This window comes from Anolis carolinensis, chromosome 6, assembly GCF_035594765.1.
Source record: "Anolis carolinensis isolate JA03-04 chromosome 6, rAnoCar3.1.pri, whole genome shotgun sequence".
Classification (NCBI taxonomy): Eukaryota; Metazoa; Chordata; class Lepidosauria; order Squamata; family Dactyloidae; genus Anolis; species Anolis carolinensis.
In genome coordinates, this window is record NC_085846.1 from 71,721,894 (window position 1) to 71,785,487 (window position 63,594).

Genomic DNA, 63,594 nt, shown 5'->3' on the forward strand with positions numbered 1-63,594 from the left:
CGTATCTCTGCATTTCATTTTTTCTGCTTAAGTGGAATTCCTGTTGAAGTTCATTTTGTTAGTTTTGGCCCATCTCTCTAATCTGTTAAGATTCTTTTGAATTCTGGTCCTGTCTTCTGGAGTGTTAGTTATCCCACCCAATTTGGTGTCATTTGCAAACTTGATGATCTTGCCTTCTAACACTTCATCTAAGTCATTAATAAAGATGTTGAACAGAACTGAGCCCAGGACAGAACCCTGCGGCACTCCATTTGTCACTTTTTTCCAGGATGAAGAAGACGCATCAGTGAGCACCCTCTGGGTTTGTTCACTTAGCCAATTACAGATCCACCTAACCTTAGTTTTGCTTAGCCCATATTTGACTAGTCTGTTTGCCAGAAGGTCATGGGGGACTTGTTGAAGTCCTTACTGAAATCCAGATATGCTACATCCACTTCTGAGGCTTTATCCCCTCAATGGGGACTGCAGGGAATAATTTTTTTCTGTATCTTCAGGGATGTTTGTGAGTGAGCAACTGTGCTGGGCCAGTTTTTTGCTTCCATAATGTTCTGGTGAACTGCACAAGTAAGCCATGCAAAACCAGATATGACATGGCTGTACTTTGGGTTTCGGCTGAAAGTCTTCATTTTCTCTCATGCTTTTTGGCGGTTATGGGAGGGGATAAATGTATCCATCATGTTGCATTTTTGTGGTATTTGGGACATAACTGTTGATTCTTCAGCCAAAACAATGTCAAAGGTTGCAAGAAGGGGCTTTAGGAGTCCAGCAACAAGCTAAGAGGATACAAAAATATTATGGTCCGGATGGGATTTTTCCACCTCAATCTAAAATGAAATATATTTCACAATACAGCTAGATACAAAAACATGTGTTCCCATGAGGTAGTATGTGTTTGCAGTAGCTAGCATACATTCTTTACTGGAAAAAAATAAAGAAGAGAAAGCAATGAGCATATTATTTGTGTCTCAACAATACTATTGCTATAATTTCTATCTGGAAAAAACTTGTTGTGACACACACATCACTTAAAGTAGATATCAATAATTAGAGAAGATAGCTGCTATTATCTATTTGCAGAATTTTCCAACATTAATACGAGGGCTATCCACAAAGTTAATGACGTTTTGGAATTAAAAATTAACAACGTATAGGAATAAATATTTATTATATACATTTGAAAGCCACACTGCAATAGTACTTTTAAATATAGTCCCCATTCAAAATTAGGCACGTTTCATAACTATTAGTGATTTTTTAAAGTTATTACCCTCAGCGCTTTCCCACCGCCGCCCTGAAGATTGTGGAACCCGCGCTATTGCAATGCGGAAGCTCAGCCAGCTAAAGAATGAATGCAAAAAGAAGGGAGGAGCAAGCCAGAACCCCGCTCTCTCTCTTCTTTTGCAAGATCGCAAGAGAGAATCAAAAGTTTCTGGCGTCCCTTTCCCTTCCCTTCCTGCCAGCTCTCTTGCCTCCCAAGAAGAAGCAGCCAGGATCGGCCAAGCAGTTTGGAGGAGATCAGCATTGCCTCCGGAGGAGAAGCTGCCAAGAAGCCTTGGCCAATCCTGGCCGCTTCTTCTCGGGAGGCAAGAGAGCTGGCAGGAAGGGAAGGGAAAGGGACGCCAGAAACTTAGGCAAGGAATACTCGAAAATAGGTTTGCCAATTCTCTTCTCTAAAATATTGCCTATGGTCCCTGATATTTCTTATCATCCAAGTACTAAATAGGGTTGATCCTGCTTAGCTTTCAAGATCAGAAGGGATCTGGTGCCTTTTAAGTTTTTAGGCCTTGATAGTATCATAGGGCAATTTTTTTTACTGCAATAGCAAAATAGTCTCTGTGGTACTCAAGTTAAGGGCTCTTCTTTGTGCTAGCCACTCTATAAACATCTGGAGTGCATCACTTGGATGCTGTGATAACCGTAATAAGGTTGGGAGGATAGCAAAGTCTAACACTAACCCACACCTAAGCTTGGATCAAACCCAGTATATACTTGTCAGACTGCTCTTAGACACACATATACATTTGAAATAGATTAGACATCCATATCACTGCAGAATATTTGAAGAATGTGATAGTCCTTGACAGTGGGCAGACATGGAGAATGCAGGGAGAGTAATCGGTTTTTATGCCCGAAGCAAATACTAATCCACTTGTAATATTACTGCTGAGAAGAATAGCTTGAACTATGTAATGTAAGCTTTTCAAACCAAGCCAACATTGCATAAAAGCTCTTAGCAACTGTGCTAATATGAAGAGTTAAGTGCTGTACATCCACCAAGTAAATCACTACGTCAAGAGCACATGTGACCCCCTGGGGGCATGTTTGAGGTCTGAGCCATGGCAACTGGAGAGCTGTCAGACAGCTCATTACAGTTTACACCAATTTCCCCATCCTCCTGTCCTATCTGGAGGTCAATATGAGAAAGAAAGATCTGATGTGTAACTATGGGGGAAGATGTGTAACAAGGTGCTTTATTAATGGCATGAGGACCTCCGGAGGAACTGTCCCATGTAAAAACAGTTCTGCTTCTTTTCTAATTAATCACTGTCAAGACTGAATGTGAATTCAGGAATTAGATCTATTAAACTATGAAATATCATGTTGCATTATGTTCACAGACTTGGATGTTGCTAATTGTTAGAAAGACAACAGTATTAAAGTTGAATACTGGAGTCACTTTGGGAGTCACTAACAAAACTCTTGGTAAACGTAACAACAAACAAAAAGAAGCCTGATTCTGTTTTTGGAAAAAAAGCTATTTTCTACATTAAAGACTGCAGTGAGGGGAGGGCTTGTAACTACAGAAAAAGACAGAAAAAGAAGTTCAATACACAGTAATGCTATGTAGTATATTTACGAATTTAGCACCAAAATATCATGATGTATTGAAAACATTGACTACAAAATGTGTTGGATAATCCAGAATGTTGGATAAGTGAGTGTTGGATGAGACTCTATTGTATTTACAAGGTAAATTGCCTTCTAGAATTAATGTGCATTCTTCAGTTATAAGAAATATCATAGCTCCATCCTATGGACATTTGGGCTTCATTGTTTGGTGAAGTAGAAATATGTAGTGCTATCCCATGAATTACATGGGAAGCCTCACTATTGGTTTCTCTGTTCAGTAGGGCAAAGTTGTGCTTATAAAATAGGATCATAATCATATAATGGTGTAGTGTTTCTTAGATATTTCCAGAAAAGCAAATTACAGTAGAGTCTCATTTATCCAACACTCGCTTATCCAACGTTCTGGATTATCCAACGCATTTTTGTAGTCAATGTTTTCAATATATCGTGATATTTTGGTGCTAAATTCGTAAATACAGTAATTATAACATAACATTACTGCATATTGAACTACTTTTTCTGTCAAATTTGTTGTATAACGTGATGTTTTGGTGCTTAATTTGTAAAATCATAACCTAATTTGATGTTTAATAGGCTTTTCCTTAATCCCTCCTTATTATCCAACATATTCGCTTATCCAACATTCTGCCAGCCCGTTTATGTTGGATAAGTGAGACTCTACTGTAATCATTTTGTGGCTTGAAAAAAACAGATTGGTAGGACTCAGGGTTGTAAATAGAACCTTTGGGGCCCCATGCACCTCCAGAGGTACATTTTGTTAGCCATTTAGAAATTGAAAGAGAAACTAACCAGGACCACAGATTCTGAAGGACACTTAAACCCAAACAATTCTCAATACATTCTTGTTCAAATGACATGTCTTGCTTGTTTGCTTGTTTTTTAAAGAGTGATGCATTTGTGCAAAGTTATCAATGCCTTATTGGAACTCTGCCCTGGAGTGTGGTGAGGGTTCCTTCTTTGGGTGTTTTTAAGAAGAGACTCGATGCCCATCTGTTGGGAGTGCTTTGAATGTGATTTTCCTGCTTCTTGGCAGCGGGTTGGACTGGATGGCCCACGAGAGCTCTTCCAATTCTAGGGTTCTATGATTCTACTCTTTTTAAACTAAAACATTACTAAAATAATCGATTTCCCCAAAGTAGCATTTTGAAATAATAAACATATGTGACTAGTTGACCATTAAAAATATTAACATCATTGGCACTGAAATTGTTAAAGGAAATAAAAGTTACTTTTGTTATCAAAAAGTAAAGTTAAAGGCAATAATTCTGTAACAGGGTTGTATCTCTGTAAGTGGACTTACATATGCGGGAATTTGAATTAGACAAATTTGTAATGTCCATGTTGAGTTGAGGGCTGCTATTACTTTACTATGTAGCAGAGCCCACAAAGTGCCCAATGAGCATCATACACCAATCATGCACCATACAATGTGCCAGTATCCTATTGCACATGTGCACAGTTGACTGGCAGGATTTATTAGCCGCCAGCTTCTTAGGTAAATATATAGTTATGCTAAGTAAAAAGTAATATAGGATTCTGGAGAAAGATTAAAAAATAACATTGTTCTTTTTAATGCTATGGTCTTAATTTTTGATATGTGGGTATCTGAAGATAACAGTATCTGGAGGAGCAAATGCTTATGTTGGAAATAGCAGCCTTCTTCAAGCCTCCACTAGTAATTTGTTTTGTATATGATTCCATTTGCTTATTATATTGTATATGTATGTTTTGGTATGCTGCTTTCCTTTTTTCCTGTTTCTTGAAGTTGTGGGAGGAGCTGCAGACTACATGATCAGATCTGGGACTGCTGAGATGTCAGACTCCATTTTAGAACAAAGAGACATTATTAGACTATGAACTGTAAGGAACAAATTCATGTTGATGTTGATTGTAAGAAAGATGCCCTGTGTTATCTGCACAGAGGAATCCTTTCAAATCTATCTGTAACTGGATTGACAAGTTATGTACCTGTATGCCGAATACATGAAGGTTGTGAGTAAACCAGATGTGTTACCTTTAATGAAGTCTACTTTATTTTTGTCTCTTGACAGCATGATATAGAAACAAGATATTTTATGGGAGAATAGATGTCTTGGACACTGGAAAGAACACTTCTGAAACTGCTGTTTTTGTGCATTGGCATAATCTCTGTTCCTAACAGATTGGAGACAACCAGGTTATCAGTCTAACAACAGGAAACCAAATTGCCTTGCATAAGTACATGTGGTCATATACCACTAAAGAGATGATTTTATTCAAATGGGTTTTTGACTCTTCTCTGGAAGATCATTCTTTTACAAAAGGTTATGATTTTCAAACGGTTTATTCTCTAGAAGGTTATGGAGATTCTGTTTTTTCAAAAGATAATGATCTCTAAAATCTTAACCCTTTTATACAGGGTAGCCTTCCCCCCCCCCCCTCTCTCTCACCAAAAAGAATTCCTAACTTCCTTCTAGGTTACTGTAAACATTCTGGGTTTCAAGGAACTGCTTGAAAAAACAATCAAGGTTAAAGGCACAGAGTGAGGGACTGACTTTAAAATATCTTAAGACCTCTTTGCAACTGTGATATGCGATATCCACAGGATAGAACACCTTTTGAATAAAAACGCTGTGCTAACGAACCATAGCAAATGTAAATATACATTATAATTAACAAGGAACTAATGGCAACTGGAATTTAATCCTCCAAAAATGAGAACTGCTCAACTGCAAGCTTATTATTTTCCTATGCTTATTATTCTCCTTTGACCTGGGGCCCCTTCCACACAGCTGAATAAAATCCCACATTATCTGCTTTGAACTGGAAGATATGGCAGTATGGACTCAGGGCCCTTCCACACAGCCCTATATCCCAGAATATCATGGCAGAAAATCCCACAATATCTGCTTTGAGCTATGTTATCTCAGTCTACACTCAGATAATGTGGGATTTTCTGCCTTGATATTCTGGGTTATATGGCTGTATGGAAGGGCCCTGGGTTATCGGAGTCCACACTGCCATATATTTCAGTTCAAAGCAGATATTCTGGGATTTTATTCAACTGTGTGGAAGGAGTCTTAGGCTCATCACAAGTTAAGAACAATGGAAAGCACACAACTGTGGATTTTCTTCTTCTTACCAGTAACCACAGCACAGCCTGATGGAGTTTTGAAAAGTTATTTTTTTAGATCACAACTCCCAGAATTATCTAGTCAGTTGTTTTAATTAACAGTACTTTTTCCAAACTCTGGCTCCACTATATCTACGTGTTGCTTGCTAGAGGACAAACTTACCTCATTTTCCTATCTTTGCATTTTCCTATCCATACCCTTTTCATAAGTATGCTCTGTGTACAACTTCTTCCTGCAAATTAATCTCTTAAACTAAGTTCTCACTGCTAAATAAAAATTGAGGGCTTTTTTGGGGAACTGTTCACATATTTCACTTCTTTGACATGTGGAATGAGTGCAATATATTGATTTAGTTCTTGCGGGAGCCGTATGTTTGCATGTGGCATTTGAATTGTCCAGTAATTAGGATTTTATGGGCAATGTGCACACAGAAAAGCCTTATAACCAGTGATACACTGTTATAATGCCAACACAAACAAACAAATTCTATGCAAACAACCCTGAATTAAAAATAATGTGAAAACAATCCAAAAGATTCTTTAAAACAGCAGTGGGCTTTATATGGTCATCTCGATTAGTGTTTCTCAGACTGTATGGTGTAGAAGACCAGCAGTATTTTTTTCTTATTGTGCCAGGGACTGGCATCATATTTGTGCCCCTTCCACACATCTGAATAAAATCCCACATTATCTGCTTTGAGCAGGAATATATGGCAGTGTGGACTCAGATAACTCAGTCCAAGGCAGATATGGTGGGATTTTTTGCCTTGATATTCTGGGATATAGGTCTGTGTGGAAGGACCCTAAGTTTCCTAAGGTTTTCTTAAGTAGAGAATACTCTGAAGTGATTTTGCCAGTTCATTCCTCTGAAATATAATTATTTTATTTACTCATTTATTTAGTATATTTATATACAACCCTTCTCACCCCTGGGGGACTCAAGGCAGTTTACAACATATTAATGGCAAGAATTCAATGCCAACATACATATAATAAAGTAAAATCATAATAATTAAACACTGACATATACAGTAAAGTCTCACTTATCCAAGCTTCACTTATCCAATATTCTGTATTATCCAACGCAGTCTGCCTTTTATTAATCAATGTTTTTGTAGTAAATGTTGCAATGTTTTGGTGCTAAATTCATAAATACAGTAATTATTACATAACATTACTGTGTATTGAACTGCTTTTTCTGTCAATTTGTTGTAAAACATGATGTTTTAGTGCTCAATTTGTAAAATCATAATGTAATTTTATGTTCTGCCCTACAACACCTGGCATTGGCTGGTCTTCCATCAGAGTACTAACCAGAGCTGACTCCACTTAGTTTCCAAGATCAGATGCCTTTAGGTGAGAAGAATATGTAGTCCTTCCAGTGTTGTTGTACTTCCAAATCCTGTAAACCTAGCTAACATAACCAAAGGTAAAGAAAAATGGGAAATGTTGTTCAACCATATCTGGAAAGCTATACATTCTCCAGTGCTGGGATAAGGTGTTTCAGCAGTAGTAGAAGACCAGCTGTCATTTTAGCTTTAAAGTAGTAAATTTTAAGTTAGCAAAGACAAGTAAATATGAGATTGTCAAAAAAACTAAGGAAGTAAAAATACTATAATCACCACACCAGCGTGGAAAAATAATGGTCAGCACAGCAATGACCTCTAATGGAATACTCTGCCATTGCAACAAAATATGAGTACAGTAGAGTCTCACTTATCCAACATAAACAGGCCGGCAGAACGTTGGATAAGCGAATATGTTGGATAATAAGGAGAGATTAAGAAATAGCCTATTAAACATCAAAATAGGTTGATTTTACAAATTAAGCACCAAAACATCATGTTTTACAACAAATTTGACAGAAAAAGTAGTTCAATACGCAGTAATACTATGTAGTAATTACTGTATTTACGAATTTAGCACCAAAATATCATGATGTATTAAAAACATTGACTACAAAAATGCGTTGGATAATCCAGAAAGTTGAATGAGTGTTGGATAGGTGAGACTTTACTGTATGTATAATACAGTAATAATTAGGGGTGTGCACAACTTAAAAAAAAACCCCTTTTTCATTTGTCTTAATGAAATTTGTGCTACTGTTTTGATTCTAAAGCATTTTGAAAATATTTTAAGGGGTCCGTGTGAGATCTATTACGGAGTTCCGAAAATTTAGTTAGTTTTTTGTTATGTGATGCACCCATTTGCACCAATGGGGACACTAATAGGGTTCCTCTCTCCCTGTTTTAGGTTTATCGAGACGAAACTTGCTACAAATGTAACACACATTTACCACTCTAAGCCACCCAAGTTTCAGAATGTTTCACACATCCACTGATTTTTGGGAATTTAAAAAAGTGTTTATGAACAACATTAAAAAAAAACTACAAGAGCTATCCCCTTGAATTAAACAAGTATCAAGGTTAATGTAGTCATCTCCTCCTATGCTGCTAGTAAAGCATAACAGAAACAACAACCAATCAGTATAGAATCACTTATGACCATTCCACACAGCTGTATAAAATCCACATTGAATTGGATGATTTGGCAGTGTGGATTCAGATAACCCAGTTCAAAGCAGATATTGTGGTTTATCGGCCTTGATATTCTGGGTTATATGGAAGGGCCCTTAGTTAGCAAATACAAGTGGTGAAATAATAAATACCTATATAGGAATGAATATGTTTAAAACACACACAGAAAACCCCTAAACACTCTCACACACTGAATCTTGCATTTTATTGAAAAAATAAAAATGAGCAGTGGTTAGAGAAATCATTCAGTAATATTTCCATCTGTTTTCAAAAATCAAATGACCTTACAAGAGACAAATACAAGTTTTCATTTCATGAAGCGGAGTGAGTTTACAGTACGCGTAACCACATTCAGATTACTGAGCCCTTTATGTATTACATACACAAAAACAAATGGTTATACATATATTGCATGTTTAAAAAAGACCCATGAACCTAGATTATTAATACATTGAACAATAATCATTTCACATAAGATAAAGTATTATATACCACAAACATCAATTTTCTTTTCTCATTATACCCCACAAATGATTGATTGGCTGTTCCCTCACATGCACAGACCCTAATATTTTTCAGCAAATTTTACTTTAAGGAAATCTACCACGCTAAATTCAAAACCACTCTAAATCTTGGCCATCTTCAATTCTCAACAGGATAGTGAAACCGAAAGAATAAGGCAAAATATATCCCATGAACAGCTGATTTTTCATTAGTGTTGAGGACCAAACCTTTCCAAATCTGGTTGCTGTGTATGAAACAACTTTCCATTTATTAAATGTATAGGAAGGTTAGAAAACCGGTGCTCCTACATTTATTGCTGGCATGCAGTTCTTTTGAATGATAGAAATTGGAGACCAATGACATGGGGGAAGACTGTTTTCTCATCCTGGTTATACTATTAAGTATATTAATAAGTATATTATTAAGTATACTGTTAAGCTATTATCCTAAAGGCTGTGTTACAAGTTATCCTTTCCTCACTGATGGCAGCCCAATTTCTCCTGCCACCTGAGATAAGAAAGAACCTATGTATCTTATATACTGCAGCAACAGTTATCTTCCTGCCTTGTTTTTATTCTCACCAACAACCTTTTACCTGGTACTCTCGGTAAAGACATGCCAGATGTTTCGGTGGCAGGTGTTTCTTTATCTAGATGGCAGGTTGGCAGATTGGTAGTGGCAGGCAAATAGAGGAGCCGCAGAAGGTACTGTGAAGGACAAAGGCCTGTTGGCAAGACAAACGGAGTTGGGAAAGGATGGAAAGATGTAGAGACAGCTATGGTGCGAGCGGCACACTTTGCTGCTCCATGAGTTACCTTGCTATTGTTAGGATTGGCCTTTTTGCTCACACAGAACGTACATCAGTGATTGGGTGTGTGAAATGTCCATGCTTATAGCAAATACATGCAGTGCTGTAGTGGTAAATTTTGAAGTGACATTCCTCATAATAACCACTATGCAGCAGGTAGCTCTTATTTATGATTCCCCCCCCCCCCCCAGTAGCATTTTTCATTTCTCCCAAGGAGCAGCTTTCTGTAAAGCTAATGGATCTTCGTTGTCCACTCAACATCAAGCCATCTCATTGCAATACACTTTGAATTACAACAGGGATAGCTCACATACTTGGTAGGAATGGCTATTTTCTGCTCCAGCAATCATAGGTATTACAGCAAAAAAGAGGTATTCTCTCAGGAAAGAAATCTTTGGGATTTTTGGAGGGTTTTCCACTAACCCTCACAAAAGTGGAGGGTCTTCTGTAATCTCCCATTACTAATAATAAAAAAATCCCAGGACTTGGACTACACTACACCACTGAATATATTAAACTGTGATTGCTATGCCCAAAGAATTCCATGGTCTGCATCTAAAAGCAATTTCCATCATATTTATCATATGGTACTGTGTGCTATGAAGGATACAATCTGTAAAAACATCCCATTCAAGTTTTAAGCATGATCATGGTGTGTAACAAATGCACCTATGACAGCAGGAATGAATGAACATACTTCACCAAAATGGTAACACAAGAAGCATATTCAGGTTACAGTTGTTGGACCACAGTATAATGTAAACAGACTGCGAATTGTCCCAAATGACAGGGAAGCTGCATTCTGAACTTTCAGCAAGCAATAAGTAACATCTAAAGCCAATCTCTGCCAGAAATGTATAGAAAGTTTATTACAATTAAAGCAGCCTTCTCTATCCTGATATTTTTTAGACTTGATGTACTACAACCCTTGATTGAGAGGATGATAGGAATTGATGTTCAGCACATTTGAAAGGCAACAGGTTGGGGATGGCTAGGTTCAAGTGTCAACTATGACTGGGGAGATTTAAATTCCACAACTCTGCCATGAAGTTAACTGAGTAAACTTGGCAAATCATGAATTTTCAGCCTCATCTAATTCACAGTGTCGCTGTGGGACTGAATTACTGAAGAAGGAAGAAGAGGGCACACCTTTTTGAGCTCCCTGGAGCAGATGCAGGAAATGATTTTAATAAATAATACTCACTGAAGCATAACAGGATTCAGATTTGTTATTCTACACACTTGGCATTATTCTCAGCTATTCAACCATCACATAAATACGTTTTTATAAGACTTTTTCAAAAGGTATCAAGATGCCTTTCTTCCACCAGAGTTAAATAATAAAAATAAGGAAATTAAGGAAAGTATTAGGTATATTCATTAACATATTCTATCTCAAGAGCAGTAATTTCAGTTATTAACTCCTTTAAGACACAAGGAGAGTAAAGGCAGCTTAGACTTCCAGAAACGTCTCTCATTTGAAGGCAATGGAATATTGTTAAATGGATTTCTAAAAGGTACATCAGGTAGGCTGTAGGCACAGCAGCAGGCACTCAAAAAAGGAGTCATAAATGTGACATCATTCATTGAAAGATACAATCATGTGCAAAGGAAGAGATGGGAACATGTGACCATCCAGATCTTGCTGGACCACAGCTCCCATCATCCCTAACAACTTGCTGTGTTGGCTAGGACTGATGGGAGTTTCAATTCAACATTTGGAGGCCACATATGCTTTACATCTATGTTAGTGAGAATTCCCAACACATTCCTTGGTGTGCAATAATCTGAGCAGAAATTGATGTATTATTGACAGTAATATAACTACCCAAGTGCTGAAATGCTGGATCCCACACAGTCAGTGGACAGACAAACAAACAATGAAGTTTGTGGAGAAGACAAATAAGTAAATAATTAGAAAATCATTCTTCTGTGCCCTCAACATTATTTACTAGTAGTTTCCGACGCAAACATGTCAACAAGATCAGATCAGAGTATCCTCAAATATGGACCAAGACAGCAATGAGCTGTTGGATCAAAGCATTCACACAGCCCTTCCAGTCTTCTGTATTATAATGGAGAACCTTTGCCTCTCCAGAAGACTCTCAGAGGTCTTGGTAAGCATAGCCAATGGCAAAGAATTGTGGGAATTGCAGCTCAAGGTATCTGAAGGGCAAAAGATTTTCTACCTGTAACTTACATGTACTTGGCTCATCGCCGATTCTCTTGTTTCAAATGTGTGATGCTAAGCACCAAATCTGTTTATAAATATACTCCATTTACTAAAGAGAAAATGGAGGAAAATCACCACCAAGCTCAAGAAGTGCCAAACATAGGTGAGAATAGATATTACTGCCAACTGTATTCCCCTAAAAAAAGATATTGCACCCACTTAAATTTCCCCCCACAAAATATATTTAAAATTTATAATGTACAAAGCTCAAAGTGCCCCACTTTCACCAAATAAATGCTATCAAATTGATACTCATTATAATGTCCGTTAGCTCACTACAATCAAAGGTGAGGAGAGCTTATTAAAAGCTGGGAGTGCTCTATAGAAATTTAGCGCTTTTCGGCAAACAGCCTTGAGACATCTCAAAGCATTTCTTATCCCCATCAACCAGGGATGAGGGAGTCTGAGGCCCTCCAGATGTGGTTGGACTACAATTGCCATAACATCGAAGCCATACAAAGTGGGGCTCATGGGAACAGCAGTACAACTACATCTGGAAAAGTAAATGCTGCCTAACCCTGCCATAAAAGAAGAGGAAACCTTCCCAAAGGTCGTTTCATAATCACTGGTGACTTCCATAAATGAAGAGAATGAAGTTCACAAAAAACAGTAAGCATCTCTCCTAGCATGAAGAGATATACATGTATATGTCTAGGATATACATATAGAAGCCTCTTGAATTCTAGTCAGTGAAACTATACATGACATCTTAAGAGTTTCTCTATTACACTTAGTAAAAATGACCCACACAAGCCCAGAGACATTCATATTGCTAACAACCGTTTCATGAAATAGCTTAATGAAATTATACCCATTTGAATCCACATATGGACATGAGAAGTCAGGAGCTGTGACAATGGTAAATAAAGTATGTTTTATATATGCTCTGGATGACTCTGGAGACAGGAGATCATTTCTTGGACAGGTTTCCCTTCATAACAGATTTGATAGACAGCAGCAAACAGTGGAAACCTAAAAGGCAGAGACAAAACAGAAAGGCAAACATCTTACTAGATCAGTGATTCCCAACCTTCTTTTCACCTGGGACCACTTTAACTAAGACCCACTTTAACCAGGGACCACTTGACCGAGGTCCACTTTGACCACTCTCCAACATTAGTACCAAAAGGGTTACGAATCAGTTTTAGATTTATTTGGAATGCCGATTCAGAAAATTGGATAGACCACATCAGCTCTAGTTTCTGATACAGAATATATGCCATCCAGTAATCGCTATCTGCTTGCCATAGAAAACCATAGTTAATAATCTAGAGCTGATGTGGTCTATCCAATACAATGATCAGGTCTGCGGAAAGGAGCAGAAATAAATAAAATAAATAAAGAGGAAGGAGGTTTGCAGACTGGATTTTTGTTTTTGTGGCTCACAGTTTGGGAACCACTGTACTAGATGGAGGCGGGGAACAGCCACTTATGATGTATGCTTAACAAAGAAAAACTGGAGACAGATTTAAATATTTTGAAAATAATTGTTCTGCTGAGAAGTGTAATTTTTAATAGGACAAGAGCAACCCTATTTTTAGGTAGAGTGAATCATTCACTTCAGGCAGCAAGTGTTGGGAAAGGCCGTAGGAACAGTAGCATCCATCTTCTTGTTTCTTTGCATATAAGAAGCAAGTTTAAAGTTATTGGTGATACATAGCTTTTGTAATATTCATTTAAGAAAGAAACCCGAGACTCTGGATCAGATATGTCTAAAAATGAAATGCTCTTGATCTGAAAATTTCTTAGTGAAGAATTCCACAAGATTCTACACTGAAAGTCTACCAAGCACTTTCAAAGTTCTATGTGTCTTATTTTTTGCACTGAGTTAACTGGAGGAGGAGATCAATCTATTCCAGTGCCATGAAAAATAACAGACTTAGATGGACTGCTCTGATAGAAAACATCCATCTCCAAACATTCCAAGGATCTTTTGCTGATGTGTCATTCAATCTTGATGATCTACTGAGGTGCACTGGGGAACTAGGATATAATTTTGCTCTATTAGTGGGAGGGAAAGAAAAGATGATGATGATGGTGGCAAAGATTATTGAAGCTAGGTTCAGTACATTGAAGGAGAAATATTTAAGGCATCTTCCACATTGTCTCACTTACTTCTCCACTAGCCCTTTCTGTTGCAGGATACGATAAACCTCTGCAGATGTCTGTGGTCCTTGTAGCTTTTGCCCGTTCAGCATTTCCTGTTCCAATTCTTCAATAGACTGAATATGATAAAAGTTTATATTGTAAGAATTTATAGACACAGAGAATCATTTAAAAATACTATGTAACCAAATTTGAAAAAAAATATGTGCCTGGTTTGAACGTATTATTTCCTGTTTAGTTGTGCGGTACTTACTTTGAAAGTAGTTGTTATATTCTAGAAACTTTACTATTTTTAGCTACCACAAGCTATGGGTCCTTCCACACAGCCATATAACCCAGAATATCAAGGCAGAAAATCCCACCATATCTGCTTTGAACTGAGCTATCTGAGTCCACACTGCCATATATTCCAGTTCAAAGCAGATAATGTGGGATTTTATTCAGCTGTGTGGAAGGGGCCTATGTTGAATTGGTTGAGACTCAATGAGATACTCATTGAAAAATGACAGCAAAATGTGCTCTAGGATGTCCCGCAAAAACAACGTTTTTGCAATTTAATAAGCTTTTTCCATGCTTTTATGATAGAACCAATTTATAACAAAGTAACAAAAATTGTGTTACATAATGTAATTTTAACCCCCCCCCCCATCTGTTAAAAGGGTTTTATGAAGAAATCATAGAATTGTCAGATTCTACATATCAAAAATTGTATTTTTGGGGCACTAGGTTTACATATAAAAAGAGCAGATCTTGTAAAAAAACCAAAAAAAAACAAAACCAAATGCTTGGATTAGATCACCAAAGCTCCCCAGAAGGTCCCAATCAACAGTTCAAAATAAAACAAATATTCTCTGAACTCTTTTCATGAAGATAACAGCACTAAACAAACAAGCAGGTCATAAGAAATGTACCTTTCCAGTTTTAACAAATGCTTCAGCCACTCTCCGGTTGCGGCCACCATAACATGTTGTAATGAGATCTGCAACCCCGCAGCTTTCCAGAAAGGTGGCTGTAGACACCTGTCCCTTGCAGAAGATCTTTGCAAATGCAATCATTTCCATGAGTCCAAGTCTAATGACAGCCGCTTTGGTGTTATCACCACATTGAAGGCCATCGCAAAAGCCAGCTCCCACTGCCACTATATTCTAAGAGACAAGAAAGAGACAATAATATGGTTGGAAATGAAAGCTACAAGGAATACCTCTCAGGATAACCTATGACTGCATACATTTCTGGTCTTAAAGGGCTACACAGAAGAAACAGGCAACTTTGTGCCCTCCCCCCGAGTTGATGGATTCTAGCTCCTATCAGTCTATACAGTGTTCCCTCACTTATCGCAGGGGTTACGTTCCAGGACGACCCGCAATAAGTGAAAATCCACGTAAGGATACTATATTTATTTTAATATTTATACATTATTTTAGTAGTTATACATTATTTTAAGTCTTTATCAACCAATCATGTGTTGATAAATCTCCTCCTTCTCCTCCCATTGCCGCTTGGGCTCCTTTTCTCTTCCTTCGGTTTCTCTTCCTCGGGCTGTAAACTGTAATTTTTTATGATTTATAATATTCTTTTAGAGTTTATTGAAAAACCGTGAAACAGCGAATTCGCGAAAAGTGAACCGTGAAGTAGTGAGGGAACACTGTAACGAGTCCCCACAACTATGAGACATGTAGTCCAATAACACTGGGGAGACAGAGTTTGTCCACAACTTCTGATGGAAAAATGTTTAGGATCTTAAATTATAACGAAAATCCAGCATGGCTCATCTTCCTGCTTTAAATAATTTAATGATCCAACTCCAACTAGAGCTAGGGAATCTCTTAGTTTGAGATGGCTGCTAGTTATTATTGGAAATAACAGGCAGGTGGGAATTATGGAGGGTAAGCTTAACACTGTTTTATGGAGCTGGACTGGGGAAGGCCAGTGGAGATATTATCAGTTATCTATAACTGTACTAGGCGGGCATTTCCTTCTTGACTATATGTAGCATGGAGAGAGAAGCACTGTTTCAAAGCTACATTTAGATTCAGTGAACTGAAGAGAGCTTTGCCAGAATTGATAAAATTCAGAACAGACTGCCTATGCACTGCTTGCCAAGCTTAACTGAGAAAGAGCGAATGTGATTAATGGATCCTCTCTTGCACTCCCTCATCTCAGGGCATGGAAAAGTCAGAAGGAAGTTCCAAAACAGCAAAGAAGGCATGCACAGTCATTAAAGGTGCCTTACCTCCTAGAAGTTCGAAAACATCTAAAATGTGAGCAGATTAATAGGTACCACTCCGGGGGAGGGGGGAGGGGGGAAAGGTAACTCCACTCCATGCAGTCATGACGGCTACATGACCTTGCAGGTGTCTACTGAAAATGCTGGCTCTTCGGCTTAGAAATGGAGATGAGCACAAACCCCCAAAGTCAGACACGACTAGACTTAATGTCAGAGGAAAACCTTTACCTTACCTCGTAGAACTGTTGTGGTTACATAGTAGTTACTCAATCAGTTCAAAAGATGTTAATATTTCATAATACTATTCAGCCAAAATAATTCCAGTTGTAGAGCACTGCTAAAAGGAAGCTCATGTGTGGGCGCATTCTCACAAGCAATGCCAAACCAGGTTATGAGCAAGACCTGGTTTCAATTTTTATGACTCCAGGAATCATGGCTAAATAATATTAAAAGATTCATACAGCTCGCTTGTTTGATGACAGAATGGAAAAAGTCAGCCTGTGGGTCTCAGGCAGCCCTTATGCAATTTATGCTTGAAGTAAACAAGATGACCATTATCTTCTCACTTTCCTGAAGAGTTCTGTGTTATTATGGCTGGAATCCTATTGGCTAGTTCCAAGTAGAGTACAGTAAATATACAGAATAAATTGCTGAATTGGGGGGGGGGGGGTCGACAGAAGAGTAAATGCAATAGATTTGATGGGTTTAGTTAGGAGTAACAAGAGGGTTTTGGTCAAAGTGTTTTTCAGTCTTGGAAATCTGATCAGCAAACATGCATTGACTCAGTTCTAGAATGTCCTTAGTTTCCCTTCTTCCTCGTGAATGGATTGCAGTCGGGCCAACTAGAGAAAGAAGAATTTCTTTCACTGGGACCCAAGTATAACAGGAGGCCTATATCTTGCCGATTTGTTCAGATTTCACTATGAAAAATATAAACAGGCTCTATGAAAAAACACTTATGAGCTTTGGCATCTACAGGGACGTAAACTGCATATTCCCTCCAAGGAAACTAGAAGTAACCAGAAGTTATTCCTTAGTTTTGTTTGAGTTGATTTTTTTTCTTGGTTTTTCCAGTTTCAGGGGAAATTCGTAGGGCGATATGTTGCAAATGAGGTGGGATGATCTGGCTGTTTTTTTAAAAAAAAGAAATTGGAGCCTGAGGACTTTGTGGTTGTCCTCAGGGCCACATAAAAAGGAGTTGGGACCATATTTTGCCCATCCCAGTTTGGCTCTGCTCCGTTTTCTTCAAGAAACTGTATCACAATTAGAGTATTCAAGACTCTCTTGTGCTAAAAAGGAATCAAATGAGCGGTACAAGATAAGTTGGAAGCTCTTGTTGACAGGCAGCTGTTCCTGACTCTTTTCCCTCCTCGCTCCAACACCAAGGAAATTGCTGGTAACTTCATAACCCATCTGTCATTTAAGGAAAGATTTCACTTCTAGTTCCAACAGTGCTCTATAGTGCATACACAACTCTACAGCTGATTGGCAGAGACCATAAAAATACATGAAATGGAAGTGGATGCGCAGAATAAGTGAATCCGAGTAGCAGATGTTCTTCCCTCATCTTCCAGCTGTGGATCGTTACACTTGAGACTGTATTTAGATGTGCTTAGAAGCTAAAAATTATCACTGCTGGCAGAAGAATAACATATTTAGATTTCCTCTCTTAACTTTTGTGCTTGTTTCAGTTTTCAGGCAGCCATGCTCATTCAAACCTTCCTTATTTAGACAGACTGATGCAGAGAAAATTAGAAAAGGGAGGAGAGGAAGGGAAAGCAACTACTGATGTAAGCAACATTTTATTTGGCTTTGCTTGCTCGACACATCTTGAGGACTCCTGATGTTGCATAGCCCTTCCCTTTTTATCCTTCTAATGTTTATATCTCATCATCACGAAGCAATAGGAAGGAAAACATTAAATATCAATGCTCTTCATATTAGGACAAGACAGAGGAAGGGAGTTCTTTAAACAACATAAACCATAGTGGTATTTTAAAGTAATATTTTAAATGGATTCCCTTTTGTTGCTAATTTTAAACCCAGGTTTTGTATGTTTTTAATCTTATATGTTTTTTCATTGTTATTCTCTCTAATCTGTGAGATGCTTTGAATCCCAGTCTGTGAAAAAGATAAGATGTAGATAAAATGAAGAATGAGGGAAGGTAAGATTTGTAGAAAAACATCTTGGAGGCCATACATTCTCTGTACCTACATTGGAAATTGTAGGTACAGAATTGCCTGCCAATTCTTCTGTCTAGCAATTGTATCTGTTTTTTTATTTGTATTGCTATTTTCTGCATAAATGAAATTCAAGATACAGTTGCACTGACTGGTTCTTGCATTGTAACATCAGGATAAACAACTCTAACTTTTTCTGAGAAGACAATACTGTCTGATGGAAGGCAACCTGACGGTAGGTTTGGTAAGAATCAACTGACACTGGTCTACAGTCTGAACAGTTGGTCTTGGTACCATGGTCCCACAACTTTCCAGTTTTAGGGATCAAGGTAGGTGCCATTTTCATTTTTAAATATTGTCCTCCAAAGAGCTAATCTTACCTTAAGAGCACCGCAAAGCTCAACTGTATCAGCATCGTCTACCACAGTTATTCGGAAATTTGGAGTCTGAAGAAGTTCTTTGAAGAGGACTCCATTCTCCAAAATTTTACAACCTGTTTTTCAAAAGGGGATGATCATTTCCAAACAAAGTAGAACTCTTCCAAATAAGTTTCAGGCAGCCCTTCATGTTTAGCATAATTATACTTAAAGGTATTATTATTATTATTATTATTATTATTATTATTATTATTATTATTATTATTATTATTATTTCTTACCCGCCTCTCCCTGCGGCTCAAGGTGGGTAACACACAATTTAAAAACATGAACATTGCAAAAATTCAACAAGCATACATATTTCTATAGAAGATCCACAATGTACACTATTAACCTAGCATATCTGTATTCTTTCAAGGAGATCCTTATCCTGTTTTATCACCACAACAAACCTCTGCAGGAGGAAAGGCTGACAGATAGCGATTACATTAATGAATATCTGATAATCATCATGCTATAAATTGGTATTTGAATCCATTTTTTCCTCATCTCACTGTGTCTACTAATACTGAGCATATCAGACAAAGCTCAGCAACACAACATTCCAGGCAAATACTGATTATAGTTTTTGGTTGAGATGAGCTAATTCAAACTAAGCCCTTGTTCACATAATGACAAATGAACCCCTAAGGCCTCTGAAAAGCACCAAAGAAGGACACGACAGAGTAGTATTGCTCTCAATCCTACTATTGCCTATTGATAACTTATGGATCATTACAAGTTGCCTGATGAAGTAATCTTGTTGTTGTGTGCCTTCAAAAATCAGAGGATGAGAGAGTGTAACTTGTCCAAGATCATTCAGGAGGTTTCCATAACTGAACAGGGATTTGCATTTTGGTTTACAGAGTCACAATCAAACATTAAAACCACTGGCTCTCATGGAGTAGTTTACTGGGCCATAATTATACTATTTCTTATTTAATTGGTTGATTTATAACTTGCCTTTCTCCTGGGAGGCTCAAGGTGGCTTACAACAAATTTGGTACAATTTAAGAAAAAAGTGAATAAACGAGTCTCATAAATTTGCTAATATACCCCTTTAAAAGACCCTTCTGGCACAGTTAAGAGCCAAGGGCCCTCCACTGTCAGGAAGAAGTACTACAGAATTGTTTCTGTTGTTGGGTTCCTTCAGTCATTTCCAAACAAGAGTGATACCCCCCCCCCCCCCCAAAAAGTGAATCTATCATGAGGTTTCTGGAACTGAGAAAGTGTGAGTCACCCAAGTTCACTCAGTGGTCAAACAAGGAATCAAACTCTGGTCTCCAGAGTTATAACCCAATGCTCAAACCACTATACCACACTGACTCTTAAGCCTACAGAGTGGGAATTGCCAACATGTAGTCCTACAGAATATATGTTGCCCATTCCTACTCTGTATTAAGATACAAAGGGAAAGACCAAGCCATTCCTTTAATGCATTGGTTCTCAACCTGTAGGTGCCCAAGTGTTTTGGCCTACAACTCACAGAAATCCGAGTCAGTTTACCAGCTGTTAGGATTTCTGGGAGTTGAAGGCCAAAATATATGAGGACCCACAGGTTGAGAACACTACCTTAATGCCTATGCTCAAAAGACTGGCAGTTGCTTCTTGGGCCAGAGAGAATTTGCCACACTAAGCCAACTCAAGAGCCAGAACTCTGGATTATATGGGAACTCTCCCACTGCTGATACTCTATTAGGAATAGGACCTAGGTTCCCATTCAACCTGAAGAAGGAAAGCAGACAATAAAACTGAGAATAGAGTCATGGACGCATCAGTAACATTATCTATTCTCTACTCCTTTCGTGTCAGAAATTTATGCTGCAAAATGAACAATCATAAACATAGATTGAACCTGGAATTTAGATCTAGCCTGTCCTGTGCAGCAAACCATCAACACTAGGCTGGCAACAAGCCCTATTGGGATTTATGTCTGGGTAGGCATGTGCAGAATAGAACTGCTGATAATGTATGTAATTCTGGGCATTTCTGGAAAGAGACAGCTATACAAACTGCAATCAACACTTATCTTTCAAAGGCATTAGGCATCTTTGAAAAATATTGGGTTACTTCACATACTTGGAGTATTTTGTACAGCAGCTTGCTTGGTATTTTACAAAACAGCCTTACATTTTGGGAGATATCATTTCTTAGAAAATAAATGATCAGACATGAAGGCATAATAAAGTTTGAAGGTTTCACTCCTTTCACCCACAATAATATTTTGTTGCTCATATCTCCTACTGAGGATTTGCAATCTTGCCTTCTCAGAAGTAACTCTTAGTGAACACAATAGAATTTACTTTCAGGTAAGTAACAGCAGAATGGATCTGCAAGATAATACATCTAAGATATTAGGACATAATCAAAAGTATCACGTTATTCTTTCAAATTACCTATTGTAGTCTCACAGAACTTCTCCGCAGCTACCTCATTGGCAATGTTAGCACCCATGAGCACACTAATGTCTATTCCCATTTTCTCTCGGATTATGTCTGAAATGAGTCTGAGTCCCTCTGGACCTTCGTCTATTCCCTGTAGTAAAAATAACAGAGAATAAAACAGAGTAAGAGAATAACATTAAAACTTTTGATATGTACACGTAATAGCTGAAGATAAAAGGGAGGTAATTATCTTTGCTAGGAGGTGGAATTTATAAGCCATCTCTGTTAGGCTACATCCTTATTACTGCAGTGATCACTAGACCACGATCTCACTAACAAGCTGTCTTTTTAAAAAAAATCTATCTTTCAGAACTCAAAAAAATACTGAGCTAAAGATAAGATCCAGATCAGGCCAAACTGTTGTCAAGGCAATTTACATTTTTCTGTCTCAGCATCCTTAAAATAAGACAGTAATCACTATTCATAAGTAAATGAGGGATTTATTACGGTACCCTACAATATACTAGCAGACAGATGAATTCAAGTGTTGCTGACCTTGCTAAATTTCCCAGCAGATACATATTTAATTGGCAAAAAAGAGAGAAAAGAGCTGATGAAGATAAGATAACTCACTGTATTATTTATTTCTGCCAAATGTCTGTGGTGGTGGGAATCCCAAAACATTGTTTTGGACACAAAATTTGTAAAAGTTATTAAAATGAAACAGCACTTGGCACTACCATACATACCAAAAGATGGGATCAATAGAAGCTCAAATACCAACTGCTTCTGTGTCTATGTGTAGCAGAAGGTAGAAGCTATTTTTTTTCTTTCAGTTGTAGACAAATAACTTTCAAGGTGTACCACGCAACATGGTTTACTGTCTATTTTTTATAAGGCTTTTGGGAAGTGTAGCTGTAAGGGAAGTGGAGAAACCTGAAAAATCCTCCTGTGAATATATGATGCCACACACAGACATCAGAAGAGCGGCAAGGCCAAGAATACGCCACGAGAGTAAAAACAAAGATCCACCCAGATGAAAAGTGGTCTTGCCATACATCAAGGGAACCACTGACCACGTAGGGAAGCTGATGAAGAAACACCTACAAACTATCTACAGAGCCACTAAGAAAATCCAACAAATGCTACATTCAGCAAAGGACAAGAGGAATCCTCTCACCTCTGTAGGAGTCTACCGTATACAATGCAGCTGTAGACAAGTCTACATAGGGACTGCCAAAGACAGCACTGCCCAAACATGAATCAAGGAACATGAAAGGCACTGCAAACTAACTCAATCAGAGAAGTCATCCATAGCAGAGCACTTGATGAATTAACATGGACACAGTATATTATTTGAGAACACAGAAATGCTGGACCACTCAAACAACCACCATGTCAAGACTAAACAGAAAAGCCATTGAAATTCACAAGCATGTGGACAATTTCAACAGAAATGAGGAGACCATGAAAATGAACAAAATCTAGCATCCAGTATTAAAAAAAACCTCTAAAATCAGGACAGTAAATAAAGAACAATACTCAGAAAACAGGGGAATTTCAGACAGGAAACAATCAGGGCCAGCTAACACCTCCCAACAAAGGATTGCCCCAGGTAGGAAGCAGTCAAGCTTTGAAGCTGAAAGGTCATTCAATGCTAATCAATTGCAACATTCACACTTGCCTTAAACAGACAAGAGTTCTTTCTCCCACCCTGGACATTCCACAGATATAAAAACCCCACTTGCCTAGCTTCCAACAGACCTCACAACCTCTGAGGATGGCTACCATAGATATGGGCAAAGCGACAGGAGGTAATGTTTCTGAAACATGGCCATACAGCTCGGAAAACTCACAGAAATCCACTTTAAATAATGTCCAAAAACTTCCAGATAGGCATTGACCTTCTCAATAGCTTCCAGGTTAAAAAAAGAACACAGCTCCTGCTCCTTCAATAACTATGTAGCAGAGAATTTCAGCAAGTTTTACTTATGCAAGTAACAAACAAAAATTTAGAGAAAATGTGTATCATCAATTGCATTAGGAATGAAGCTGAGAAAAACGAGCATCTTCTTCTCCCCTACCCTTCACCCAATCTAAAATGGTTATCACATTTATAAAAAAAAACAGTTTGTCTTGTGTGTGTTGTACCTTAATGAGAGTTATACCAACAGCTTTCTTGGCTACACGTCCAGTGATGTCATCACAGATTTTATGAATAAACTGGTGAGGAATAACAAAAACCAACAAGTCTGCATCTTGTACAGCTTCTTTCAGGTTTGGAATAGCAACCTATGGAATAATAATTGGAAGAGGGAGGGAGGGAGGGGGAAGGAAGTGGGAAAAAGTGAAACAATGAAACAATAATATTAAATGAAACTTTTCAGTTTCCAGATTTTGTTGAAATTAAATGTTTTACGCTACGGGTTGAGTCTCCGTAAATGTGAAATACCCCCAAAACCTAAACTTTTTACTGCCAGCTGCCCACTTCTGCTTTTGGGGGAAGGAAATAAGTCACATGTACAATACTCACTGAATTTTTTTTCAAAGGAGGCCTGACAGGGAAAAGAAAAGAGGGAAAGTTTCCCTTTATACTAAAAAAGGTAAAGGTTTCCCCTGACGTTGAGTCCAGTCATGACCGACTCTGAGGGTTGGTGCTCATCTCCATTTCTAAGCCGAAGAGCCGCCGTTGTCCATAGACACCTCCAAGGTCATGTGGCTGGCATGACTACATGGAGCACTGTTACCTTCCCGCCAGAGCCGTACCTATTGATCTACTCACATTTGCATGTTTTCAAACTGCTAGGTTGGCAGGAGCTGGGGCTAACAGCGGGCGCTCATTCCGCTCCCGGGATTTGAACCTGGGACCTTTTGGTCCGCAAGTTCAGCAGCTCAACGCTGTAACACACTGTGCCACCAAGGGCACCTGTTCCCTTTATACTAGGTCCCCGTAAAAAAGCAGATGTCCAGGCACTTCGTGCTTGCCTTTCCCCCAGCCAGTGGGAAAGGCTGCAAGGACGAGCAAGGAGCAATCCTATTCATTGGCTATTACCTATATCCAGCCCAGAGAAAATAAAAAAGACTCATGATGGTAGGGGGGAGGATTTTACTTCTCTTCCCATCTACTTTGTTAAAAAGGCTGACAATATGCTGTCAGTCTGGAGTACTTGATTTTGACCTGTGAAAGCACAGTCCTCCTCTTCCTGTCAGAGCTCCTTGAGGAAAAGTTCAGCAGGCATTGAATGGGTGACTAGCCCCCTTTCCGCATCCCTTTTCACCATATGAAGATAAAAACAGGAACTCTAAAATAAAATAAAAACTTCTGGTCCTACATATTTGAATAAAAGTGGCTCAAACTGGATTTCAGGCCACAAAACTAAATAAATACTAGATTTCAGACCAAATATTCCAAAGTGCCTTTTTTCCAGCACTACCATAGCAGATTAATCCATCTTTAATTGCAAAATCTTTGGCTGGCACAACAAAAAAGATAGCAAATAGGAACAAATGGATAGTAACAGCAGACTGCAAACACAGTGACATAAGCAAATTTAGACTTAATCAAATTGCATTCAGTACAGACCAGTGAAATAATATTTCAAGCAGTTCTGATTTTAAATGTAAGATGTGAAACTCAGAAGCCATATTTTGTGTCTGAAAAAAGACCCCACTTCTTGGGAATGATAAAGAGCCAACGAGATTTCTGTCTCCCCAAAATCAAGTTTAGATCTAACACAATTCTGCTTTTTGTGTCAAAATGGTATTAGAAAACAGTGCATTTTTATAAAAGGTAGTATTTTACATAAAATGCTGTATTTTACATTGTCAAATTTTGTAGAATGTTACATTTTATGCGAAATCCTATATTTTCTGAAGTATATATTGCTTTCTACAAACTATCAGTAAATGCCATTTCTCTGATGGATGAAATTGCAAGGTATTTTCCCATATTTTCAATACTCTAGTGTTGTTTTAGTTATCACATTTGCATTTTGCAAAATTCTAAAAAAAACCCTTCTGTGAAATTTTGAGAAATGGCAAAACAATAACAAACAAAAATCAAAACTAACATCAAAGTATTGAAAAACATCCAAAAAAATCTTGTAATATTACCCTCACAGAGAAAACATTGACTTTTTTGGTGTAAAAAATTGAGTAAGTGAAGATTTACATTTCTAGAGATTGGGCAGTGTACCACAACACACTGCACGCAACTGATGAGCCAAGGTGCTTAGACTGTGACCATTCACATTATCTAGCAGAGGCTTTCTAGGGTTTCTGGTGGGAATTTACATATCTATAGAGTGAGTTGTGAGCTGAATCTGCATATGTGCGTGCATACAGTTCTTGAGAAATACAACTCTCCAAACTCCTTGGTCATGCAGAAAAATATATGCTTTTCTTTGGACCCTGTGTTTGTGAGAAAGTTTGTGTAAGACTTACCACATTTTCTGGTAGCTTGTAACCAGGGAGATATTTTACATTCTCATGGTCATTATTTATGATATCTGTCAATTTTCTTCCATTAACGGTTTCTTCAAAAACCCACATCTTCACCGTAGAAGCAAATTTTTGCATCGCCTTTACATTTTTGCCTATTATTTTAGCCACAGCAGATCCCCTGTTTTAAAAATAGAAGGGCAAAGGATTATGCCTTATAAAATATGACACTTTCAAACTGCGAAAGGCAATTCAATTTTAATAGTAAAGCAAGAAGTCCAATTACTTGTAAAAATACTGCAATGGACGAATACCAGTGACAGAGAAATGTACTTAGAGGTTGTTCACTTAAGCGGCTGCCTGTCAGTCCCATGAAATTTAACTTCTGTTAGCTCTTCAAGAAATTGGACGTATACTATTCATTATGCTTAATCCAATTTAAATCAACAGGAGACGTTACTTATAACTATTTTGTGTCCTACTGATATCAATGGTCAATTATTATGTATTTAAAAATTCAGGTCCTACTTTAATCCCCCAAGAGGAAGTCGAAGCAGCTAACAATGCATATATAAATAAAGTAGAGTCTCACTTATCCAAGCTAAACGGGCTGGCAGAACCTTGGATAAACGAATATCTTGGATAATAAGGTGGGATTAAGGAAAAGCCTATTAAACATCAAATTAGGTTATGATTTTACAAATTAAGCACCAAAGCATCATGTTATACAACAAATTTGACAGAAAAAGTAGTTCAATACGCAGTAAACTTATGTTGTAATTACTGTATTTACGAATTTAGCACCAAAATATCACGATATATTGAAAACATTGACTACAAAAATGCATTGGATAATCCAGAACCTTGGATAAGCGAGTCTTGGATAAGCAAGACTCTACTGTAAATGAATCCTACAGTATGCAGTGAAAAACCATCTAAAAACACTATTAGGATTTTTTTAAAATCATTCAAAGCAAAGAAAGAAAAACAACAATAACATGCTTTGAATGCCTTCAAGTGTACTCCAACTTAAGGCAATGCTATTGCAGGGTTTTCTTGGCAAGATTACCTTTTTTTAACAGAAAAGCATAGGAACAACTACGCTGACCTCTTAGATGGGCCACCATAACACAGCCTTGCCCCACATTAACCAAAATCAGGGGACAGCCTGTATTCTGGAATGGAACCAGCTGCATCTTTTCTCATTGCCACCCCATGTTTCCTAGGTGGCCTGGGGACATGGGATGGCAATTACGGTCCACGCCCATCCTCAATGTTGTAGTCGTCTCTGGCTGCAACATGGGTCCTATCTGTCACCTGTCACCTGCAGCCTTGTCAGCAGAGGTGACTGTGTGATTGGGAAAGGAAGGGGGAAGAAGTCCGGGGATTCCTCCTCTTCCCTTTTCCCCGTCATTCTGGCTGATGTCACTGCAGGTGATGGACAACAGGACCTGTGTCATGGCGGGAAGCCACTGCAACATGAAAGAGAGGAAGGAATGGTAAGGGCTGCCATCCAGAAGCGCCAAACTGCGTTTGGTGACTCTTGTTGTGGCTCAGTCTGATGATGAAGGAGGATTTGGGGTTTCACAGTCTGAAAATGTTGTAGTCTGAGCAGCAGGAGACTCAGGTAGGGAGCCAAGATGAGCTAGCAGGCCAAGATGAGATAGCAGAGGCTTCAGATCAGCGTGCTCCTTCACAGCTTTCAGAACTGGAGGAGGGAAGTCAGGAGAGGCAACAACAGCCAGGTGTTTCACTTTTAGATAGTGATAATGAGGGAGTGCAATTAAGACAAAAATGCGAGGTTGCTTCTGAGAACCAGATTCCTCAAGCGTTCTCCAAGGATTGCGGCCGAAAGGCTGGGAACCCAAGGCCAAAGAAATGCGTTCATGTCTTGCAAAAATGGGTAAATAGAGCAAATGTAAGGATAGCCTTTCAGATCAAGCAACTTTGCTTGTAGAGCAAGATCTCCTGCTTTGTTCCTGTTTCAAGCCTCAAGTCCTAGTTCAGGTTTCGCCTAAGTATTTTGGGAAAGTATTCTTGCCTTCATGTTCCTGTTTGTATCATGTACTTTGGATTCTGCTTTGAAGATCGTGTTCCTGTTTTAAGCCTTGCCATCTAGGGATTTAGTTACTATTTCCTGGGACATTGGATCCTATTTTGATTATTGCATTTTCTTATTGCCTTTTTGCTTTACTCTTGCTACCTTTTTACCAATAAACTGTTTATACAGTAGAGCCTCACTTATCCAAGCCTCGCTTATCCAAGCTTCTGGATAATCCAAGCCATTTTTGCAGTAAATGTTTTCAATATATCATGATATATTGGTGCTAAATTTGTAAATATAGTACTTACAACATAACATTACTGCGTATTGAACTACTTTTTCTGTCAAATTTATTGTATAACATGATGTTTTGGTGCTTAATTTGTAAAATCATAACCTAATTTGATGTTTAATAGGCTTTTCCTTAATCCCTCCTTATTATCCAAGATATTCGCTTATCCAAGCTTCTGCCGGCCCGTTTAGCTTGGATATGTGAGACTCTACTGTACCAAGTCTGTCTCAGTGGTGTGTGTTGAGAGCAAGGTGGACCTTCGCTGGGGTGCAACAACTCTGGGCACTTGGGACTCCCTCCCACTTCCACAGCGGCTTAGGGAGTGCTTGTCTGACCCATCCCTGGACCAATTCGGCATATGTCACACTGGATCGTCTCTAGTTTTGTGAATCAGTGTAGATCTGCCCTTTGACTTGGCCAAGGTCATAAATGGGTTTCCATGGCTGAGCATGGATTCAAACTCTGGCCTCCCAGAACTCCAGTTCAATGCTCAAACCACCATATGATATTGGCTTTCAATATATTCATAAGAGGGGTTTTTTCCCTGATGAAAATCTTGCTCGACACACTGGTTTTGGCATGCTGCCCACCGGCAGCCCTTAGTAATCTCTCTTATAGGCTGCTGATATGGATTTAATGGGAAGAAGGATCTATATATTATTTTTCCATTGTGCATGTGTTGCTGACATGTTTAGATCTTCCACATTGAATTTAGACCTAATGTCAGATCTTCTGAGTATGAATTTTTAGTGAACCAATTATAAATTTTTGATACTGTTTCTCTTCATGTAAATTTTTCTTCAATACATAATGGTTCAAAACACAATAAGACCTTTAGGGGACCACATTTTCTACATATAATTTTCGGCAAAAGTGCAAAAATGCATTTTTGAAAGCCAATTAGCTGTATAATTTCCTATCTTATTATCCAAAGTTTTCAATGTTCTTCGGTGGCCTTGGACAAAGGAGGTCACTGATTGGGAAAAAATGGGACAATCTTCACAATCAGCAAACTGCTTTAATTTGACTCTGAAATAAAAGACTGAGTGGCATATGAATAATTAAATTGGGGCAGATAAAGGAACAAGAATGCAGCCCCATTGTCTCCAAATTCTCAAGATGGATGGCAAAAAAGGGTGTGTGTGTATTTGCCTATTGACTCTCCGGTAACTGATAAAAAGGAGGTCTCTTTCTGTTATGACATATGCCGCTTCAATTGTTGTTCATAGAACCTTCATCTTTGTATATATGAGGTGAATCTTTTTTTTTTAATTTGGAAAGAATAAAAATAAGGCATCAGGTAGGGAACGACTAATTTTGCTTTTGATTACTGAATATACTGTGCCATCTCTCCCTTGAAAACCTGATTCCTTAGACTTTGAAATAAATGAATTCTCCCCCCCCCCCCCCCCCAAATTGCCAAGTGCCAATTTTATTCACAGGAGAGATTAAAGGTGTGGTTTGGAGCAGAAAGAAGAAGTTTGGTAAATTTACATACATTTAAGATACTTATTGGCAGGAAAAATGAATGCACAAATACAGGGTACACCTAGTTTGAGAGCTGTACAAGTAAAAAGAACCTAGGGCTCTTGGTAGTCTATAAAGTAAGCATGAGTAAACAGTGTGATGCAGCAGACAAAAAGCCAATTAAATTTTAGGCAATATCAATATGAGTACCGATTTGAAGGCTTCTTAAACATTTCCACTTGTTGGCTACTTTTGGCCTGAGAAATGTTTACGCTACCCTGGGTATATAGTTTGTATAAAATAGGCATATAAAGGTAAAAGTTTCCCCTGACTTTAAGTCCAGTCATGTCTGACTCTGGGGGTTGGTGCTCATCTCCATTTCTAAGATGAAGAGCCAGCGTTGTCCATAGACACCTCCAAGGTCATGTTAACTTCCTGCCGGAGCGGTACCTATTGATCGACTCACATTTGCATATTTTCGAACTGCTAGGTTGGCAGAAGCTGGAGTTAACAGTGGGTGCTCACTCCGCTCCAGGGATTTGAACCTGGGACCTTTTGGTCCACAAGTTCAGCAGCTCAATTCTCTGCAAAGTTCATTGCACAAAAGATTTGTGGAAATTACTAAAAAAGCCAATAGGTGACGTTCAGAAAACTCTACTGTTGCCAAATTATTTGTGACCCCAACATTGAGCTGAGGGGACCCTATTTGGGGTCTGGATCCACATTTTCAGAAGCAATGGTCAAGATCATGGGATGTAGTAGTGCCATTGTACTCTACTTTGGTCAGACCCCATCTGAATTACCGTGTCCTGTTTTGGAGACCACAGTTCAAGTAATATATTGAGAAGCTGGGATGTGTCCATTCGAGGGATGACCCAGTTGTTCAAAGGTCTAAAACAGGCATCCTCAAACTGCAGCCCTCCAGATGTTTGGGCCTCCAACTTCCAGAAGCCCTAGCCCGCTTGTTCAATGGTCAGAAGTTGGAGGCCCAAACAGCTGGAGGGCTCCAGCTTGAGGATGCCTGGTCTTGAAACAAAACCATGTGAGGAACTGGATATGCTTAGCTTGGAGAAAAGAATATGCTAGTCCTAATTACAAGATGGTCCTTGTGGTCCCTTCAAACACCACAATTCTATGAATCCAAATCAATACTCCAAGCAACTGATAAAGATATTTTGTCATAGGTAATGAAAGGTTGAGAAATTAAAGTTTCATGGAAGTATTTCTGCATGAATATGTTGTTAGACTGTAGCTATGTTACGGCACATCACTTGTAACTGAGCAAATTTAATTTCAAATGCTGTGTGAGAATGGAAGAAACCCACAAAGGCATCAAATAACATTGCCATTTTCCCCAGTCTTGTTTGTACTAGTGACTGAATCACTTTCAAATCTTATAAGTTAATAATGAGACTGAAGGGACAGCAGGGAAATAAAAGGGATATCAATCAACAATCATACTTTATCATTCTCTTTGCTGATAACTATTTTTTTTTCCAACCCAACACAAGCATTTTTTTCCAACCAAGCATTACGAACATGTTTTTTAAAGTAACACTTGTTTGTACAGTATTTTAAAAGTACAGTAGAGTCTCGCTTTTCCAACATAAACAGGCCAGCAGAATGTTGGATAAGCGAAAATGTTGGATAATAAGGAGGGATTAAGGAAAAGCCTATTACGTTATGATTTTATTTATTTATTTATTTATTTACAATATTTATATCCCGCCCTTCTCACCCAACAGGGGACTCAGGGCAGCTTACAATAAAACACATATATAAAAATTGTACAATGCACTATAAAACAGTTAAAAATTATTAACTTACATCGGACATTCATAAAACACATTCTAAAATACAGATTTTACAAATTAAGCACCAAAACATCATGTTTTACAACTAACTGACAGAAAAAGCAGTTCAATATACAACAACATTATGTAGTAATTATTGTATTTATGAATTTAGCACCAAAACATTGCAATGTATTAAAAACATTGACTACAAAAACATTGACGACTAAAAGGCAGACTGTGTGGGATAATACAGAACGTTGGATAAGTGAGACTCTACTGTACTATGTTAGAAATACATTATTTTTATTATAGTTTACAGACAAAAGTACACTTAAAAAATCCAGGATAATGACTGCACTCGCACACATCATTTCTGAAACGATGCACAGACATTACTTCTAATACACAAAATAATGATAAAATATTATTTTCTGAAAAAATAACATTGTGTGTTTTATTATCAACAAAGGCAATGTGTCAGAAGTAGCAGCCCCATTATTATCATCGTTGTTATTATGTCCTTACAATTCTAGCTTTTGCTTCTCCTGAAAGGTAATTTTACTGAAATCACCAGCTTGTGCTCAGTTGCCTGTTACTCAATTTGAGAATTCTTTTCAAGTTTGATTTGAAAATTATAAATAATTAATAATTTTCCATATGATTGTACAAGATTTTTGTTGTTATTTTTCACTCCCACACGCACCACAATTTCAGAGAATGTCTTGTGATAAAGTCTGATACATCCAGAGTGGAAAAGTTATTGTTTTGGACTACAACCCACTGGAATCCCCAACCAGCATCGTCATAATGACTATAATCATGGATTATAGGATAGGGCTTTCTGGAATTGTAGCTCAAAAGAGTTGTAGCTTCCACTGATGATCACACCCGTGGAGTCAATCTATTTAATGGAAAGATAAATTGAACCTAATGATTGCCAGGAACCATGCCATTATCTGACTTAATTTCACCATGAGTGGTAAAAAATAAAAAGCCAGACAGACAAGGCTACATAAATAAGCTAAACACTACTATAAAGAAAAGTCAGCATCACACCAGCTCTCAGCCATGTTTACCATTCTTCAAACTGACACCAGAAGGCTAGATCTTTATTCAAAATGCCCTTGGGTTTGTCTAGTAGCATACGTTTGTATATAGTGATGGTGACAATCTGTAAAACATGTGCTAATAGCAACCCAGTTGTGTGAATAAAACACATAGCAAGACCTCTGCCTTCATCAGAGCTCTGGCATCTTCAGTGAGACAGCTGAACTATTTCTTCAACAAACAAAGCAATCTGAGAAGCATAAAACCTCTGCCAAGCACAGGATCCAACTTTTGCCTTGAAAACAATGCTGAGTTGCCCCAAAGATGCCAAGTAACACTTGTGCTTGAAGCTTTTCATCCTAAACCAAAACAGTCTGGTAATCTCCTTTCCTCTTCTCCAGTTTGTAGCATACTTATTCAAAACTTGTCATACATGGTTTATACATAAAGCCTTCTCCCAAATCCACGTTTTTAAAGCCGCAAGACCTTTCCTGTAGCCATGTAAAGAGCGTCATTCTGTTTTACATGTGAAAATCCGTGTCTGCCTAGAAATCATCACACGAGCTGCAGCACAAACAGAAACCAGAAAACCTTTATAAAGTGCCAAACAATGTACAAAAGATGTGATTTCAGTACATTGTTTTTGCTACTGTCCGCTGTCAAAGAGACAAGAGACTCAACCTGTATCTTTTTTTAATGGGAGGTATGAACTTGTATTATGTATCAACAGGGGAGTCAAACATTCAACTTTTCATCATAAAGTGATTTTAATATAAATAGATCCTTGCAGAAGTAGTCACACACCCACCCCTTTGACTTGCCCAAATGTTGATGCCATATATCCTGGAACCAAAACTGATTCGGTTGGCATACTTACCACTTGAGTGGATTGCACCAGAGCTTCTTTAGATGTGTCACAACAAAGGGGTTGGATAATAACGCAACCAATAAGTACGACTGTTTTTCTGTACGTACTTAACTTTTGTGACACAACAATTTTGCATCTTTGCAGTGCTAAGTATCTTGTGTAAATCAAGCAGTAATTTACACAAGAATGAAATCTGTTTCAATAACATGTATTTCTGCAAGACACAATATGCGTGTATGTATTTATATGCAGTGATCAGAATGTCAGTCTATGAGCAGCCAGACTTGGGTTCAAATCCCCAGTCTGACATGTAGCATACTAAAAGTGCAATATGATAATGGGTTGTTGTACATTTTCTAGGCTGTATGGCCATGTTTCATGGTCATACAACCTGGAAAATGCACAACAACCCAGTGATTCCGGCCATGAAAGCTTTCGACAACACAATATGATAATGCAATGTACCAAGCTGGATAGCGGGTTTTACTTCGCAGATGGTAAGGGAATAATGCCATCCACAACAGTGGAGGCAACAGGATAGTTTAGAAGGCCCAAGACAAGTTATATGGAAAACACAGCTTAGTCTAACAACAGAAGGAACAACGGAAGGGTAGGGATAAGACAACCGGGGGGATATTCTTGCTGCCGCCCCAGGATCAGCTACTTGTTGCTTCACTCTAATTATCAGTATGGCACTGTTCCAGCAGACCCAACATAACATAGGTGCTAAAGTATTATTTAAGGACATGTATATTTGTTAGAAATAAAAACATTGGCAATGCTTATGTTCTGTGCTCAATGAAATCGCATCTCAAAGCACTACAGCTCCAGCACCAAAATGTTGTATCAAACCTTAGCCAATTCTGTACAAAGTGAAGGATAACACAGCCTAGAATCAATACACCATGTAACAACATTTGAAAAAAATGTTCCTGGTTTGAAGGTGTTATTTCCTGTTTAATTGTGTGGTACTTACTTTGAAAGTAGTTGTTATACTCAAGTTGTTATACATGAAAAGCTATAGCAAAATGTGCTGCAGGATGTTCCGCAAAGACAAAGGTTGTGCAGTTCAATAAGATTTTCCATGTTTGTATTACAGAACCAATTAGGAAATGACATTTATAACCCAGGAACAAAAATCATGTTACATGGTGCTATTTGTGCTGGCCAGAGGAAAGGATTTGAGCACCCACCACACTGCAAAGAACAGGGAAAGTGACTGTCACATTATATTGAATGATTAAAAAATAGAACACACACAAAAACTGGCTAAAATTAGTTTATGCACATCCACTGGTCAAATATTTCATTGGACCAATGCTTATGAATTCTGAGAGGGATGTCAGATTATACAATGAAACAACTGGAGGATCTTACTGAAGATATAAATCTACTGAATTTGTTTTCTCCACTTACTTTTCTGTCCCAACATGCCATTGTTTAACCTGGAGCTGTGTGACAGTGATGGGTCTTTGGGAACAATTATTCTCCACACTTGAGACTCTCAAGGAGTCACACATACTGCCAAAATATAAAAACAAACCAATTTGGAAGTGGCTGGAAGCTCATTCTTAGTTCTGAAAAATGTACTTTCCCCTTACATTAAAAATAGTGATGGTGAATTTGTAACCTACTTATAAGATGAATTGCTACCTCTTCAAACTTCCATTGCAACACTTCCATTGCAACACTATTATTTAAGACTGAAAGTGTACTTACCGGTACAATACTCATATGCAGTAATTTGATATTGTTTGAACTGACATAATTCCATGCTATAAAACTTGGGATTTGTGAACTATTTCAAATTCTCCACCACAGAATGCTGAGCAGTAGAGAATTCCAAGTACTTGAGCAAACTACAAATCCTAGCATGTAATCTGAACAATTACAATGGGATCAAACTGCCACAACTGTGCAGTATATTTATTCTGAAATGAACTGTAAACAGGCCTCTCTCAAAGACTTTCCTCTTTTAATTTTCTTGGGGACACCAAGTAGAGGAAGAGGTTTGTCTAACTTTGATCATGTATTTCACTGTGAATATAAGTAGTTAATACTGCACTGATAAAATTTGTTGCTTGCAGAAATGTGCGATCTTGTATCCAGCTATTGTCTTCACAACAAAGTAAACAAGTTTCTAAATGACTTACGGATAGTTATCATTTGTTCTTTGATTACCATTTTAAAGTAGTATGATAGCTAAAAACATCAATGTATTTTAAAAAACGTTTATGCTGCTAGATATAAAAGAAATAAACTATTACCAATTCATGCAAGCTATGATAACTAGTACAGGAAGACACAATTGCAAGAAAGAAGACCGCCGCATCTATTTCCACATCCCCTGATGGTGAATGTAACTTTTTGTCAATGCCATTCAGTTCTCTGTAAAATGTTTTTGCAAGCTTCTAAAAGTGATTGTGAAATAAATTCCTCTTTCCACAAATTTAGGTTTCTTGAAAACTAGAAGAAAATACAGGGAAAAACGCAATAACTCCTATTCACAATATGCACCCATTTGAACAACGCCTATCCACTCATTATGCAGGAACTATACCAACGGAGGCCTCTTCCACACAGCTGTATAAAATCCACATCGAACTGGATTATCTGGCAGTATGGACTCAGATAACCCAGTTCAAAGCTGATATTGTGGATTATCTGCCTTGATATTCTGGGTTATATGGCTGTGTGAAAGAGCCAGGACAGAGAGTCCAAATAGCCATTCTTGTTAGTCATTTAACAACTTCTGATACTGGACAACACAATACTATGTAAAAGACGCAGGCCCACTGCAACATGGTAATGTTAGCACAAGGATCAGAGGCCCAGACTCAATCATGAATTTCACTGGGATGATCTTGGGTCAAGTCACTATTTTTCAGACTACCTTACCCCACATTAGCTTGTGAAGATAAAGGAAAAACAGACAAACTGACAGTAAGAAATATATACACTACCCTGTTAACACTCAGGATTACTATTGCTGTTGTGTGTATTCAAGCCATTTTTTACTTATGGTGAACCTAAACACAAGTTGAGTATCCCTTATCTGATAAGCTTGGTACCAGTATTGTTTTGGATTTTGGAATACCTGTTGTTGCATATAGATCTATAATGAGATATCTTGGAAATGAGATTCAGGTCTGAACATGAAATTCATGTATGTTTCATATGCATTTTATAGATATAGCCTGAAGGCAAATGTACACAATATTCTTTAATAATTTTGTGCATGAGGTAATGTTTGCATACACTGAATTATAAGTTGTTACTACACCAACCGCCCATGCGGACAATTTTGGATTTTGAAATAAGAGATATTTAACCTGTAAATAAACATATCATCGAGTACAAACAAAACTAAGGCATAATGCAAAATTATAGTCCGTTTTCTGTTTTATTTTTGTGCGTTTGCTAATGTTGATTGTGGTGACCCTTCCCTAATATGCCCAGATGGGACAACCAGTTAAGCTGCCACACCCTCCCAAAGAATGCAGAACAATAGCTTCAAATTACAGGAAAGGAGATTCCACCTGAACATTAGGAAGAACTTCCTAACTGTGGGAGCTGTTCAGCAGTGGAACTCTCTGCCGCAGTGTGTGGTGGAGGCTCCTTCTTTGGAGGTTTTAAAGCAGAGGCTGGATGGCCATCTGTCGAGGGGTGCTTTGAATGCAATTTTCTTGCTTCTTGGCAAGGGGTTGGACTGGATGGCCCATGAGGTCTCTTCCAACTCTATGATTCTAATGCAAATTGTTTAAACTTAGGTGGTGTCTGCATATCACATAGTCGTAACAGTTTCATGCTATTTTAAGTGTTGTGTTCTCCTTTTTGGGAATCTTATTATTTGTAGTCTACCAAGAAATTTAGGCATTCATCTACCTTGCAGAAATAATACCGTTTAACACCACTTTAAGTGCCATGGCTCAATGCTATAGAATCCTGGGATTTGTAGTTCGATTAGGCACCAATATTATCTAGTGGAAAAAACTAAAGACCCTATAAAACTGCAACTCTTATGATTCCATAGCATTGAGCCATGGCAGTTAAAGCGGTGCCAAGCTGCATTTATTCTACAGTTTAGGTGTACCCTCTGAATAATTTGTTAGGCCCCATGCTGACAATTCTACATAGGTTGGGTTGCTGACCTGAAAGCTGCCAGGTTCGAATCCCACCCGGGGAGAGTGCGGATGAGCCCCCTCTATCAGCTCCAGCTCCATGCGGGGACATGAGAGAAGCCTCCCACAAGGATGGTAAAAATATCAAAACATCCGGGCGTCCTCTGGGCAACGTCCTTGCAGACGGCCAATTCTCTCACTCCAAAAGCGACTCAAGTTGCTCCTGACACGAAAAAAACCCCAAACTACAAATCCCAGGATTCTGTAAAAGGAGAGCAACTAAAGCAGTAGCAAGCTGATCTACCATAACAATGTAGTATGCACCTTGTTTATTGGCGACATTTGATTTAAACCAGCATGAAAGCAAGCTCAACTTGTGCAATTCTCTAAAACAACATCTACCACTTCATCACACGAGAGTTTGGATCCACTTTAAATCCACTTTAGGGAGCCTTTAAACATCTCAGCCAGACAGGTCATGAGCCTCACCAAACTACAAACTCTGGAATTCTGCAGGAGGCAAAAACTGGATTTAAAGTGGATACATGCTCAAGTGTGATGAGGCCCCTAGGCACTGTACGCAATTCATAAAAACTGCAAGTGAAGCAGGAAGCTGCAAATTCAACAATAAGGAAGCAATGACGTGTTAAGACTTTGGTCTCCCAGCAGATAAGGAAGGTGAGCTGATATTGCTGCCAGCCTTGTTGTTTCCAAGCAGACACTTTACAAATGTCCCTCTGCTCCCGTGGATCCTGTATACAGGAACTCAACTATCCGTGGCTTGGAAATATTTATTCCCGATCCCAAAAAGTAAACACTGACCTGGCCATTAAATACAATATACAGTAGAGTCTCACTTATCCAACGTTCTGGATTATCCAACACATTTTTGTAGTCAATGTTTTCAATGCATTGTGATATTTTGCTGCTTAATTCATAAATACAGTAATTACTACATAGCATTAACGTGTAATGAACTACTTTTTCTGTCAAATTTGTTGTATAACATGATGTTTTGGTGCTTAATTTGTAAAATCATAACCTATTTTGATGTTTAATAGGCTTTTTCTTAATCTCTCCTTATTATCCAACATATTCGCTTATCCAACATTCTGCTGGCCCGTTTATGTTGGATAAGTGAGATTCTACTGTACCACTGTATATAATGGGAGTACCCACTCAGGTTCCTGTAACCAAACTGCAATAAATATCAAGGACTGGTCACTGTGGTTGAATCTACACTGCCATATGATGCAGTTTGAAACAGTATAGACCAGGCATAGGCAAACTTGGGCCCTGGGAGGTATAGACCAATACAGTAGAGTCTCGCTTATCCAACGTAAACGGGCTGACAGAATGTTGGATAAGCTAATATGTTGGATAATAAGGAGGGATTAAGGAAAAGCCTATTAAACATCAAAATAGGTTATGATATTACAAATTAAGCACCAAAACATCATGTTATACAACAAATTTGACAGAAAAAGTACTTCAATACATAGTAATGTTATGTAGTAATTACAGTAGAGTCTCACTTATCCAAGCTTCGCTTCTCCAAGCCATTTTTGTAGTCAATAATAATAATGTTTTAATAATAATAATAATAATATAATAATAATAATTTTATTTTTATACCCCGCCCCATCTCCCCGAAAGGACTTGGGGCGGCTTACATGGGACCAATATATTTTGGTGCTAAATTCATAAATACAGTAATTACAACATAGCATTATTTATTCATTTATTTACATCACTTTTACCCCGCCTTTCTCTCCGAGGAGACTCAAAGCGGCTTACAGTAAATAGGCAAAAATTCAATGCCTAAAAACAATGTAAAAACAACAATTCATATAAAACAATCTACAAAACAACAGTTCATATAAAACAGATACCATTACAAAATAAAATCACATTATATAAAATTTTAAAAATGTCCAAGATTAAAATCCATTACTGCGTATTGAACTACTTTTACTGTCAAATTTGTTGTATAACATGATGTTCTGGTGCTTAATTTGTAAAATCATACCCTAATTTGATGTTTAATAGGCTTTTCCTTAATCCCTCCTTATTATCCAAGATATTCGCTCATCCAAGCTTCTGCCGGCCCGTTTAGCTTGGGTAAGTGAGACTCTACTGTACTGTATTTTCGAATTTACAGTAGAGTCTCACTTATCCAACACTCACTTATCCAAGGTTCTGGATTATCCAATGCATTTTTGTAGTCAATGTTTTCAATACATTGTGATAGTTTGGTGCTAAATTCGTAAATACAGTAATTACTACATAGCATTACTGTGTACTGAACTACTTTTCCTGTCAAATTTGTTGTATAACATAATGTTTTGGTGCTTAATTTGTAAAATCATAAACTAATTTGATGTTTAATAGGCTTTTCCTTAATCTCTCCTTATTATCCAACATATTCACTTATCCAACATTCTGCCGGCCCATTTACATTGGATAAGTGAGACTCTACTGTAGCACCAAAATATCATGACGTATTGAAAACATTGACTACAAAAATGCATTGGATAATCCAGAACGTTGGATAAGCGAGTGTTGGATAAGTGAGACTCTACTGTATAATGCAAACTGCATTGTGCTATATTATATGGGTCTATACACTGACAACATAGTCCAGTTTCAAGCTGTTTTACATAGCAGTGACCCTGCCTTTATTTGCTTGGAATAGAAACATATCTGAAGGTCTCAATGCAAGAGAATCATGGGAGTGGTAGTTTTGGTTTTTTATTACAAGGCGGGCTGGTGCCTCACCAAACTGGGAAATAAGACACTACCTGGAAACCTCTGAGTGGAAAAGGAACCCCTTTCCCTCCCAAAAAAACCCCAACAACACAGAGGCTTCTCCTTCCTCACCAGTTTCCGGAGCCCACGATGCAGACTTTGAGGGGCGAGGCCATTGAGACTCCCAGTTGGCGGCTCTGGACCTTCCAATGGCCGCTGCAATTAGTTCTCTCTCGGCCATGCAGAAGGCGAGACCATCCCGCCCCTGACTCCGCCCTGCCCAGAGCGCCTTCCACCCGGGGGTCGCTGGGAATTGTAGTCCTTTGACAAAACACGCCCACGGTTTGGAAGCACAGCCTCCTTCCTTTGCTTAGCGATTGGCAACGATGGAAAAGGCAGCTTAAATTGGGTGCATCATTGTACACCAGGCATGGGCAAACTTGGGCCCTCCCAGGTGTTTTGGACTTCAACTCCCACAATTCCTAACAGCCTACCGGCTGTTAGGAATTGTGGGAGTTGAAGTCCAAAACACCTGGGAGGGCCCAAGTTTGCCCGTGCCTGCTGCAAACTAGAAATCCCACGATTCCATACCATTGATCTTACCAAGCATTACACCAGGGGTCCTCAAACTTTTTAAGTGGAGGGCCGATTCATGGTCCCTCAAATTGTTGAAGGGCCGAATTATCATTTGAAAAAACAAAAAACAAAAAACAAATTCCTATGCTCACTGCACATGTCTTATTTGTAGTGCAAAAAAAAAAACACCCTCCAGCAACAATTATTTATTACATTTATACGCCACCCTCTCTCACCCCGAAGGGGACTCAGAGCGGCTTACAAGTTGTATGTACATATAATATATTATATTATTAGCATAGCACAATATTAGCATTATAGATTACTATATTGTACTATACATTATACCATAATATTATTAGTAATATTACATTTAATATATAATATATAATTGATATTATTATATTATACGATATTATTATATTGTATTATTATTATCAGCCGGCCTGAGTCCCCTATTGGGTGAGAAGGGCGGGGTAGAAATACTGTAATAAATAAATAAATAAATAAATATTATATTGTATTACATTATATTTATTATCAATATTATATGTATACACAATATTTATTTATTTATATTACAATATATTATATTATTACCATATCATTCATTTACAATATTGATAAATGAAAAAACATACAATATTTAAAAATAAACATAATTTTAACCAACATACTGTAAACTTATCAGGATTTCAGTGGGAAGTGTAGGCCTGCTTCTGGCCAATGAGATAATCAAGTAGGATTGTTGTTGTTGTGCCTTCAAGCCATTTCAGACTTTGGGAGAGCCTAAGTCTAAAACTGAGGGCGGGGGCCAGGTAAATGGCCTTGGAGGGCCGCATCTGGCCCCCAGGCCTTAGTTTGGGGACCCCTGCATTACACTATATGACACATTTTTTGTTCCTAATTGGTTCTATCATAGAAACATGAGAAAAGTTTATTATGAGTATTCCGGGCTGTATGGTCATGTTCCAGAAGCATTCTCTCCTGACGTTTCGCCCACATCTATGGCAGGCATCCTCAGAGGTTGTGAGGTCTGTTGGAAACTAGGCAAGTGGGGTTTATATATCTGCGGAATGTCCAGAGTTAGAGAAAGAACTCTTGCCTGTTTGAGGCAGGTGTGAATGTTTCAATTGAGCATCTTGATTAGCATTGAATAGCTTTTTGGCTTCAAGGCTTGGCTGCTTACTGCCTGGGGGGATCATAGAATCATAGAGGTTTTTATCACAGTACAGTAGAGTCTCGCTTATCCAACGTAAACGGGCCGGCAGAACGTTGGATAGGCGAATATGTTGGATAATAAGGAGAGATTAAGGAAAAGCCTATTAAACATCAAATTAAGTTATGATTTTACAAATTAAGCACCAAAACATCATGTTATACAACAAATTTGACAGAAAAAGTAGTTCAATACACAGTAATGCTATGTAGTAATTACTGTATTTACGAATTTAGCACCAAAATATTACAATGTATTGAAAACATATTGTACAAAATGCGTTAGATAATCCAGAACATCGGATAAGTGAGACTCTACTGTATTTGTTTTCTTAGTATGGGATCCATAGAACTCTTCTCCAACACCACATTTTAAATATTGATTTTCTTCTCATCAGGTAAAACAGCTCTGTTTTTAAGCAAAGCAATACATCTGAGAACCACATATGTGGGGCTGATTGAGTAAATTCTAGGGGTGATACGGAAACATGATGTATATATTCGGTTTTATCATATTTATTCACTGTATTGTTATAAGTGTTGTATTTAACTTACTATATCGAGTGTAATCATGTTTTATCAAGCCTTTTTGTTTGTTTTGGTACTGTGATGTGGTCTAAAGTCTAATCAATAACTTTACTACTACTACTACTGCTACTACTTCTCATCAGGTTTCATCACTGTCCAGCTTTTCACAACCATGCATAGGAAATACAATGGCATGGGCAAACCTAACTTCAGTATTCAATTATACGAGGGTTGAATGAAAAGTAATGCCTCCACCTTCGTAACTCCTCAACAGATGGCAGTACTGGTATGCGGCAGGTACTGGCTTGTTCAGTAGACTCTCCTCTACGGTTCCATTTTGATGGGAAGCCTTCGCATTGGACAATTGTGTTGTTAAAGTGCAAAGTATGGAACCCTGCGCAGACAGTTGGTCAATGCGACTTAAGCAACGTGCAATCATTGAATTCTTGACAGTAGAAGGTGTCACCCCAAAGGAGATTCATCAGATAATGCAAGCTGTTTATAGTGATTGTGTTGATGTGAGTACTGTGCGTCGTTGGGCTAGTAAGTTTAAAGATGTTGAGGTGGGAACATCTGACTTGCATGACAAACAAAGAGTTGGACGTTCTGTGACAGCAACCACCGAGTTTCACAAGCAAAAAGTTGACAGATTGATTCAGGACGATCGTAGTATTACTCAGAGAGAAATTTCAAGCACAATCAGCATTTCAGAAGAACATGTGGGTCATATTATTGCTTTGCTTGGCTATCACAAGCTCTGTGCATGATGGGTACCCAGGGTGCTGATGCATGAAAAGAAAACGTCAGAGACTGGATCTCACCACCATATGGCATCCTCCATACAGTCCAGATTTAGCACTGTCTGACTTCCATCTGTTCCAGATAATGAAAGAAGATCTATGGGGACATCATTATGCTTCTGATAAAGACGTTGAAAGAACCGTGGGACGCTGGTTGTGGAAACAGAGTGTCGACTTCTTCCCTGGCGGCTTCAGAAAACTTGTTCATCGTTGGCAGAAATGTATCCAATTGTCTGGTGATTATGTGGAAAAGTGAATAGTGGTAGTTAAAGAACACATTCTAAGGATTATTTCTGCGCTTGATTTATTAAAATATTCCCATCCAAACCCACGTAACGAAGGTGGAGGCATTACTTTTCATTCAACCCTCGTATATCTTGACACTTCAGGATCTTGCCTCGTTCCTTCATAGCGGCCCTTCCAAGGCCCAGTCTTGTTCTTATGTCTCGACTGCATGAATGATGAAGCCAAGGCATGGAAAAAAATCTTGAACCATTTAAATGTCTTCATTGTCTATTTTAAAGTGCCAGAATGGTAGATGAGAAAGAAATAAACATGAATGCTCTTTTCGGATTAACTGTTAAAAGTGTTAGTGTTATAATTTGGACAGCTTTGATTGTAACTTGGATCTGTTTTATTGTATTTTCTTTTCATTTATATAAGCTGCTTCGAGTCTGTTTTATAAAGAACAGATAAAAATGCATAAACCTATTAATCCACCAAATCTTCTGAATATCCTCTGTGAGGTATAAGGAATGGAAAATATGATCTTACCTAGCTTGGAAGACTTCTGGCGTAGCCTTGATAAAATAACAGTTTGAATCCATTGCCAAACTTATTGCCAAATCAAAGCTATTTACCCTATCTATTCATTCTGGCGGTGGGTAAATACATGGCCCATGGATGACATGTAGCCCTTTCAGGCTGTATTCACTGTCATCCCCTTCTCACCACCAAAAACTTCACTACCACAAATCCACAGCATTGGATAGAGTGAACATTGAACTGCTTTGAACTGGAATATAGGGCAGAGTGGACTCAGATAACACAATTCAAAGCAGATTTTCTGCCTTGATATTCTGGGATATAGGGCTGTGTGGAAGGGCCCGGGGAAGCAATTTAACTCCAGAGATAAATCTATGTAACACCTTTTCTTTAATTTCCATCAGAAAAAGCATGGCAAAAATGGGCGCAGCTGGTTTCACCCTGTTCTCAAGGTAACTTCTTCATATCCTATCCCACCTTTTTCTTTTCTGAAAAAGGCCATAAACCTAGACCAGATCTGATCAATAATTCCTCTGAGAGACAGCCTGATGCTGTTTCACTTTCAGAAAAATATCAGTGCGCATGAATAATGTGATACATGGATCATTGAAGGCTTAATGGAGCATGCTCAAGAAGAGGAAAAAGTGTTGGATAGAATAATTTTTCTTGAAAGATAAGAAAGGATTTTTGGAACGAGGGTGAGGGTTGCGTAGCTCTCCAGATGTTGTCGGAATAAATTTCCTGGCAGTCTTAGCCAGCATAGCTAGTGGTGAAAAATGCTGGGAGCTGCAGTCCAACAACAACTATATTATTTCTATATCCTATGTTAGAAGAATGTAGCCTGTTTTGATCACAGATAGATAAAAATAGTGTTTGAAAATGTGAATATGTATAGATATGCCAATATTTTAATTTTGGTTCAGATTTTTCAGGCCTCTGGTGAGCAGCGGGTTAAACTGTTGAGCTGCTGAACTTGCTAACCGAAAGATCCGGGGAGTGGGGTGAGCTCCTGCTGTTAGCCCCAGCTTCTGCTAACCTAGCAGTTTGAAAACATGCAAATGTGAGTAGATCAACATTTACCACTTTGGTGGGAAGGTAACAGCGCTCCATGTGGTCATGCTGGCCCCATAACCTTGGAGGTGTCTATGGACAACGCCGGCTCTTTGGCTTAGAAATGGAGATGAGCAACCATCCCTAGTTGGACATGACTAGACTTAATATCAGGGGAAAAACTTTACCTAGGGATTTTTAGTGTTCAGACTCCATGGACTTCACATTTCCCAGGTAGAGATGTAGCACATTGGCACTGGAGGAGTTTATTGGGATTTTGCTTAACAGTTGTACCATTTTTGCAATATGGGCCAACAACAGACTCCAAAATGCAGCATAGAAATGACCCACAAAGATGTCATAAGGGAATGTGGTTCACTCTTTGTGAACCTCAAAAAGTCTTCTATAACCCATCAAGCTGGAAAGATTGTATATACTTGACATTTTATTCTAGCAACCACTTTGAAATAGAATTCTGACTGATTGGTTATACAACATTGGCTGCTGTAGCTGTAAATCATTTTACATCATCACACACAGGAACATTTGAAATGCTTAGAATGCATGATGCAAGTAGTTCTGATTTTATTTCATTTCTGCCTATGAGCTCAAGACAATGGCAATGGCACACTTTTTCTTCTCAACAATTATGTAGGGCAGACAAAACTAGCTCTCAAAGTCACTATAATAGCTTTTCCTGTCTAATGCCCTTTAGATGTTTTGGAAGATAGTTCCTATCATATCAGACCATAAGTCATACTTGTTGGAGTTGATAGGAGTTGTCATCAGAAACATTTGGAGGACTTCAGGTTGGGGAAAGCTGCATTGCATTCAATCAGTGATTTTTCTTTCCAAGCAAAGTGGCTGTCATTTTGATGAGAGAGTTGTAAGAGGTATGAGCAGAGAGAGGTCACAGAGCAGTGCTGCAATCATCCCAGAATGTGTTGTTTGTGCTTGTGAAGGCACAATACTGTCTTTCATTCCATGTTCAAAATATTTCATTTAGTTCAAATGAAGCCTTTTAACGTTAGGATAGAGATTAGAATACTGTCACCTCTCCACATTTGCGTTTATGTCTTTTGCAGATTGTATTATTCAAAAATTTGATTTAAAATGTTGTTTCTATGGGTCTCTAGAGACCTTAGCACATTAATGTTGGGATTCGCCACACATCGTGGTAGATCTGTGGGGTCCTGGCAGGGGGGCATGGAGAACCTGTTGCCCCATAAGCTGCATCACCCGACTTACAGCTGCTCAGCTTCCCCCCATTGTTGCAAATGCAGCACGGGAAGCCTCTTGAGTTGCTGGATCATCGTAATATGCCGCTTCCTCTCCCTTTTTGCCACGGAGCAAAAGGGGAGAGGAACTGGTGTATGACAGGCAAATTAGCCTATATGATGAGGTTGTAAGTCTTCCAGCATGACGCTACAGTCAACTTCTTCCAGTCTTGCTGGAAGACCTAAAATTTATATCGAGAACACCTCTCCAGGAATATCTAGGTCAGGGGTCCCCAAACTAAGGCCTGGGGGCCGGATGCGGCCCTTCAAGGTCATTTACCTGGCCCCTGCCCTCAGTTTTAGACTTAGGCTCACCCTAAAATGTCTAAAATGACTTGAAGTCTAAAATGACTTGAAGGCATACAACAACAACAACAATCCTAATTAACCTGACTATCTCATTGGCCAGAAGCAAGCCGACGCTTCCCATTGAAATCCTGATAGGTTTGTGTTGGTTATTTTTTTTAAAAAAATGTATTGTTCTTTTGTTGTTGTTGTTGTTGTTGTTGTTGTTTTTGCACTACAAATATGACATGTACTGTGTTCATAGGAATTTGTTCATTTTTCCCCCAAATGATAATTTGGCCCCTCAATAGTCTGAGGACCATGAACCGGCCCTCCACTTAAAAAGTTTGAGGACCCCTGATCTAGGTCCTCCAATGTTTAACTTCCAGAGGAAGTTGACTATAAAATCATGCTAGACGATGTAGACATGTAGGTGTCGCTTGGGTAAAAAAAAATAGCCATTTCTTAATTCACAGTTTTTACTTTTATGAGAGTCCTGTGCCTCTAACCCAATGGCTCGCAACCTGTGGACCATGGCCCAGCAGTGGGACACGAGAACAAAAATCTGGTCCGTGGACTTCCTTCCCATTTATTTATTTATTTTATTTTCGCTTCTTTCTGCAGAGCTGACCATTGCATTGGATAGACCGCATCAACTCTAGATTATTAAATATAGTTTTCTGTGGGCAAGCAGGTGGCGACTACTGGATAAATAATAATAATAAATAAATTTTATTTTTATATCCCGCCCCATCACCCCGAAGGGACTCAGGGCGGCTCACAACAGGGACATGCCCGAAACAACAACACAACATATTTGACAAAAACTTAAAACATTTCAATGACACACACAATAAAATAATGGACAATACATTAATACATGGATGGCATATGTGCTGTATCAGAAACTAAAACTGATGTGGTCTATCGAATACAATTTTATGAATCAGCACCCCAAATAACCAAACCAAATCTAAAGTTGACCAAAACCTGATTTGTAACCCTTTTGGTACTAACGTTGGAGCGTGGTCCCTGGTTAAAGTGGTTCCTGGTCAAAATGGTCCCTGGTCAAAGTGGTCCATGTTCAAATGGTCCCTGGTCAAAGAGGTCCCTGTTTAAGTGGTCCCTGGTCAAAGTGATCCTTGGTCAAGTGGGCCCTGGTCAAAAAAAGGTTGGGAACCACTGCTCTAACTGCAGCAAATGTGGAAGACTAACTGTAATAGAATTACACGTTGAAAGGGATATTGTGAATCACCTAGTTCCCCTGCCAGTTGAATGATGGAGCTTGTCCCCCATTCTCGTTTAACTACAAATCTTTGTTGACAACCGGAGCCAGTCACTGTTTCTCAGCCAAATTAACTCATGGGATGGTTGTGATAATAAAATTGGAGTGAGATATGGTGCCTTGAAATCAATGGAATAAGGATGGTATTAAAACTAAAGCAGGAAATTATCTACAGAACTTTGGTTCACCCAATGCTTTGGACCATCTCTTGATAACTGGCAGTGCCATGCACCATGGCTAACGGTAAGGCAGTATGAGTCTGGTCTAAGATTCCCTACCTCTCACATACAAACCAAGTTGTGAACAGGGTTTAGATCCATGGTTCCCAAAGGCACTGGCCTCTCCCCAAACAAATCTTACCAAGAAAATTCCATGATGGGTTATCATAAGTCGGAAATGACTTGAAGACGAACAACAGCAACAGCAAAACCCAGGTCTTTGGAAGTCAACTCCCAGTAACCTCCACCAGCTTGGCCAATAGTTAGGAACTGTGGGAGCTAAAGTCCAAAATGTCTGGAAGATCAATGTCTGGAAACCACTTGCTTGAGGATAATTTCAGTAACTGTTTATTATTCTCCTCCTTACGTCTGGTTCAATTTTCCATTCCTTCTCTTGTTATTCCTATCGCTTGTGTTATTTTATACGTAGGAATTCCTCTCAGGCAGTAACCACCCATTATCAATCATTATGTACATAGATAGTTACTGCTGCTACTAATATCATTACTATGGGAGTATAATGGGAGCTAAACATGTACATTGCCAATATTTCATTAATTAAAATAAGTGAGCTTAAATAGCTTTAAATGGCAAGACTCAAAATATTTAGAGAAATGGATATGTTGTAAAGAGGGTATGATACAAGAAGACATGATAAAGGTAATTCTTAACCTATTCAACAGTCATTACAAGCAATCCAATCACCAATATTCCTAAACATTAAATTACACTTAAGTTGATAGCTGGCATTGAGGTAATTAACACAGCAAAGTGACGTTAAATTAGCACATGTAATCTTTTAATGGCAGTAGCACCTCTGGGATTTTGTGCCAAATTGGATTAAATAACCCAACATATTTTGACTTTTCTTTCAGAGTGGAAACACTAATGTTATTACATCTCCTGTGTCAGGATACAGCAGATGTTCAGGAAATGGCAGCCTGACACCGTCACCTCTTTTCTTTACCTGAGCAAACCTGTCTTGATTCCAATATGGATGACAAACTGAATACATAGAAGCCTTTCCTCCGAGGAATTTCTGCTTAGTATTAAAGCCAGGACATACAACATGAGTCTACCTTTTCAACAAGATGGAAAATACTTTTTTTATGTCTTATATTATCTCTTTTTATTAAAAGAAGCGAGGACGGGACAGGCCTGGGTGTGCATAGTAAAATTTGTGGTCTTTGATTTCTCCAATTATGCTGTAAGGTCCTGTTTAATTGTCATGGTCGCATCCTATGGATTCCTGAGGTTTATAGTTTGGTGGGGCACTAGAGCTATCCGGGTGAGATGTCTATACCCCATTCTATATTGCAAGTTCCAATATTCCAGACAATTTTGCCATGGCAGTTAAAACAGAATCATGATCTTATGATTATGAAGTGTGATATGGACCTTGGAAAGCTCTAGGAGTAGCAATTTACCTTACAAAGACACTAGCTGTGCCCGGCCATGTGTTGCTGTGGTGAAGTATGGTGGTATGGGAAATAAAGTATTGAGGAATTGGTGGTAGTTAAGGTAAAGGGTAAACGTTTTCCCCTGACATTAAGTCCCATCGTGTCTGACTCTGGGGGTTGGTGCTCATCTCCATTTCTAAGCTGAAGAGCCGGCGTTGTCCATAGACTCCTCCAAGGTCATGTGGGATGACTGCATGGAGCGGCGTTACCTTCCCGCCGGAGCAGTACCTATTGATGCACTCATATTTGCATGTTTTTAAACTTCTGGGTTGGCAGAAGCTGGGGCTAACCGTGGGGGCTCTCTCCGCTCCCCCAATTCAAACCTTTCGGTCTAGAAGTTCAGCAGCTCAGCGCTTTAACATGCTGCGTCATCAGGGGATATTATTTCCTAAAGGTTGTGAATATACAGTATTTCTGATTGGTTTTTTTTTGTCTGTTGGAAGCAAGTATGAATGCTGCAATTAGGAAAAATGATTAGGATGTAATGGCCTTGCAGCTTTAAAGCCTGGCTGTTTCCTCAAGTCAAGATAATCCAGTGCAAAGCAGATAATATAAGATTATAAATGGGTTATATAGCTGTGTGGAAGGGCCTTGAGTCTACACTGCCATATAATCCAGTGCAAATTAGATAATCTGTGGAAGAAGCCTAAGTCAGGTCTAAGTCTGCCTGTCCCTAACTGAACCCTGGCTGTCCCTTGACTGAGTTGGTTGCTAGGAGACGAAGTGGGCAGAGATTAGCCCTCTAAACTGGCAGCAATTGGATAAAAGCAATTATTGCTCTCCCATTAGGACTTTATTTTTGTTTGCTTTTTGTTGTATCAACCTAGAGGTGTGGATGATGGGTTGTGTTGTCAAATTTCGAGGTTGGGGGGCCTGTAGTTTTGTTGTTTTGTGGGTCGCCGTGATGCCATCACTCATTTATATATATAGATAGAGTACAACCTTCCCTACTGTTAAACATGCATACAAACATGTTTCAAAACCAGAAGTGCAACTAGGTGGACCCACATACATGATTTGAGAGCTGTTAAAGACATGTAACAACAACACCTCATATATTGCTTTTTTTGTCTAACATATGAAACCAACCATGAATTAATTCAACTGTGCGAATTCTTTTCTAAGTTAATAATTTATTAAGTAGCATTTCAACCAGGATATTCTGTAGTTTTCTTTTACCATCCTGTCACAATTTTAGTTTTTTTACTGAACACTTGGAAAAGTTACTTTTTTTTTGAACAACCACGCCTAGACATCTCTGATCAGCATGACTAGTAGACTGTAGTCTACAGTCTAGGTACTATGGCCCAAAAAGTAACTTCCCCAATCTCTGAGTGCAATGCAATACTTCTAAGAGTAGGATCACCATCTGTTTCTTTCTCATGTAAATATCTGCAGACTTGCCTTGATCCTGCAAGGAAACAATAGCCTGAACCAGATTTCCATTATTGTGGCAGATGGCATATATTTTCCTGTGATTGGTTTATTGATGTAAATGCTTTTCAATACGATCTCTGCAGCTACAGCTCGAGGAGAAAGAATGGAATAAATGTATAATGTAACAATATAGGGACCAATGGCAGTAGGTTGCAGGTGGGTGGATGTGGAAGGAGACAGAGAAAGAGCAAAAATGTATTTCTGGAGAAGGATCTGCTTTCCCTGTCACCAGCTCTGTTTCAGTGCTTGTTTTCACATTATAAAGGCATTAGAATCATAGAATCGTAGCACTGGAAGAGACCTCACGGGCCATCCAGCCCAACCCCCTGCAAGAAGCAGGAAAATCTCATTCAAAGCACCCCCAAAAGATGGCCATCCAGCCTCTGCTTAAAAGCCTCCAAAGAATTAACTGATATAATGATGGAGGTGACTTTCAAGTGAGCATGTGCAGGTCTGTAGCCTTTTTTTATTTTCCAGCTGATTATTTCGATACCATCTGCATGAGAAAAGTTATGTCTTTTGCTTGTAACCATTTGGGGAGGAATAAACTATTTGGGGGAAAATGAATGACATTTTGCTCGTCAATCTCTCATTTCAATGGTAGAGTTTAGGGGCGGGCAACCGATGCAATGGAAATGCCCTTCTCACTGCAGCCATCCAAGCCACTATCATCCATCCCCACTGCTCCTATCATTCTCCAAGGACTCTTCCACACTCAGAGCCGGCCCTAGGTATTTTTCAAGTGTAGGCGAACAGAATTTTGGCGCCCCCCCAAACCAATCACTGAAAAATAAAAGCGTTGGATAAGCGAAAATGTTGGATAATAAGGAAGTATAAAGGAAAAGCCTATAAAACATCAAATTACATTATGCTTTTAAAAATTAAACACCAAAACATCATGTTTTACAACAAATCAATAGAAAAAGCAGTTCAATACATGGTAATGTTATGTAGGAATTACTATATTTGCAAATTTAGCACTAAACATTGAACAGGGATATAGGGCAGTGTGGACTTAGATAACCCAGATAGCCCTCAGTATTAAAAAAACCCTCTAAAATCAGGACAATAAATAAAGAACAACACTCTGAAAACAGAAGAAATCCAGACAGTAAACAATCAGGGACAGCTAACTCCTCCCAAAAAAAGATTCTCCCAGGCAAGAAGAAGCCAGGCCTTGAAGCCACAGGGCCATTAAATGCTAATCAAGGTGATTAATTACAACATTCACACCTGCTTCAAAGAAAAGTTCTTTCTCCCACCGTGGACCTTCTACAGATATATAAACCCCACATACCTAGCTTCCAAGTTCCTACAGACCTCACAATCTCTGAAGGCCCCAAAGGTGGGCTCGCGTGGTGCGAAGGTGGGTCTGCGCTGGCCGGAAGGCCCAGCATGGGCACCGGGAGGCCCAGCACGGCCGCTGGAAGGCCCGAAAGAGAAGGAGGTGGAGAGTGGTGCCCTCCTCCCAGGACGATGGTGCCCCCGGGACGATGGCGCCACAGGCAAATGCCTATTTCGCCTTATGGTTGGACCGCCTCTGTCCACACTGAACAAGTATAGCATTATGATTCCACTTTAACTACCTTGGTTCCATCCTATGGAATTGTGGGATTGGCATTTAGAATTCCCAACCTGACAATTCTAGTATCTCAACAAACTACAAACACAGAATTCCATAGAATGCCGCCATGGCAGTTAGAGTGGAATGACATTGCTATATTTGTGTAATGTGGAAGGGACCTAGGTAACTGTGGGAAGTGTTACTGGAGCACAGTTGATTTTCCCGGCTCTCCCTCTCACATTGGCTTTCCTCCAGCAGACATCCAAAAACTAAATTCACACATACACACACTTTACTGCAGTTAGTGGGTATTGCTGCTGCTGCTAGCCCTAGGCAAGGACAATCTATCATCTCCATTCTTGTCATTATCATTATTTATTTATTTATTTATTTACAATGTTTATATTTTGCCCTTCTCACCCCGAAGGGGACTCAGGGCGGATCACATTACATATATAAGGCAAACATTCAATGCCTTTAACATAGAACAAAGACAAGACAAACATAGGCTCCGAGCTTGCCTCGAACTCATAACCTCTTGGTCAGAGTGATTTGTTGCAGCTGGCTGCAGCTGGCTGCTCACCAGCCTGCACCACAGCCCAGGCCTGTCATGCCAGCCACATGACCTTGGAAGTGTCTACAGAAGTGTCTTTCGCTTAGAAATGGAGATGAGCACCAATCATGCCTTCCCTCTTACATTTGTGGGATGGAGTAGAGGGTATAGACAGTGGTTGCCCTATTTGGCTAATGGCCCTGGAGCTGGGTCTTAATTAGACATTTAGTAGAGTCTCACTTATTCAACATAAACGGGCTAGCAGAACATTGGATCAGGGAATATGTTGGATAATGAGAGATTAAGGAGAAGCCTATTAGACATCAAATTAGGTTATGATTTTATAAATTAAGCACCAAAACATCATGTTATACAACAAATGTGACAGAAAAAGTGGTTCAATAGGCAGTAATGCTATGTAGTAATTACTGTATTTACGAATTTAGAACCAAAATATCACGATGTATTGAAAACATTGACTACAAAAATGCATTGGATAATCCAGAACATTGGATAAGCGGATGTTGGATAAGTGAGACTCTACTGTATTTATAAAACTTAAGGTAGGACCACATCCTGTAGAAAAAAAAATTCAATTGGGGGAGTCATTCCAATAGTAGTAAATGTATCTGTCTCAGAGAGATTTAGCTCTCTAAGGCAAAAATTATTTCCATTTCATGTATAAAACTTTGACTGGAGTAGCCGTTGATTTTTTTCTCCAGCAATGGAACAATGTTCTTCATTGTACCAAAGACCCGCAGCTTGGTTTAGGATAGAAATTGGGAACATCGTTTTTTTTTTTAAAAAATCCAAACTTTCCAGGACTCCAAACACCAACTTCTGCTTTTTCTAAATCTGATTGTACGGCTGCTCCTGACTGTAGGATGTCAAAGATATCCCTGCCCAACTACTTCATGCCCTGCATGGGGATTCTCACGACTGCAATGATTAGGAAATTAGCTTCTGTAAGTACAGGAACAGTGATGGTTAACCTGTAATTCATAGGCAATAAGTCATAGCTTTTTTGAGCCAATACATCCTAGGAATAGTCAGAAGGGGCATAGCAACACAATGTTATGAGGCATCAGCATATTGGAAGACTACTCTCTTGGAAATGTACCACATTTTAAATCCTAGAATTCTGATATTCTAGTTTTATATACACATTTGGAAAGGTGTAGTTGATTGGCTAAGTAGTATAATTGGCCCTCTGTATCCATGGATTCGGAGCCTCCGGTGGCACAGTGGGTTAAACCACTGAGCTGTTGAATTTGCTGACTGAAAGTGAGCTCCCACAGTTAGCACCAGCTTCTGCCAACCTAGCAGTTCAAAAACATGCAAATGTGAGTAGATCAATAGGTACCACTCTGGCGGGAAGGTATCGGCGCTCTATGCATTCATGCCAGCCACATGACCTTGGAAGTGTCTACGAAAGTGTCTTTCGCTTAGTAATGGAGATGAGCACCAACCCCCAGAGTCGGACACGACTAGATTTAATATCTCGGGAAAACTTTTACTTTTACCTATCCATGGATTCTGCATTTCTAGATTAAGCCATCCATTGGTTGAAAATATATCCCCCCAAACCCTATAAAGCAGTGATGGCCAACCTATGACACGCGTGTCAGCACTGACACGCCTAGCCATTTTTGCTGACATGCTGTCGCATGCAGATTGATTGGATGACTAATGTCTTTTGTGGCCAAATTCAGTGTGATTTGGTCCAGTGGTTTTGTTGTTTACTCCATGGGAATTATGCACATTACATTTATATATATATATAAAATCATTCTATTATTATTCTATTATAATTGTAGTATATTATCATATTATTACCATTATATTATTATTATATTATTCACTATTCATGACTACACTGAAACTACAATAGAGAGAAATCAGTGTGGAAACTGCAAGAGGTACCATAGATTGTTGTACATGGAAATAATGGTAGTAAATAGTTTTTGATTTATTAAATACAATTATATATTACAATTATACATTTTTGTTATTTAAACTATACATATTGCGAAATTATGTTTTTTTTTTCAAAGTGACACACCACACAAGTCATGCTAGGTTTTTTGGTGAATTTTGACACACCAAGTGCAAAAGGTTGCCCATCATTGCTATAAAGCAAACCTAGATTTTGCCATTTTATATGAGGAGCACGATTTTACTGTATCATTGTATATAATGGGAAATCAAACCCCAGCATATACCAAGGGCCCACTGTGTCTCGAAAGTAGAGAAATGTAAGAAGGTTTGTGGACTGTATCAGCCAAAATTAGCTTCTTTGGGCTCTAAGGAAATGAGAAATCATCTAATTGCAAAAAATGGCATGATATACAGCCTACAATATCAAATACATAGTTTATATGAGGCTCTTGGCTCAGCTCAGCACCACGTTCTTTTCTCCTATTACCTTGGAGTACTTCCAGTGGTGAGTATTCTGGCAACAACATATCCTTGTCTATCAATAGGACCTTGGTCAAATAAAGACAAGTGCTTTGCCGCAAAGCTCTTTATTTTGGGCTACAGTGAATGTCTGTAGAACACCTAGTTGAAAATTTCATATTTCTTGTGGGGATATAAAATGATATGTAACAGAATTAACAATATCAGGGAGACAAAAAATAGCTTTTAGTCAGATGAGGAAAAACTGTTTGTATAATCCTGATCTATTAGTTTAATAAAGCACTTCCTTGATTTGCATATCAGGAAATTTAGTACTTACTCTATATGCAGCTTTCAGAGCATCGCCATTGGCTGGTTATGCATATCTAGTTTATGGATCAGTCTGGGACTACCATGAAAGCAGGTTTGTAATATTTCTCCCCATGAGGCTTGTCTGACGTTTACCTGATTAAATCCCTTTTCAATGAAGTGTATACTGTCTGAACTTTCCCTTCCAAATAGGAGACTAGCGTACTCTGCAGTGTTATGGGATTTTACACTCTGTGTGTCGTTGTAGGTGCATTTATACTATAGAATGAGTGTAGCTGGACACTACTTTTACTGCCATGACTCAATGGAAATTTTAGTCTCACAGGGTCTTTAGCCTTCTCCGACAAAGTATTGGTACCTCACCAAACTACAACTCACAACATTGTGCCATAGCAGCTAAAGTGCTGTCTAACATGGAGGCAGTGACAGACTTTATATTTCTTGGCACGAAGATTACGGCAGACGCAGTCTGCAGCCAGGAAATCAGAAGTTTACTTCTTGGGAGGAGAGCAATGACCAACCTCAATAAAATAGTGAAGAGTAGAGACATCACACTGGCAACAAAGGTCAGCATAGTTAAAGCAATGGTATTCCCTGTAGTAACCTATGGATGTGAGAGCTGGACCATAAGGAAGGCTGCGTGAAGGAAGATAGACTCTTTTGAACTGTGGTGTTGGAGGAAAATTCTGAGAGTGCCTTGGACCGCAAGAAGATCCAACCAGTCCATATTCCAGGAAATAATGCCCGGCTGCTCACTGGGGGGAAGGATATTAGAGGCAAAGATCTGGACAAGAAGAATGAAATTCATTTATGCCATGGATCTAAAAGAAAATTGTCTAAAAATGATACATAGATGGTATTTGTCCCCTAAAAAACTAAGTGTTATGTATAAACAAGCCAATGATAAATGTTGGAAATGTAAGACTAAGGAGGGCACATTTTATCACTGCCGGTGGACTTGTAACAAAGTAAGAGAATTTTGGAATATGGTGCATGGTGAAAGTCAGAAAATTTTAAAGATGAATTGCTCAATGAAACCAGAGACTTACCTTTTGTGCATTTTGGATAAAGACATTTTTCATGATATCAGTAAAGAAAAACTAGTAATATTTTTGTCAACGGCAGCAAGGATGGTCCTTGCAAAGAAGTGGAAGATGGAGCAGATACCGGATAGAGAAGATTGGTTAAAAAAATATGGGAAATAAAAGATATGGACCAGCTAACATATTATTTGAAAAAAAATACTGGTAAGGGGGTAAAGAAGATTGACTGGTCGATATTTGAAGAATACATGAATCTAAATTACAATCCTTGAAGAATAGACGGAAAATAAAGATTTTCTTTCTAATCAAACGGGAGAGAATTAAAAAGAATTAGGACAAAAGAAAAACAGAACAGGAACAAGAGTTGAGCAGAAGTTCAAAAAAACCTTTTTTTAAAAAATACTATTTTTTCATTTTTTAATATTTTTCTTTATTCTATTTTTTATTTTTATTTTATTTCCTTTCTCCTCCTTTTCTATTTTTCTTAACTTTCCTATAAATATTGTTCCCCCTCTTTCGATGTATAAGTTGTTTGAAAATGTTCAATAAAAATTATTTTTTAAAAAAGAGGCAAAGATGAAGTACTTTGGCCACATAATGAGAAGACAGGAAAGCTTGGAGAAGGCAATGATGTTGGGGAAAATCGAAGGAAAAAGGAAGAGAGGCTGACCAAGGGCAAGATGGATGGATGGTATCCTTGAAGTGACTGGCTTGACCTTGGAGGAGCTGGGGGTAGCGATGGCCGACAGGAAGCTCTGGCGTGGGCTGGTCCATGAGGTCACGAAGAGTTGGAAGAGACTGAATGAATAAACAACAACAAAAGGACTTCATCACACATGCAAATTTATCCGTTGTATGATGCTTTCAGCATAGTTCAGGGATGAAGCCTGTTGAATCCCATCAAATCACAAACAGCTACTTCTGGCAGGGCTCCATCTCCAAACTGTGCTGAAAGTGTCATATGAGGGAACAGCAAGAATATGAGAGGCTTCCCATGTTCTTGTTGCTAGCAACAAGGTGAGTGCAGGGGGGAAGTTGGACAGCAGCACTTTCCCCTGTGTGATGGTGAAGGCGGTGCTGCAGGCAATGCAAGGCACAGGGAGACAGATTCTCCCGCTGGGTGAATCTCCCTGCTGTTGCCTGCATTGAACGACTTCATGTGATGAAGTTTTAACTGCCTTAATTCTACAGTGTAGATGTACCATGTTGGTTGTTATTTTAGTCTTTTATATGTTCAGGCTTTTGAATTTCCTCATCTTTTGGGGTTTTCATTATGTTTTCATTATGTTGCACCCTATCTCAAGATAAAAAGTCAGTAAATGACAGTAAGGCTTAAACTGAGAAACCAATTTGTATTGAAAATGGTATGGCTACGTTAACAGGGTTAGATTAAACATGTAGAGAACATTTTAAGCCACGTTTAAAACGGATTTCACTGATATCTAGAAGCCTACAGCCTTCTCTCCTTCCACCTTGCTCCCTCTCCTCAGGTAATGATTTAAATACAATTCTGATATAAAATATGCTTTTGTTTGGAGTAGCAACTGGATTTTTCTCCAACTATAGCAACAGAACAGTGTCTCTCATTAGGTAGCTTGGGGCAGAGCTTGGAAAATTGCTTTTTTGGGTCTATAATTCCCTGGTGGCACAGTGTGTTAAAGTGCTGCGCTGCTGAACTTGCGGACCGAAAGGTCCCAGGTTCAAATCCCTGGAGCAGAATGAGCGCCCGCTGTTAGCCCCAGCTCCTGCCAACCTAGCAGTTCGAAAACATGCCAATGTGAGTAGATCAATAGGTACTGCTCCGGCAGGAAGGTAACGGCGCTCCATGTAGTCATGCTGGCCACATGACCTTGGAAGTGTCTACAGACAACGCCAGCTCTTCGGCTTAGAAATGGGAATGAGCACCAACCCCCAGGGTCGGACATGACTGGACCTAACATCAGGGGAAACCTTCACCTTTACATAATTTCCAGAACATAATCCCAGAACACACTGAATACATCTCACAGAACAGTTGAACTACCCCAGTGGTTCCCAAGTTTTGGTCCGTGGACCACTAGTGGTCCTCAAGAACTAAAATATGGCCCGCAGCTTCACTGTTACTACTACAGATAATAACACAGCCCAACCAAAAAAATTTTTTTTCTTGGTGTCTTCATTTTTAGGCCTCTTCCTGGGATTATTTGTGGTGCTGGTTCAGAAAATTGCATTGGATAGACCACATCAGCTTTTGATTATTAAATATGGTTTTCTGTGGTGAGCAGATGGGGACTACTGGATGGCATATGTGCTGTATCAGAAACTAAAACTGATGTGGACTATCAAATGCAGTTTTCTGAATCAGCACCCCAAATAATCAAACCAAATCTAAAGTTGACCAAAAACTGATTTGTAACTCTTTTGGTACTAATGTTGGAGAGTGGTCCCTGGTCAAAAAAGGTTGGGAACTACTGAACTCTGTGGGGTGTATAGTATAAGCATTTCCAGAATTTTCCTGCATCCTGCTGAGGAATTACTTTATTTAGTCTAACAGTAGAGTTGGTCCTGACTACTATGTAAAAACAAGCTCTGCACAACCACATCAATTTAACAGCTAGCAGACTGGGATAGGGGAATTGTGACAGGCAGTTTGGAAATAGTGCTTGCTCTTTATTGGAGAGTCTAAATGACTGTCAAAACCTTTTGTTGCTCAATTGCTGCAATGGCATGTAAGAATTCTGTATAAAATTGGTTTAGTTACATGTTTGTGGTGGAACCCAGAGCTTTAAAGCTGACTGTACCCAGTGCTGCCTTGTTAAACGGATGAGTTCAATCTGCTATCAGACTCCATTCATGAATCATAAAGGGGCAAAATTAACATAATGTCTTTTTGAGATGAGTGTACAGGCGCAAGCAAGCAAAAATAAATGCAATTATTGCTGTTTTCTAGATGTGCCTCTTCTTCCACCAAGGAAAATGGAAAGACATTGCTTATTTGCATATGTTTTATTCATTTATGCCCTTTTCACCAATGTCACAGCTATTACTATATACATGGCTGAATTCGAAATCAGACAACCTCTAATTATAGAAAGTTTTAAATGGCTTGCAGAGTAACACTGATATACACTAGATCCAGGAGTGTAGCTATGTGTGGAGAGGCACATTGCCCTGCCAAAATAAGAATTTGACACACTTATGTTTTCCTTCATCCCAAATTTATTATGTTGCAGAGAGTGAGACATTGAGAACTGTTCACACCTAGAACTTTGATATTTGTTATGTTTGCACTCCACTTGCATATTTGCTTGCATTTTACCTTTGGATCCCTAAAATGTATTCCTAAATGCTTAACTGAACATTTAAATTTGGGACTTTTTCACTTTGGGGAACAGAATTTTTATTTTAGTGGGCAATACTTTAATTTCCCCATACGTACTAAGGTAAAGATAAAGATTTCCCCTGACGTTAAGTCCAGTCGTGATCGACTCTGGGGGTTGGAGCTCATCTTCATTTCTAAGCCAAAGAGCCGGTGTTGTCCATAGACACCTCCAAGGTCATGTGGCTGGCATGACTGCATGGAGTGCTGTTACCTTCCCGCCATAGCGGTACCTATTGATCTACTCACATTTGCATGTTTTCGAACTGCTAGGTTGGCAGGAGCTGGGGCTAACAGCGGGCGCTCATTCCGCTCCCGGAATTTGAACCTGGCACCTTTTGGTCTGCAAGTTCAGCAGCTCAGAGCTTTAACACACTGTGCCACCATACATACTAATGAACCATACGTACTAATGAATCTTAAATACTCATTTTTAGGAGTCTGAGCTTATGGTTATTTATTCCCTGAACACAATGGAACATGTGCATTGGATTACAGGCATTAACAGTCTATATTTTGTTGAATCTTTTGTAGTTTACCTTTTCCCCCACAGCATTCCTGGCAGGCATATAAAGCTTATGGATCTGATCTAACTGAAATCAAATATCACCCTTTTGATTTATTCAAAGATTTCATCTCTTCTTTAAACTTTACTCATTGATTATAGTTGTACTGAAGTGCTTACAAGCAGGGCTGGCCCTAGGTAACTTTCAAGTGTAAGCAAACAGTACCCCCCCCCCCAAACCAATAACTGAAAAATAAAAGGTAGTCTCCAACAGACCTCAGCCTCTGAGGATGCCTGCCATAGATGTGGGTGAAATGTCAGGAGAGAATGCTTCTGGAACATGGCCAGACAGCCTGGCAAACTCACAGCAACTCGATGGCCTGATGCAGAGTCAAACTGCATCAGTCCTGAAACAGGAGGTGAGAAAAGCACTCTGTGTATGCTCAGAGGCTGCATGCAAGAGGCTTGGATCAGTAAGAGGAGGAAACAGCTTGCAGATGCGAAGGAAGAGAAAGAGAAAGTACAGTAGAATCTCGCTTATCCAACGTAAACGGGCTGAAAGAATGTTGGATAAGCGAATATGTTGGATAATAAGGAGAGAGGCATTTACACACCTGTGAGCATCCAACAGTACGTCACGATTAAACAGGAAATAACACTTTCAAACCAGGAACAGGGGTTTTTTTTCAAATTTTGTTACAAAGTGTTATTGTCTTTTCTAGTGAACCGTATCTTCTCAAGATATGTCCAAAGTAAAACAGTCTCAATTTAGTCAACTTGGAATTTAGGAAGAGTTCAGGTTTGATTTACTTTAGGATACATTTACAGTAGAGTCTCACTTATCCAACATAAACGGGCCGGCAGAACATTGGATAAGCGAATATGTTGGATAATAAGGAGGGATTAAGGAAAAGCCTATCAAACATCAAATTAGGTTATGATTTTACAAATTAAGCACCAAAACATCATGTTATACAACAAATTTTACAGAAAAAGTACTTCAATACACAGTAATGCTATTGAGTAATTACTGTATTTATTTAGCACCAAAATATCACGATGTATTGAAAACATTGACTAAAAACATGCATTGGATAATCCAGAATGTTGGATAAGTGAGACTCTACTGTACCTGTCTCTCTGTTCCAGGCTATGGGAGAAAGAGCCTCATTGGCCCCGGAAGACTCACTCCCTTAAAGGGACTTTGCCCCTTTTCATACTCGGCTCTTAAAGGGAAAGTGCCCTGGCTGGGACTGAAGAGGGTGTGGCTTCACCTGAGAGGGGGCGTGGCCAGGACAGCAGCAACACCTCCTTTCTGGCATCTAGAGGGAAGTTTTGAAGTGCAGTTTGGTGAGGCCAAATACCTTGTGAAACTACATCTCCCACGACCCCATAATCCTGAGCAAGTGGTGTAAAACTGCATCAATTCTACAGTGTGGATGCTATATTGGAAACCTACCTGGCACTAATACCTGTGCTGGCCAGGTAAGAGACTGCAGCCTCCTCAAAGGGCAAATCTTCCTACATTCATCCAGAGAACAAGGGTGATTAACCAGATGATTTGGCATACCCAGGAAAATGCTAGCAAAATCTGTTGCGATTTACAGTCTTCTGTCTGCATTTTGTGTAGAAGCTGAGCAGAAAAGACTCACTAAATGGTAACAGAGTGCTCATATTGGGGAAGAAAAGTGGAATATGGCTAGTGAAAGCTACATTGGAAAAGAAAAAGGAGAACAGGACTGAAGCTTAACACAATCCTGAAAACCAGGAGAACTATTCATTGATGGGAGACATTTATTCTTAGAGCTTTGGATATGGTCTGTTACTATCTCTTAGGTTTTCTGGTGTGGGATCTGACTATCCCCTTACACACACGCACACATGCCAGAGATTGGTACCATAGCTGTCCCCATTGACTATACATTTGTGTCTTTTTTGATGTGTCTTGATTTCTCAGTTCACCGAATGTGATTCTAGGACTTTGTCCCACATATGTGTGTGGAGTAGTGTCATTTAAAAGTGGGGTTTAGTCTTTTAGCATTGCAAATCAATATGTTCCATTATTTATCTATATATATAAAAGAGTGATGGCATCACGGCGACCCACAAAACAACAAAACTACAGGCCCCCCAACCTCAAAATTTGATGACACAACCCATCATCCACGGCTCTAGGTTGATACAAGAAAAATAAAAGAAAAATAAAGTCCTAATTAGAGAGAGAGGAATAATTGCTTTTATCCAATTGCTGCCAGTTAGAAGGCTAAGCTCCTCCAACTTGGTCTCCTAGCAACCCAATAAAAAATAATAAAAACACTAAAAATAATTAAAAACACTAAAAAATTAATACAATAAAATACCATAATAACAAAAATAACTAAAAATTATACAAGAAAATAATAAAATATAATAAATAAAAAGATAACTTACAATAAAATTAATTTAAAAATACAAATAACGTCAAATAAAAATTACACAACAATTTTTAACCAATACCACCACCACTTTGCCACAGCAACGCATGGCTGGGCACAGCTAGTTACTTATAAGGAGTCCGCAGTGGCGCAATGGGTTAAACCCTTGTGCTGGCAGGTGCTTGAAGGTGGGTTGCTGACCTGAAGGTTGCTGGTTAGAATCCAACCCAGGGAGAATGCAGATGAGCTCCCTCTATCAGCTCCAGCTCCATCCAGGGACATGAAAGAAGCCTCCCACAAGGATGGTAAAAACATCAAAACATCTGGAT

At 38.8% G+C, this 63,594-nt stretch overlaps 1 protein-coding gene across 1 annotated transcript; it reads right to left on the reverse strand.

Annotated features, from left to right (window-relative positions):
• Nucleotides 1–8,706: 8,706 nt before the first annotated feature.
• gpd1l (glycerol-3-phosphate dehydrogenase 1 like) lies at nucleotides 8,707–40,557 on the reverse strand. Its single transcript, XM_008121396.3, has 8 exons — nucleotides 40,335–40,557; nucleotides 25,823–26,000; nucleotides 23,531–23,671; nucleotides 21,392–21,530; nucleotides 18,960–19,072; nucleotides 15,083–15,316; nucleotides 14,181–14,287; nucleotides 8,707–13,037 (listed from the first exon to the last, which is right to left on the reverse strand). Exons 1-8 carry the CDS (start codon nucleotides 40,376–40,378, stop codon nucleotides 12,941–12,943), a joined length of 1,053 nt encoding a protein of 350 aa, XP_008119603.1. The 5' UTR covers nucleotides 40,379–40,557; the 3' UTR covers nucleotides 8,707–12,940.
• Nucleotides 40,558–63,594: the final 23,037 nt, after the last annotated feature.

Coding starts and splice junctions, on each gene's coding strand:
- gpd1l (XM_008121396.3), bottom strand. CDS start 40,378: ATGGCCTCGCCCCTCAAAGTCTGCATCGTGGGCTCCGGAAACTG. Junction 26,001..40,334: donor ATCGTGGGCTCCGGAAACTG/GTGAGGAAGGAG, acceptor TTTTTAAAACAG/GGGATCTGCTGTGGCTAAAA. Junction 15,317..18,959: donor AGCTTTGCGGTGCTCTTAAG/GTAAGATTAGCT, acceptor CTTGTCTCTTAG/AATATAGTGGCAGTGGGAGC.